Source organism: Carcharhinus amblyrhynchos, chromosome 19 (assembly GCF_965287045.1).
Source record: "Carcharhinus amblyrhynchos chromosome 19, sCarAmb.v2.hapA, whole genome shotgun sequence".
NCBI classification, from domain to species: domain Eukaryota; kingdom Metazoa; phylum Chordata; class Chondrichthyes; order Carcharhiniformes; family Carcharhinidae; genus Carcharhinus; species Carcharhinus amblyrhynchos.
In genome coordinates, this window is record NC_137342.1 from 33,341,780 (window position 1) to 33,413,868 (window position 72,089).

The 72,089-nt window shown below is 45.6% G+C and overlaps 1 protein-coding gene across 1 annotated transcript; it reads left to right on the forward strand.

Moving 5' to 3' along the window:
- Positions 1-8,205: 8,205 nt before the first annotated feature.
- On the forward strand, positions 8,206-41,252 carry rabl2 (RAB, member of RAS oncogene family-like 2). The gene is made up of 8 exons (XM_080207555.1): positions 8,206-9,520; positions 11,176-11,205; positions 13,081-13,160; positions 23,575-23,654; positions 27,487-27,598; positions 30,234-30,331; positions 31,535-31,618; positions 40,045-41,252. Exons 1-8 carry the CDS (start codon positions 9,414-9,416, stop codon positions 40,123-40,125), a joined length of 672 nt encoding a protein of 223 aa, XP_080063681.1. The 5' UTR covers positions 8,206-9,413; the 3' UTR covers positions 40,126-41,252.
- Positions 41,253-72,089: the final 30,837 nt, after the last annotated feature.

Consider the following 72,089-nt stretch of genomic DNA (forward strand, 5'->3'; position numbering starts at 1 on the left):
ATGCCTATCCCTATACCCCACGTATTTACCATGACACTAAGGAGCAATTTACCACGGTCGATCAACCTAACTCCCAGATCTTTAGAGTGTGGGAGGAAACTGAACACCCGGAGGAAACCCATGCAGAAACAGGGAGAATATGCACCCTTCATGCAAACAGTCACTAGAGGCCAGAATTGATGATACTGAGTCTTGTACTCAATTCATTAATGAATGGCATATCACCACTCTTCTGTAGTAGTCAAACGCCTTTGTAATTCCTGCGATCCCATTCCCTGTCATTATACAATTACAGTTCCACACTAGAATGAACGTATCAGAATTTTATTTGCCAGCAGTTCACACAGCTTGGCTTAACATCACTGGACAATATTTTATCCAATTCAACCCCAGTGATGCTTGGGTTAGTACACTGACCTTTCACTCTGTGATTGAGGTATTAATGTTATTCAACCTATGCTGTACCTACCCTGGCAGTATTTGATAGAACAATATAGAGGGAGTTTTACTCTGTATGTAACCCATGCTGTATCTATTATGGGAGTGTCTGATTATGAAATGTGGGAGGAGCTGTAATGAAAGCTCCTGGAATACGTCTGATTGGACTTCATGGGAGGCGTGCAAAGGAGTGTGATGCGCCAGTCAATCAATTTGATTTGGAAATGTCTTGCAGAGCAGATAATATGGGGTTATTCAGCTATCAGGAGATGAAAATCACAAGTCTGAAACATTATTTTCAGATAGCGGCTGACACTGTGCTTGTTCAGGAAGGAACTAGAAGCTGTGATAAGAAGACAGTACATAGAAAATTCTCTGATATTACAATGCAGAAAGGCACCAACAATACACAAAGGCTATAACAGTCCTGTACCAACCAGTCTCAAATGAATGGGTTGAGTCCATATCAGTGTTCACGCTACATATGAGCAAATATCATCTTTACCCACTCTGACTTCATACCCTTTCCTCCAATCAACCCTTTGTCTTCAACCAACTAGCCAAGTAGTCTTCACAGCTGACATAGTTCCTGCCTCAAACGCTAATTCTAAATGTAAATCCCATATTAACTTTTAGAGTCACAGGGTGGGATTTTCCGACCTCACTCGATCCAAAATCAGAAAATCCCACCCAAGGTCAATGGACCTTTCCATGGTCTGCCCCTTGCCTGCTATAATTTCCATGGTGGGTGGGATATAAAATTCACCCCATAGAGTCATACAATGCAGTAAAGGCCCTTCAGCCCATCAAGTCTACACCAACAATATCTACCACTATAGGCGTGCTAATCCCATTTTCCTGCACTTGGCCCATATCCTTAAATAGAGTCACTCTGTGAGCCTAATGTGATTTGAACATGTGATCTTCTGATCTGGAGTCAAACACACTTACACTGTGTCACAAGCCCACATCTTGAGAACTATTTTGAGTACTGCTGAAAAATGAGATAAGTTGTTGAAGCATTTCACTTTGCACTCATCAGCATGCTTTGGCCAATCAGAATCACTTGTCAACCAATCAGCACCCTTTTCTCTTGTGGTATAAATCATTGTGAAAGCCGAAAACATGGTACTCTTGTGTTTGTCTTGATCAGTACAAGACAAAAAGTTTCAGCAACATGTCTCTTTTTTTGGCAATATTCAAATTCTGTAACAGCAAACAATTAACTTCACCCTTCTGGGTCAAAACATACATTGTTGTCACGAAAAATATCAAGGTTTTGAAGTCTTGCTTCCTCATTATCAGGTAACATCCTAAAGAATTTGCATTGTATTCTCTCCAGGCCTCAGTATCCTTCCCATTTAATCTCCTTCCACAGCCCATGTGGACTTTATTGATAATTACCTGTTGTCAAATTATGCAACAGGAGGATGTACTGGATGGGCACCATGGTTTCATCACTCTACTCGGTGGGAAATTACCACATTGACAGCTTATGCATATGCAGCTAGCCTGCAATTGCAAAAGTAAATGTATTCAGAGGCAAAATAAATCAGTAGACATCGCACTTAATTCTGTCCCAGTGCTTTAAACCATTCTCTGAGTCCAAAATAGGACTTTGCAAAATTATATATTTTTTAAATTGTCCTTGAACTCTGGTTTGTGTGATCATCACATGGCGGTTCTTCACTCTATGGAGTTTTGACTCACTCTTGCAGCATCCAATTAAGTGACTCAAACAAACGAGATGTGGCTTGAAAGCTGTCAGACCTGCACTAAAATGAATGTGTATTGGATGCAGAACTTTTAGTCAAGCTAAATCAAAGACCAAATTGGCGAATGTGCTGCCCTGCCTTTAGCGAACACTGTACCAAACATCTGTATGATCCAGAAGTTTCTAACATCGAGAGGAGACCACGTACAGTCAGATTCTATAGGACAAGTTTAAAGTTTATTTATTAGTCACGAGTAGGCTTACATTAACATTACAATGAAGTCACTATGAAAATCCCCAAGGTTGATATTTGATGGCTCAGTCAGTTAAACTGTTTATCAGCTTGCCATTCTGTCTGGAATTGAGAAGTATACTCACTGTTCACTTCCAAATGATTCACACTTTCACCCAGTTCTATTTCGAAAGTTACTGAAGCATCTGTTCTTTCGTAACACGGAGAGAACCACTGCGATTTTATGATGTATTTGTTCTGAAGAATCAGAGGAAATCGAAGAGTTTGAATAGAAAGCAAAGAGTTTGTATTTGCTTTATGGATTCTCTGGAGGAGGCACTGACATAGTAGTACTGTCGTTGGTCTAATAATCCAGAGAGCCAGGGGACCTGAGTTCACCATCTGCTGTGATGGGATTCGAATTCAATAAAAATCTGGAATTAAAAGTGCAAAGATGACAACAAAACCATTACTGATTATCATAAGAACCCATCCAGTTCACTGATGTCCTTTAGGGAAAGAAATCTGCCAGTCTTAGCTGGCCTGGCTTTTATGTGACTCCAGATCCACAGCAATGTGGTTGACTCTTAAGTGCTCTCAGCGAGAGCAATAAATACTGGCCCAGACAGCAATGTCCCATGAACAAATTAAAAAAAAGACAAAGATAATTGAAATCTTGTCAGAAACAATCTCCCTAGGACCTACCCAACCACAGTTTACATGAAAATATGGAACAATTTATAAACATAAATATTCAACAGGATTTTCCAAAACCCTAGCCTTTGCGACCCAGAAAGGCTAGAGCAGTATAAGAACAGCACCACTCCAAGTTTCCATTCAAGTCACACACCATTTCAACATGGAAATATATTGAGCGTTCATCATTTCTTGGTCAAAATTCTGGAATTCCCTGCCCAGTAGCATCCTGGACACACCTTCACCCTATGCACTGCAGTGGCTCAAGAAGGAGGCACCCCCCATTTCCTCAAAGACTAGGCGATAAATGCTGGTGGTGATACTTGTTTTCCATGTCTGTCCAAAGCAACATTCCTCCCACAACCAATTCCGCCAATGACAGATTAACTGGCCCTTATTTTTACTGAACTCTTGCTGTGTGCAGAATGGCTGCTGCATTTTCCAGGCCATGGTAGCTTCTGTTTGATGCTTGAACAGATGTGATTGGGTACTTTACAAGGCTAAACCTGCTTCTTCTCCTAACAGGTGTCCACTGTAGCTCAGTAGGTAGCATTTTTGCCTCTGAGTCACAAAAGTGTGGGCTTGGCTACGTAATCCAGGTTGACAATTAAATGCTGCATTGTCTTCAGAGTTGATGTTAAACCAAGGGCCAGTATATCCTCGTAGGCAAAAGAATCCATTTGAAAGCTCTGGCAGGGGAGGGTGGGGGGAGTGGGAGAGTGGTTGTTCTGTCTGATGGCTTGGTCAATATTTATCCCTTACCAAAATCACTGAAACAGTCAACATCTATTATGTGCTGAAGTCTCCAGAGTGGGACTTGGAACAGGAGAAGGCCAGTGAGCCTGCTCCGCTATTCAAATAGATCATGGCTGACCATCTACCTCCATGCCATTTTTCCCCACTGTCCCCATAATCCCTTCATGTTATTAGTATCCAGAAATCTATTGACATCTGTCTTGAACATGCTCAGTAATTGAACTTCCACAGCCCTGTGGAGTCGAGAGTTCCAAAGATTCACCACCCCGAGTGATTGAATTCCTCCTCATCTCTGTCTTAAATGGCCTGCCCTTTATTCTAAGACTTTGCTCCCTGGTTCGAGATTCACCAGCCAGGGGAAACATCCTCTCCACATCCATCATGTCACACCCTGTGAGGATTTCATAAGTTTCAATAGATCTCCTCTGATTCTTCGAAACTCAAGAGAACACAAGCCCAGTTTCCTCAATCTCTCTGTATAACCATGTCTGGGATTTGTCTGGCAAACCTCTGCTGCACGCCCTCAGTGGCAAGTATATCCTTCCTTTGATAAAGAGACCAAAACTATGCACATAGTCCAGGTGTAATCTCAGCATGGTTCTATATAATTGAAGCAAGACATCTTTATCCAGTATTTAAATCCCCTTGTGATGAAAATCAACCCATCATTTGTCTTCCCAATTTCTTGCTGCACCTGCACGCTAGCTTTCAGTCACTAATGGGCAAGGACACGTAGGTTCCTTTGGATATCAATGCTGCCCAACCTCTCACCATTTAAAAAATACTCTGCCTTGCTTTTTCTTCTACTAAAGTGAGTAACTTCACACTTACCCACATTATATTCCATCTGCCATGTTCTTGCTATTCACTTAGCCTCTCCCAGCCTTCTTGAAGCCTTCTTGCATCCTCCTTAGAAGCAACATTCCCACATTGTTGTGGAGACTAGGGAACAGTAAAATAATTTATTCCTCCAATAAATGCTGGGAGAGAACTCAATTGAAGCAGAACTATATTGTTTATAGAAGTGCAGTTTCTTTATACACTGCCAGTCACAGACACAGAACATTGTTTAGATTCCAAAGGTCAACATATAGGTTCATATTAAACAGATATCGCTGGATCCTGTTGGTACATGGTTCCCAGGCAAGGAAATTCCCTGGAGATTCATTTGATCCATTGAGCCTGAACCAAAAACAATCCCACCCAGGCCCTATCCCCATAATCCTGTGTATTTACCCTGTTAATCCCACTGACACTAAGGGGCAATTTAGCATAGCCGATCAACCTAACCTGCACATCTTTGGATGTTGCAAAGACCTATGTGTGGCGAATTGGCCACTGGGTCACCACCCCCTGGATGATCATATCGCCTTACAAGCGTGATAAGAAGATGGTGCACATTGACACTGACAATTGGGTGACAGTGGTTGACGGCTGTGACCTCTGGAGGCTGACTGGAAGGGCACAGGAAGAGATGAGCAGAAATATAAAGCCCAACAAAGAGATTTAGGGGTACAGGTCCATAGCTCCTTGAAATTGGAGTCACAGGTGGATAGAGTGGTAAAGAAGGCATTTGGCATTAGTCAGAACATTGAATACAGGAGTTGGGATGTCTTGTTGAAGTTGTACAGATACTAGTAAGGCCACACTTGAAATTCTGTATACAGTTCTGCTCATCCTATTATAGAAAGGATATTATTAGACTAGAAAGTTTGCAGAAAAAATTTACTAGGCTACTGCTGGCACTTGATGGTTTGAATTATAAAGAGAGACTGGATAGACTGGGTCTGTTTTTCCTGGAGCGTAAGAGACTTAGGAGTGATCTTATAGAGGTCTATAAAATAATGAGGGGCGTAGATAAGATACTTAGTCAACATCTTTTCCCAAAGGTAGGGGAGTCTAAAACTAGAGGGCATAGGCTTAAGATGAGAGGGGAGAGATACAAAAGGGGCACTTTTTTCAGCCAGAGGGTGGTGAGTATCTGCAATAAGCAGACAGAGGTAGTAGGAGAGGTGGTTACAATTTGATCTTTTAAAAAGCGTTTAGACAGTTACATGGGTAATATAGAGGGATATGTGCCAAACGTGGGCAATTGGGACCAGCATGGTGGTTAAAAAAAGGCAGCATGGACAAGTTAGGCTGAAGGGTCTTTTCCATGCTGTAAACCTCTATGACTATAACTGGCTGAGAAGAGGGCCCAGAGAAAACAGGCGGTAGTGAATCCTGCCCCTTCTCAGCCCACTGTCCTCCTCTGTGACAAATGTGGCAGAGATTGTCATGCTGGAGTGGGGACCTGAGTCACAGCAGACGGGATTTACACAGAGTTGACAATCACGGCACAAGCTATCAGCTTGAGGTGGAAGGCTGCCTCCATCTTATGAGGATACTTCATTTCCTGTAACGTGCAGTTTTCATCACCATCTCTTTTGCCTTCTGCAGTCGCACTCAGTCATGCAGCATTTTTCTCCACCTTCATCATTTGTATAACCAATCAACAAAAATGTTCAGAGAAAATGAAAAAGCATTTAATTTTTTTAAAAAAGCCTTTTTTTTGAGTTACATGACTGGGAGATGAATCTTTATTTCCTGGAGCCTTGGCAACTCTATGCAAAAAGATGCAAGTTTGCTTTATCTTTCTTAATAAAATCAATTCCTGTGAGAAGGAAATGAATATATATTAAAATTGGCCAGATGTAATAACAGCCACAAATTCTGTGAGATAAAACAAAATGTAGGAGATGCTGGAAACCTGGATTCAAAACATAACATCCAGAAAAGACTCAGCAGGTCAGACAGGATCTGGGCTCACAGAGATTCCAAATCAATGAGGCTCCTCTCAGCACAACACTGATATTACAATCACCATCATATGGAGATGCGAGCATTGGACTGGGGTAAACACAGTAAGAAGTCACACAACACCTGCAAAGTGAGGGGGACGGGCTCCGTGTTGGGGGGTGGGCTCAGTGTGAGGGGGAGGGGCTCAGTGTGAAGAGAGGCGCTCAGTGTGGGAGGAGGGGGCCAACGAAGAGGCGGGGGCCAGTGTGAGGGGGAGGGGCAGTATGAGGGGGAGGGGCTCAGTGCGGGGGGTGGGGCTCAGTGTGAGGGGTGGAGCTAAGTGTGGGGGGAGGGGCTCAGTGTGAGGGGGGGCTCAGTGAGTGAGAGGGCACAGTGAGGGGGAGGAGCTCAGTGTGAGGGGAGGGACCCAGTGCCGGGGGGGAGGATCTGAAGGGGAGGGGCTCAGTGTGAATGGGCGGGGCTCAGTGTGAGGGGAGGGGCTCCGAGTGGGGGGGGCCTGGGCTCAGTGTGAGGGGGCAGGGCGAGGTTTTCTCTGTTCTCAGGCGCGGCTTGGCCTACCCGATAGAGGTTTTGTGCAGTGCGGCCGGGATTTATTTATTTTTTTGATATTATTTATTTTTTGGTTTTTTCTCCTGCTGATTATTTCTGTTCCAGTAAATTCCAGGCATTGATCGCGATCGGCACCGAGCGCCCTGGCATTTCTTAGACAGCCTCCTTGGGGTCCTTCATAGCGTCTGTTGCATAGCTGCAGAGGAACTGAGAGAGGAAGAGACTCAGAGAGAGGGGTAGTGAGAGGGATAATGAGAGAGATAGAAAGAGAGGGATTGAAAGAAAGATAGAGGGATTGAGAGAGGGATAAATAGGGGATAGAAGGAAAGCAAAAAGGGGATAGAGGGAGAGCGATAAGGGGATAGAGGGAGGGAGAGAAAAGGATAGAGAGAGGGAGGGTGAAGGAAGGATAGATTTAGAGGGATAGAGAGAAGGAGAGATTGATAGAGGGAGTGGGGGAGGAAGGACAGAGAGAGGGATAGAGATAGAGTGACAGAGAGAGAAGGGGAGCTAGAGGGGAAGGAGGGAAAGAGAGGGGTGTAGAAAAAGTAAGAGAAAGGACGGGAGAGGGATAGAGAGGGGGAGGGCAAGGAGAGGGATAGAGAGGGGGAGGGCAAGGAGAGGGATAGAGAGGGGGAGGGCAGGGAGAGGGATAGAGAGGGGGAGGGCAAGGAGAGGGATAGAGAGGGGGAGGGCAGGGAGAGGGATAGAGAGGGGGAGGGCAGGGAGAGGGATAGAGAGGGGGAGGGCAGGGAGAGGGATAGAGAGGGGGAGGGCAGGGAGAGGGATAGAGAGGGGGAGGGCAGGGAGAGGGATAGAGAGGGGGAGGGCAGGGAGAGGGATAGAGAGGGGGAGGGCAGGGAGAGGGATAGAGAGGGGGAGGGCAGGGAGAGGGATAGAGAGGGGGAGGGCAGGGAGAGGGATAGAGAGGGGGAGGGCAGGGAGAGGGATAGAGAGGGGGAGGGCAGGGAGAGGGATAGTGAGGGGGAGGGCAGGGAGAGGGATAGTGAGGGAGGGAGGAGAGTGATAGAGGTATTAATAGAAGGAAGGAAAGAGAAGAATAGAAATAGAGGCAGAGAGGTTTTGGTGATATAAATAAATTGGGAGCAAGGGAGGCTGAAATATATGATTATATACACAGGGAAAGACATACATTGGAAGGAGGCGTTAATATATTGATAAATTTGACTACAGAGGCTGAGACACCAGACTGACCTGGTGTGCATGTTTTTTAAATTTATAGTTTAACTGGGACCAAGAAGGTAAACTTGTAATGGGACTGAGAGGTTCGGGGAGATAAACAAAGGGGCAGCTACAGATCTATATTGAGGGGGACAAAGATTTACAAAGAGATGGAGTCAGTCAGACAAAGAGACATTGAACAAATATTGAGAAATTTTTAGAAGAAAGACTGAGATATAGGCACAAAAATAACACAAATACAAAACACTCTTAGAAATAAAGAGCAGAAACAAAAGCCAAGGATATTTTAAGAAGGTTTAAGGGGCAGATGGCAGCTATTGAGAAGCAAAGGGCATGAGGTGTAAAGGGTAGTGATCAAAATAGAGAAAGTGGCATTACGCTGAGGCAGTGAGGGTTTTAGCAAAGCCTGGGAGGAAAAGAGCTAAGGCATTTAATGAAAGGTTCAATCTTACAGGCAAGCAAGGAGAGAGGGTCAGAGAAACAAGAGTTTCATTAAGATAAAAACCTGAAAGGAGGGAGTGATTGAATGAGAAAAATTAATGTAGAAAATGTCAAAATGCTAAGAAAGCCAGAGTAACATAACTTATTGTGACGTTGATAGGTCGAGATGAGAGAGGGAGTGGATCATAGTACAGAAAGAGGAGCCTGATATTAAGTGACAGACATCAGCAAACTGAGTCAGGCTATAGACAGGGTAGGGGAAGATTTATCGAGCGCAACACATGTGGAGAGACACTTGTTGACATGTTCAGCATTAAAGTTATCAATCTAATTTAGCAATAATATACTGTCTGAGAATGGGGATATATCATCTTTGTAAATAATACAGGAAAACAGCAGTGACAGAAGAGAGTGGGAGATTCAATAGCAGTTGTTGCTGATTAATGGGCAGAGTAGAGGCAGAACAGGAGCAGTAGAGTGTATAGAGCAGCAGTAGCAGGCAGCCGCAGATAAAACAATCGGTGAAGGAGCAGCAGGACAAGATCGAGGCCAGTCACTCAAAGCTGTGTCATTGTCAGGAGCAGCATGGCTACAGAGAGCAGCAGCCTGTCTGACCTGAACCAAGACAAGTACGATGGGGATGAACACATCAAAATTATCTGCCTGGGAGACAGCGCTGTTGGGAAATCCAAGTGAGTGAAAAGTGTGGCTGGGCATGAGATGGCATAGATGTAAATGAAGCAAGACTGATTATTACGAAGAATCTTAGAGAGGTCTTTCCCTTCCTCCTGTCCTGAAGCAGCAGCTCCTTGCTGTGGAATGGATCATTTCAGGGATTAGCCGTCAACCAACCCTGATCCTCCCTCATTTCAGGGCAAGACTCTGACGATGGGAAAGGGGGTTAGTGCGTCACAAACCCGGACTCATTTGTCCTCAACCAACAGCCGCACACTCGCCCTACACAGCTGGACACTCACCCTACGTGTTGGTGATCAGGAGGACAAATCCATGCATATGTTTCCCCTCTATCCTCTCCTAGGGGTCCCTGAATAGAGAAGGGAGTCAGCACAAGGGGAGACTTACTAATTTAGTAGAGAATGGGAACCTGGGGTTGTCCCAATCTGTGTGGCACTGTCCCACACTAATCAGGTATTACACACCCACAGTGCTGATATATTCAACATAGGAGCTGATGGAAATGACAGTCAAATGACACAAAACAAGAACAGGTCACTCAGCCTAATGCCCCTCCCAGTGTTCATTTCCGCCCTAAACCTATGAGTATAACTTCTCCCTTTCGCCATCGCTTCCTCATCTAGTGCACGATAAAATGAAGTGAGGCTGATTCCTTCCAACTCCATTGAAGGCGGCAATATGTTTGACATGATACTAGTTCTACAACATACTGGTGAAGCTCAGTAATCTTGGGAAGGGGAGTTTTCATACCTGTTGGGGATATTGCACTCGTTGTGTTTGGGGGTTATCTCATCTGGCGGGAGTATCGCACGATTAGAAGTCTTGTTGGATAAGATGTTGGAGGGGGTTCAGGAGCAGGAGGAGAGCAGGGGAAGGGTTTGCTGAAGCAGCTATATATATGTATATAGTCCACATCTTTGAAGGAAGAAATCCTTGAACTGGTTGCCCTTGGTCTGAATGTTGGAGAGGAGAGTGCAGTGAGCAGGGGCAGGCTGGCAGTTGTTCTGCACACTAGGGTGATGGGCAGTCTTGGAATGTATAATGAGGCTCTGTAGTGGAATCAAATCTGGCATTCTATCTCTAAACCCCACTTACACGTATCACACTGCAACTCAGAGCCCTCTTAACATTCTGGGAGAGTGGTGGACATGGTGAGTAATTTGGGGACTGCCAAGGAATCAAAGGTTCGACTGAAGAATTGTTAACTCCTAATCCATTCTCAATAAAGCGACAACAGCCTCAGACTCACTGCCTCTTCAAAGCCAATACCCTCACCAATAACATAATTCTTCAAATGTGACAGGAACACAGGCTGTCAAAACTCAGATGTTTGTTTTTAATTCTTGGGAGTTTTGGAGTTTCAGGGGTTTTTCAGATGCTGCAACCCCTTTCTGTAAACAGGGAACTCTGAGGTGGAGTTCCTCATTATCATTAGCTCTTTGTCCTCTGCCTCTCGGGTGTGAGATCAACAGACACGACCTGATGGCAGGTCGTGTGTGGGCCTAGAAGGGCTCAGTACACTCTACAGCAACACTTCCCTCCTGAATGGGGATGAGAGGTCACTGCATGAACTGTAGTGTTAATAAAACTGGCCAGCTGATTCCTGGCGACCTGAAATTGCTAACATGGTTTGGGTGATGTGTGTTTGCAGGTTGATGGAAAGGTTTCTAATGGACGGATAGTATCCTTTCTGAGCTCCGTACAGAACAACAAGGTCATTCACCAAGGAATGGGAAGCTGACCCCAATGGCCTGACTTCACCAGCTCTGACCCACTGGTTATATTCTTTGCCTTGCACTAACCAGGTGAAGCTATTTTTAAAGGTTCCATATACTAGTGCCTGAAGGAGAAATGTCCTTGGATGAACTAGCCTCAAACTAAATGTACTGTCACTACAGAAGGATTGTCTCATGGAAATAATTGACAGGTGTTGCTGTGGTGCCACTGTTTTTGTCACATGCACTGATTTTAAATAGTTGAATTCAAAATGGTTAAACTTACTTAAGACATTTATATTTATTTCACAGATTTCTACCAACATTCAGCAACCAAACCACTCAATAGTCAAATACCTGTACACTGCTTTTCAGTTCATCATCTTATTCGCAAACCTACAAATAGATTAAAATTCATGTGAATAGGCCATGGGAATGTGAGTATTGAGATCATAAGCCCAGCAGTTGTACTTAATACTCTTTTTACTTATTGAATTGGTACAGTAGCATATTGCTACTAGCCAAGTGAAGCCTTGACTGGTAATCCAGAGAATAAGAGTTCATATCCCACCTGAGCGATCTTGAGAATTTGAATTTTATTTTAAAAATATGGAAATGAAAAGTTGGTACCAGTAAAATTCATCGTGTATTTGTTAGATCATACTAAAAGCCACTTTGTTCACCCTTTAATACTCAGTTTAAGCTATCTGGGACTCCAGTCCTACACCAATGTGGCTGACTCTGAAATGGCCTGTTACATCAGAACCGCGGCTAATGGGTCAAGAAAGCATCTCAACACCACTGCCTCAGAGCAAATAAGTGTAGACGATAAATGCCCGCCTTGCCAGTGACACTCACACTCCAAGAGATTTTTAATGGAATTGGCCACATCTATCTTCCCAATTAACCATATGGCTAGTCTATTGGACAGTAGTGGCCAAGTGGGTCTATTATATTGTTGTGTTCACAGGCTCTGTGGGGTGTTGCAATGTCTTGCCTGTAGCCTGGCTAAACCTTTAAAGTCATGATGTGGATGTGCCGGCGTTGGACTGGGGTAAACACAGTCAAAAGTCTGACAACACTAGGTTTTAGTCCAACCAATTTATTTGATAGTAATTTGATAGATTGTTTTTGTCTCCTTGTGAGTTTACTATCAAATAAATCGGTTGGACTAAAACCTGGTGTTGTCAGACTTTTGACTGTGTGAACCTTTAAAGCCACTGTTCTGGTCAGGTGGTCCAGCTAGACTCACCCAGGTATTGTGACTGTTCATGAGCTTCTGAAGTCAATTTTGCAACTTATAATTGCTTGTTATGATCTGGCCCCTGGTCGAAGGAACCCAACATGAAATTTGGGGACAGGTAGTCCAGACAGCATTAATGGAAAGAGGGTCAGAGTTTCAGCTGGATGACTGTGCAATGCTGCTTACCTGCAACCATTTTCTGCTTTAATTGTCTACTTCCAACTTTTGCAGTATTTTGCGTCTTATCTCCAATGTGAAATTATCTGCTGTCTTTTTAGAAAAGGATTTTTTTTTTTAAAAACTGTCTTTTTACCATTCTTTCTTCCTTTTAAGAAGCTTGTGATTATCTGCCCTAACATCTCCTAATGTGGCTCGGTGTCGAACTTAGTTTGAAGATGCTGTAGTGAAAGTGCCTTGGAAACCTTTGTTGTATTAGAAGTGTTATACAATGCGAGTTTTTATTTTATAGCCATAGCACAATGAAATGTAGTGGGATATGTTGGACATCTTAAATACTAAACTTGTATATTATTTTATTCAATCTACGGGATTGTTTTTGTCTCCTGTGTCAGTTTTTATACCTTAACTTGGGTTACAGTCGCCCCCAGCAGTTGTCCACATACGCACTGACACTCTACAAGTACACTACTACAGTCAATGATAAGACTGTTCTAGTGGGTAAGTGTTGCATTTTTCAATTATTTTCAACCTACATTGTGAACCAAAAGAAAAGGATCGTGAGTCCCACCTATATAGCAAAAACCTAACCCAAAAGAGCAGCTTGAGTACTACAGACTAATTAATTTAACATCAATGGCGGTTAAAGCTTTAGAAACAATCACCAGGGTAAAATGCCAACAGGCACTTGGAGAGGTTTGAATTAATTAAGGATAGATAAATGGATCTGTAAAAGTTAGATTGATTGGGCTTGACTATTCTAATGGAATTTTTCGATGAAAGGCTGATGAAGTGGTTATTGTCTATATGGATTTTAAGAAAGTGTTTGACAAAATTCAATATAAAAGGCCAGTTAAAATTGTGGTTTATGGAATATAAATTGTGAGTTATGCAATATGAGGGTCAATGACAGCTTGAATAAAGAAAATGGTTTTAGGACAGAATTGTGGTAAATGTTTTTTGGACTGGAAAATGGCAGACAGTGGTGTTCTCTAAGTGTTTGTGCAAGGACTACTGCATCTTATGACTTAAATATTGGAATACAGAGTAAAATTCCAACATTTGCCAATGATATTAAACTTGGTTGGAGGAGTGACAAACCAGGGAGATTTAAACAAATTTAGAACCGTAGAATCCTGACAGTGAAGGAGGAGGCCTTTCAGCCTATTGAGCCTGCACCAATGCTATGAAAGAGGATCTTACTTACGCCTACATCCCTACTCTATCCCCATAATTCCACATGTTTACCATGGCTAATTCACCCAACCTACATATCTTTGGACACCAACAGGTAATTTTAGCATGGCCAATCCATCTAATCGGCACATCTTTAGACTGTAGGAGGAAATAGCATTCAGAGAAAACCTATGCAGACACTGGCAGAACGGAGACAGTCACCCAAAACTGGAATTGAACCTAGGCCCCTGGTACAGTGAGGCAGCAGTGTCTACCGCTGTGCCATCGGGCTGCATTTCGAGGATAACAGGACATAAATATGCTGTTAGAATGGGAAGGCAAATGGAACATGGAATTTAACACAAAAGTTTGAGGTGTTGCATTTTGGTAGAAAATATAGGAGATGCAAGATAGACTTAATGGTAGTTCTAAAGAAGGGAGAGATGGAACTTGGAGTGTGTGTGTATAGATTTTTGAAGGTGGTGGGACATATTGAGAGCGGAGGAGAGGTTGAATAAACTGGGATTGTTTTCACTGGAAAGACGCAGGCTGAGGGGAGACCTGGTCCACAAAATGATGAGAGGCAGAGACAGGGTGGATAGTCAGAGGCTTTTCCCCAGAGTGGAAGTGTCAATGACGAGGGGGCACAGGTTCAAGGTGAGAGGGGGAAGTTTAAGGGGGATGTGTAGGAAAAGTTTTTTCACGCAGAGTGATGGGTGCCTGGAATGTGCTGCCAGAGGAGGTGGTGGAAGCAGGCACATTAGCAACATCTAAAAGGCACCTGGATGGGTACATGAATAGGGAGGGAATAGAGGGATTCAGACTGAGTAAGGGCAGGATTTTATTTTAGTTTAGTTCGGGCATCATTTCAACATGGGCTCGGAGGGCCAAAAGGTCTGTTCCTGCACTGTTCTTTTCTTTGTTCTTTATATAATCCTGAGCAAGATTTTACTAGTATGAGAGATCAAAACAATTGTTGTATAGAGGTGAGAGAGAGTTGCAGTAGGTTACAGATGTAGGAAGTTTTACAGATGTGGAAGACAGTATTGAGAAAGGGAGATATGAAGAACAGTGGTAGATAATTTTGTAGATACCTTAAATCAAAGACCTTTCACAGATATACAACTATGAATAACTTCTATGGATACAAAACTTACTGTATATGGACATTAGACACTGAACATCTTTTGTACATAGCAAGTCGTGTACACTTTTTTTATACATACCATGTCATGTACACCTTTGATAGATAGGACTGCGTACACCTTTTATAGGTAACGGACTGTGTATATCTCTTGTAGATACCAGCATGTATACACCTTTTATAGATAGCAAACTGTGTACATCCTTCATAGATACCAGACTGCATACACCTTTTATAGATAGCAAACTGTGTACATCCTTCATAGATACCAGACTGCATACCCCTTTTATAGATAGCAGATCATGTACATCCTTCATGTCCAAAGATGTGCAGGTTAGGTGGTTTAGCCATGGTAAATGTGCATGATTGTGGGGACAGGGTGGAGAGTATGGCCTGGATGGGATGCTTTTTTGCAGACCGGATGGGCCAAATGGCCTCTTTCTGCACTGTCGGTTGTTAGTGACAACTCCTGTAGCTCTTTCAGGTTAGTGAGCAGAATAATGTTATCAACGTATTGAAGTTCCCACCAGGATGTTGCCTAAGTATTTTTAAGACGCGGGTTGATGGGTTTTTGATAGGAGAGGGGATTAAGGGTTATGGGGAGAGGGCGGGAAAGTGGAACTGAGCAGCGACAGATCAGCCATGATCTTATTGAATGGCGGGGCAGGCTCGAAGGGCTGGATGGCCTACTCCTGCTCCTATTTCTTATGTTCTTATGTTCTTATGTAGTTAGCAAACCATATGGGATCTTAGGTTCCACAAATGCTGTATATGAGGTGAGAGATCTTTTTTGTGTGTTGGGGGGAAGGATTATGTTGGTACTCTAAGTAGGTAAAAAAAAGTTTTGTGCATCTAGGGTTAGACAGGGGAAGTTTACTCGAGACAGGTTGCCTGCGAGATCTAAGAAATTAAAGGTGTGATGTTGATGCATTTGTAATGATAGATTATTGGTGCGTTTGAGTTATAAATAAATAATTTGGTTCTAAAATTTGTAGTGTGACATAAATGGGAAACTTAGTTTTTCATCTGTTGAATTTCAAAGGGGAATTCCAAGTGACAAGGAAAATTTGCATCTTACAAATGTTCCATGAGTAAACAGGGGAGTATATATCAATTTTTATTATCCAAAAAGTAGAGGCAAAATAGAAAAAATGAAAGATTTTTATGTTTGGAGAAGTTGAGTTCAAAGAGGTGTTTGAGGACAATGGAACGTGAGCTGAAAGAGGAAAAGAATATTTAAGGCAAGGTGTTTAACTGAGTTAGTGATTGTGGGGGGAAACCCTACAGACTACCTCCTTTGTGTGTGAGTTGTTCAGAAGCTATGCTAGTTTTAAATTGGAGACAGCTATCCAGTGTTGAACCAGAGAAGTCGTTGTGCAGGAAACATTTTGCTTGAATAGAAGTGTTTGAGAAGTTATGAGGTGTAGCTTTGTTAAAGTACAACAATCCCTTGACTTGGACAACACTGGATTTTTTCATGGTTAAAATCTATAAGGATGTAGTTTAATTGTGTACTTTAGACCAAGCAGTTTTTTTTTGGTGGGGGGAAGGGAGTTGTTCTGTAAGACTGTTTTAACTGCGTAACTTTAATTTTCGGTGCTTAAGTTTTTTTTCTTTTAATAAATGTTTTAATTTTTAAAACTCTAACAGTGTTACTGCAGTTCTATCCTTTTACGGCCAGTAGCTTTACCTCCTAGTTTTCACAGTAAACAATAAGTTTATGATCAGTGAATTAGACTTCACTCTGGGGCCTGTCTTGCTCAGCAACAACATTGCTGAGATTGTAACAAGTACAAAAGCAGGGAAGCTACGTTGAACATTGGTAATGCTCTGGTTAGACCACAGTTAGAGTGCTGGATCTAGTTCTGATGACCACGCTTGAGGAAGGCTATCAGGATTCACAAGAAGGTGCAGAGGAGAATTATCACAACGGTTGCAGATTTAAGGGATCTGAGCTGCAAAGTTAGGTTGAAAGCTATGAAAAATATGTGGGTTAGTTTGATTGGCCATGCTAAATTGACCATGGTTAGGGGATTAGCAGGGCAAATATGTGGGGTTATGTGAATAGGGCTTGGGTGGGATTGTGGTCAGCACAGACTCAATGGGCTGAATGGCCTCCTTCTGCATCATAAAGATTCTATGATTCTAGGTGTGATTGTTCAGTTCCTTTGTGTCTGAGCTGTTGAGAAGCTATGAAAGTTTTAAATTGGAGACAGCTATCCAGTGTTAAGCCAGCAGAGTCTTTGTTTAGGCGTTATGTTTCTATTGAGGGCAAAACGTTATGTGAGATCAGGACATTCAATTAGGTGATCAGCCAAGATCAAGATGAATGGTGGAGCAGGCTTGAAGTGCCGAATGGCCTACTTCTGCTTCTAGTTTCTGTGTTCTCCTTGAGGCACATTAGATTGCGGGGAGATTTGATGCAGATAAAATTATGACAGATTTGGATGAGGTAGACAAGGAAAATCTGATGGTTCAAAGGCTATGGAAAAATGTTTAAGGTTTTGGATTCGAGATACAGGTGACATGTAAGGGAGAACATTTTTATGCAGCGACTGGTCATGCTGTGGAACTCACAGCCATGAGAGTGGTGGAAACAGATGATGATGACTGATTTCAAAAGAAAATTGGATGGTCACTTGAAGTAAATAAACTTGCGGATCTCTAGGAATAGAGTGGCTGGTTGGCTCTGCAGGACTCAATGGGCTGAATGGCCTCTTGTGCTGTAAACCAGTCTGTGACTCTAAAGATGTTCTGGATTTGGTTGACAGAGGAGCTCTCAAGTCACCAACATTTTATACACAGGACGGTCAGTACTTCCATTCAAGCCTGGCCATTCAACAGTGGAATCAGGAATCATTGATCACAAAGTAGTGGAAATCTAGAAAGTTCTTTTCTCAATAGGCTGTGGATGTGACAGGACATTTGAAACTTCCCAGGCAAAGTTTGCAAATTTTGTTTGCTGGAACGATCAGGGGATACGTATTCAAGACTGGTACAAGGGACTGTTGTAAAGATATAATAGAATGATAGAATGACAAAATGGAAGAAAAGAAATATCTCATTTATGTTGCGCTTTTCACTTCTTTGGAATGTCACAACACACAATGTCAATCTGATGTGTTGTGATTTTAGAAATGTGACCATTTTGTGCAAAACAGCAGGGAGTTAAATATGGTGCTATGTAATGAGGCGGGTAGAATTAGGGACCTTGCGGTGAAGGATCCTCTTGGAGAGAGTGATCATTGTATGGTGGAGTTTCTGGTGCAGATGGAGGAGGAGAAAGTGGGTTCCCGGACACGCGTCCTTTGTTTGAATAGAGGGGAGTATGGTAGGATGAGAGAAGAATTGGCGAATGTGGACTGGGGGAGCGCGTTGGAAGGTAGGTCTGCTGAGGAGCAGTGGAGGATCTTTAAGGAGATCTTTCTTGGTGCTCAGCAGAAATTTATTCCGATGGTTAAAAAGGACAGTAGGAAGAGAGGTAATAAGCCGTGGATAACGAAGGAGGTGAAGGAAAGTGTTAAATTAAAAGCGGAGGAATTTAGAGTAGCTAAGAGCAGTGGGCGAGAAGAGGATTGGGAAAGGTTTAAATGTCAACAAAGATTGACAAAGAAGTTGATAAAGGAGGGTAGGAGAAGCTATGAGGCTGGGCTAGCACTTTGCTGGAGCAGACGAGGAAGGAGCATCAGAGAGAAAGCTAAGACTTTACCTGTTAAAAACCTGTTTAAAATAAGTTTAAAGCACTTTGTTCTTTGTAGAACTGTTTAAAGCATTTACTTATTGTATTTACTGCTTTAAGAATTGTGAGGGAGTGATTATCAGGCAGTTGTGGCCCATCAGCTTTAAATCAGCGCCAAGTTTAAAAGGAGGCCTGGTGTAGATAGCGGGCAGCGTCGGAGCGGGCAGCGGAGTGAGAGGGAAGCAGAGTGAGCTATTAGGGCTTAATATCAAAAAGGGCTGGAAGGGAAAAAGGCCAGGTGGAAAGAACAAGGAAAAAAAAAAATTTTTTTTTCAAAACTACTACAGCAAAAAACAAGGAAAAAATTTTTCCCACAACAAATTATATTGAATAATGGAGGGACATGTGATGTGCGGTTCCTGTATGATGTGGGAACTGGTGGACCCCAGGGTCCTTCCCAGAGACCATGTCTGCAGTAAGTGCAGGTTGCTGGAGGAGCTCCAGCTCAAGGTGGATGAGCTGGCCTCTGAGCTACAGACACTGAGGCTCATCAGGGGGAGAGAGGGTGTCATTGTCAATGGGGTGCAAGTGACATCCACCCCCTCTAGACTGTCTAAATCTAAGGGTCAGGAACAAAAGGGGGCTGCTGGGAGGAGGAAGGGGGGTGAGGAGCGGAGGCCTCAGCCTCTTAATCTGCATAACAGGTTTGAGGTTCTTGCTTCCACTCTGGAAGAGGACGAGGCAGGTGAGGTTGGTGAGCAAACTGCACACGGTACAGTGATGCAGCAGGACATAGGCAAAGAGAAGGGGAAAAGGAACGTAGTAGTGATTGGGGATAGTGGGGTGAAGGGTATTGACACTGTCCTTTGTCACAATGACAAAGTGCACAGAAGGGTGTGTTGTCTGCCTGGTGCTCGGGTACAGGATGTCGCAGCTGGGCTGCAGAGGAATCTGGAGTGGGAGGGTGAGAACCCAGTTGTGGTGGTACATGTGGGTGCCAGCGACGTAGGCAAAGTGCGGACTGAGGATCTGGGGAGGGAGTATGAGAAGCTGGGAATGGAATTAAAAAGTAGAACCGACAAGGTGGTCTTCTCTGGGCTACTGCCTGAACCGAGTGCAGACGGGCGTAGGGTTGACAGGATAAAGGAAGTGAATGGGTGGCTCAGAGATTGGTGTGGGAGGAATGGGTTCGAATTTATGGGGCATTGGCACCAGTATTGGGGTAGGTGGGACTTGTTCGGGCGGGATGGGGTTGGTCTGAATCGTGCTGGGACCAGAGTGCTGGCGAATCGAGTAAAGAGGACTGTAGACAGGGCTTTAAACTAATTAGGGGGGGGGAGGGTGTGAGGGTAGGTGATGTTAGGAGGTCTACAGTTAAGGATAGGGTACAGGTAAGGGAAGAGGCTGAGGATGTCCCAAGTGGTGGCGTTACGGCAAATAGGGTCCAGAAGAAGGCTGGGATGAAAGCGCTTTATCTGAATGCACGAAGCATTCGGAATAAAGTGGATGAGCTGGTGGCGCAGATCGACACAAATGGATACGATCTGGTGGCCATTACAGAGACGTGGCTGCAAGGTGACAGGGACTGGGAGATGAATGTACAGGGCTATCAAGTGTTTAGGAAGGATAGGCAGGAGGAAAGAGGGGGTGGCGTAGCTCTGCTGATTAAGGACAGCATCAAGGTGGTAGCAAGGGATGATATCGGAGCCAAAGAGCAGAAAGTGGAATCGTTGTGGGTGGAGATTAGGAACAGCAAAGGGAGGAAGACGCTGGTGGGTGTCGTCTATAGGCCCCCGAATAATGATCTGGAGGTGGGGCGGGCTGTTAACGCGCAAATAAGTGCGGCGTGCAGGAATGGGACGGCCGTAGTTATGGGGGATTTCAATCTGCATATTGATTGGTCGACCCATGTTGGACGAGGTGGGCTCGAGGAGGAGTTCTTGGAATGCTGCCGGGATAGTTTCCTGGAACAGTGTGTGTTGGAGCCGACGAGGGAGCGAGCTATCTTGGATCTGGTGCTATGTAATGAGGCAGGTAGAATTAGGGACCTTGAGGTGAAGGATCCTCTTGGAGAGAGTGATCATTGTATGGTGGAGTTTCTGTTGCAGATGGAGGAGGAGAAAGTGGGTTCCCGGACACGTGTCCTTTGTTTGAATAGAGGGGAGTATGGTAGGATGAGAGAAGAATTGGCGAATGTGGACTGGGGGAGCGCATTGGAAGGTAGGTCTGCTGAGGAGCAGTGGAGGATCTTTAAGGAGATCTTTCTTGGTGCTCAGCAGAAATTTATTCCGATGGTTAAAAAGGACAGTAGGAAGAGAGGTAATAAGCCGTGGATAACGAAGGAGGTGAAGGAAAGTGTTAAATTAAAAGCGGAGGAATTTAGAGTAGCTAAGAGCAGTGGGCGAGAAGAGGATTGGGAGAGGTTTAAATGTCAACAAAGATTGACAAAAAAGTTGATAAAGGAGGGTAGAAGAAGCTATGAAGCTGGGCTAGCGCTTAATATAAAAAAGGATAGCAAGAGTTTTTATAAATATATAAAAAGGAAGAGGCTGGCTAGGGTGAACGTTGGTCCCTTAGCGGATGAGAAAGGGGACCTAGTGGTAGGGGATGGGGATATGGCTAAGGTCTTGAATAACTTTTTTGTTTCTGTCTTCACGGAGGAGGACGTGAATAATTTGCCGGGTGTTAGCGATGGAAAGGTGGTAGGACTGGAGGGTCTTAATGACATTACTGTTACTAGAGAGGTGGTGCGCAACAGACTGGAGGGGCTGATTGTGGACAAGTCCCCAGGACCGGATGGAATGCATCCGAGGGTTCTGAAAGAAATGGCGGAGGTGATAGTGGATGCCTTGGTGGTTATTTTCCAGACGTCGCTGGATTCCGGGGAAGTGCCGGAGGATTGGAAAACGGCTAATGTTACGCCGTTGTTTAAGAAGGGTGCCAGGCAAAAGGCGGGGAATTACAGGCCGGTTAGTTTAACGTCTGTGGTAGGTAAAATGTTAGAATCCGTCATTAAGGAGGAAATTGCGAGGCATCTTGAAGGGAATTGCTTGATAGGGCAGACGCAACACGGTTTCATTAAAGGGAAGTCGTGTCTGACAAATTTACTGGAGTTCTATGAGGATGTGTCTAGGGCAGTGGATAGAGGAGAGCCGGTGGATGTGGTCTTTCTGGATTTTCAGAAGGCGTTTGACAAGGTACCTCACAAGAGGTTATTGCAGAAGGTCAGGGGACATGGAGTTGGGGGTAGGGTGTTAGCGTGGATAGAGGATTGGTTGTCAAATAGGAGGCAGAGAGTGGGGGTCAATGGGTGCTACTGGGATTGGCGGTTGGTGACTAGTGGGGTGCCCCAGGGGTCGGTGCTGGGGCCTCAGCTATTTACCATTTATATAGATGATCTGGAGGAGGGAACCGAGTGCAGGGTGTCGAAATTTGCTGATGACACCAAGATTGGGGGAAAGGCAAATTGTGCGGAGGGTGTGGAGAGTCTGCAGAAGGATTTAGATAGGCTGGGCGAATGGGCCAGGAAATGGCAAATGGAATTTAATGTTGGCAAGTGTGAGGTGGTCCACTTTGGTAGGAAGAATGGTAGGAAGGACTATTACTTACGTGGCGAAAAACTGCAGCAGGCGACGGTGCAGAGGGACTTCGGGGTCCTTGTGCATGAGTCGAAAAAACCCAGCTTGCAGGTGCAGCAGGTGGTCAGGAAGGCGAATGGGATGCTGGCCTTCATAGCGAGGGGGATTGAATATAAAAGTAGGGAGGTCTTGCTGCAGCTGTATAGGGCATTGGTGAGGCCGCAGCTGGAGTACTGTGTGCAGTTTTGGGCGCCGCACCTGCGCAAGGATATTTTGGCCCTGGAGGGAGTGCAGAGGAGGTTTACTAGGCTGATACCGGAGTTGAGGGGATTGAGCTATGAGGAGAGGCTGAATAAACTAGGCTTGTACTCGCTAGAGTTTAGAAGAATGAGGGGAGATCTCATTGAGACGTATAAGATGATGAATGGGATGGATAGGATAGAGGTGGAGAGACTCTTCCCGCTCAAAAAAGACAGTAGGACTAGGGGGCACAGCCTCAAGATAAAGGGGAGGCGGTTTAGAACGGAGTTGAGGAGGAACTTCTTCACTCAAAGGGTGGTGAATCTCTGGAATTCTCTGCCCGTTGAAGTGGTGGAGGCTGCCTCGCTAAATATTTTTAAGAAGCGGGTTGATGGGTTCTTGATAAGAGAGGGGATTAAGGGTTACGGGGAGAGGGCGGGAAAGTGGAACTGAGCCACGACAGATCAGCCATGATCTTATTGAATGGCGGGGCAGGCTCGAAGGGCTAGATGGCCTACTCCTGCTCCTATTTCTTATGTTCTTATAATTGGTTTTAGTGTCACTGACACAAATAATGGCCGGAACACCAGGAGAATTCCTTTGCTTTTCTTCAAAAGGAGCAGTGAAATCTTTTATATTCACCTACAAGGGCAGATGCATTCTCAGGTTTAATGTCTCATCTGAAAGTTGGCACCTCTGATGGTGCAGCACTGCCTCAGTACTGCACTGAAGGGTCAGGTTAGGTTGTGCACTGAAATGTTTGGAGTCGAGTTTGAACATCACCCTTTCACTCACAGCTGAGAATCTATCGTTGAGAAGAGGCTGAAACACAGAGCTATGAGGGGTGAATGTCATACTTCTGTTTGCGTGCTGGGAAATTAATCCAAACAGTATCATAGGTTGGGACGATGAAATATGTTTCTGGAGAGAGACAGGATGGACTGACTCAGGCAAGAAAGGTTATGGTGAGAAGGAGGGTGGATGAGATTTAGTGATATTGAAAAGAACTTGTTAGGCTGAATATGAATTTTAGCATTCAGAATTTTTTTAATTATTTGAGATTACAAAAGGTGAAACTATGGATGTTTCCTTTTGCAGATTTCTGGGACACAGCGGGACAGGAACGTTTTCAGAGTATGCACCCATCTTATTACCATAAGGCACACGCCTGTATCATGGTGGGTCTTCGCAAATTCTATTTAATGTAAACTGTAAAAGGTCATTTTAAATTAAGGCATGTATTGTCAATCACTGTCAGATTGAAATGTATCACCACCTCATCCTCCAAACCCCATGGTGATTTTGTCTGATATAAACACTTGCTCTGTCTGGTGATATAAAATGATTAACAAAGTTCAGACAGGGATAGGCAGAGCCAAAGTTTTGAGAACTCCAAGCTTTGAGATAAATTATACAATCTACCAGCACAGCACCCTGCTGACCCAGTCAGGTCCTGTCAGCATGTTGGCTGGCAGGGTTATCTGGAGCTGAATGGAAAGAATTCCAGTGCTCACTGTCATACCTACCCCTCCAGGCCGACTGGTCACCAATGGTTTCTCGGAGTTTCTCACACTGCCTGCCTCAAACATCAAACCTGCTACTGAAGTGGGCTTGGTTCCGAGCTTCCGTCATCAACTGGGTCATGCTTGAGCTAACTTAGCCCCCAAGTGACTATCTGGCCTTCGAGTAGCACCTTCCCAAATCTTAGAGTTTCTCACCAGCTGGTCATAAGAACATAAGAAATAGGAGCAGGAGTAAGCCATCTAGCCCTTCGAGCCTGCCCCACCATTCAATAAGATCATGGCTGATCTGTCGTGGCTCAGTTCCACATTCCCGCCCTCTCCCCTTAACCCTTAATCCTCTCTCTTATCAAAAACCCATCAACCCGCGTCTTAAAAATATTTAGCGAGGTAGCCTCCACCACTTCAACGAGCAGAGAATTCCAGAGATTCACCACCCTTTGAGTGAAAAAGTTCCTCCTCAACTCCGTTCTAAACCACCCCCCCTTTATCTTGAGGCTGTGCCCCCTAGTCCTACTATCCTTTCTGAGTGGGAAGAGTCACTCCACCTCTATCCTATCCATCCCATTCATCATCTTATACGTCTCAATGAGATCTCCCCTCATTCTTCTAAACTCTAACGAGTACAAGCCTAGTTTATTCAGCCTCTCCTCATAGCTCAACCCCCTCAACCCAGGTGAGGTCCCAGAAGACTGGAGGGTAGCAAATGTGGTCCCGTTGTTCAAAAAAGGTAGTAGGGATAACCCTGGGAATTATAGGCCGGTGAGTTTGACGTCGGTGGTAGGGAAGTTAATGGAAAAAATACTTAGGGGTAGGATGTATGAGCATTTGGAGCGTTGCGATCTGATTAGGGATACGCAACATGGCTTTGTTAGAGGGAGGTCTTGCCTTACGAATCTGGTGGAATTCTTTGAGGAGGTGACAAAAACGGTTGACGATGGGAGAGCCGTTGATGTCATCTATATGGATTTCAGTAAGGCGTTTGACAAAGTCCCTCACGGTAGGCTGGTAGAAAAGGTTAAGGCGCATGGGATACGAGGCCAGGTAGCTAGGTGGATTGAGAACTGGTTGGGAAATAGGAGACAGAGGGTAGTTGTGGAGGGTACCTTGTCGGGCTGGAGGCCAGTGACCAGTGGTGTGCCGCAGGGCTCGGTACTGGGACCTCTCCTCTTTGTAGTCTACATAAATGACTTAGAAGAGGGAGTAGGTGGTGTGATCAGCAAGTTTGCTGATGACACCAAGATGGCAGGGTTGGCGGGTACAGAACTGGATTGTCAGGTGATACAACAGGATATAGATAGGTTGGTGCAGTGGGCAGATAGGTGGCAGATGGCATTTAATCCTGACAAATGCGAGGTGATGCATTTTGGAAGGAATAATGCAGAGAGGAGCTATGTGGTAAAAGGTAGGCCGATTAGGAGTATAGACGTACAGAGAGACCTGGGAGTGCAGGTCCACAAATCCATGAAGGTTGTGTCACAAGTGGAGAACGTTGTTAGGAAGGCTTATGGGATGTTAGCCTTTATAGGAAGGGGCTTAGAGTATAAAAGCTGCCGTCTAATGCTTCAGTTATACAGAACGTTGGTTAGACCGCATTTGGAGTACTGCGTCCAGTTCTGGTCACCTTATTACCGGAAGGACGTGGAGTCTCTGGAAAGGGTGCAGAGGAGGTTTACCAGGATGTTGCCTGGCATGGGGGGACTGGGTTACGAGGAGAGACTGAAGAGACTGGGGCTATTCTCCTTGGAAAGAAGGAGATTGAGAGGGGACATGATAGAGGTATATAAGATACTGAAGGGAATAGATAGAGTTAATAGTGAGAGACTGCTCCCTAGACTGGGTACGAACACAAGAGGTCATCACTTAAGGGTGAGGGGGGGGAGGTATAATTTGGAGGTAAGAGGAAGGTTCTTTACACAGAGAGTTGTGGGGGTCTGGAATGCGCTACCGAGTAGGGTGGTGGAGGCAGGCACGTTGGACTCGTTTAAGATGCAGTTAGATAGGCATATGAGTGAAACGAGAATGGAGGGATATGGTAGGGGCTATTAAATAGGGTTAAACCTCGGGAGACACTGGAAGGGCAGGCTGTATGACTAATATGTTTTGTCTTTATTCCACAGGTGGAGGTCCACCTCATGTCAAGCGAGGGGCATGCACACGGCGGGTTGTGCGTGGGCTGCTCTTGGAAGTCCAGGAGTGGCCTAGTACTTCATGTTGGTGTGTGTGCTTGATCCTGGACCGATAGACGGGCTCCACAACAGCTCAGTGACTAGCACTGCTAGCTGTGCAGATACATGGATTTGGGCCTGTGTCTGTGGGAGTTTGCGCATTCTCCCTGTGGTTGCGTGGGTTTCCTCCGGGCGCTCCGGTTTCCTCCCACACCCCAAAGATGTGCTCTTAGGCTAATTGGTTTCCACCAAATTGACACTATTTCTTCCCTGAATCTGACTGAGTAGGGTCCCATTCGTAGACATGCAGGGTAGAATAGGTGTAGGGCGATGCGGCGGCGCGGGCTCGTTGGGCCGAAGGGCCTGTTTCCCGTGCTGGGTTGTTCTTTGTTCTTTGTTCAACTCCGGCATCAGCCTAGTAAACCTCGTCTGCACTCCCTCCAAGGCCAAAATATCCTTGCGTAAGTACGGCGCCCAAAACTGCGCACAGTACTCCAGCTGCGGCCTCACCAATGCCCTATATAGCCGCAGCAAGACCTCCCTACTTTTATATTCAATCCCCCTCGCTATGAAGGCCAGCATCCCATTCGCCTTCCTGACCACCTGCTGCACCTGCAAGCTGGGTTTTTGCGACTCATGCACAAGGACCCCAAGGTCCCTCTGCACCGTCGCCTGCTGCAGTTTTTCGCCCCGTAAGTAATAATCCTTCCTACCATTATTCCTACCAAAGTGGACCACCTCGCCCTTGCCAACATTAAATTCCATTTGCCATTTCCTGGCCCATTCGCCCAGCCAATCTAGATGCTTCTGTAGACTCTCCACACCCTCCGCACAATTTGCCGTTCGACCAATCTTGGTGTCATCAGCAAATTTCGACACCATACACTCGGTTCCCTCCTCCAGATCATCTATATAAACGGTAAATAGCTGAGGCCCCAGCACCGACCCCTGGGGTACTCCACTAGTCACCATCCGCCAGTCCGAATAGCACCCATTGACCCCCACTCTCTGCCTCCTATTTGACAACCAATCCTCTACCCACGCTAACACCCTACCCCCAACTCCATGTCCCCTGACCTTCTGCAATAACCTCTTGTGAGGTATCTTGAGAACAGCTTTCAATGAGGCAGTAGAATCTGCGACTTGTTTGCCACTTCACTGTTCAAAAGACCTGCATTCGTTGTCAAACACTCTGTATCTAACCTCTGGAACAACTGCCCTGTGATAGGATTATGTGGAGGGAGATTTACTATGTCCTCTACCAGCCAGCAAAGTATTTCTTGTTAAAAGAAAACTAATTTCCCTTTTAATTTTGCGATTAGGTGTTTGATGTCCAGCGGAAGATAACGTACAAAAACCTGAATAACTGGTACAGAGAGCTGAGGGAGTCTCGGCCAGAAATCCCCTGTGTAGTTGTTGCTAACAAAATAGACGGTGAGTTCTCAGGTTATGTCTCGGGCACTGTGAGAAGCGTGGCTCCATTTTGATCTGTAATTCTGCATCTGAGATTTTAACTGAACGAGAAAGGAAATGATAAATTAGATGTTGATGAGGAAGATGATTCAGCTCAGCTTATCCACTGGGACTGATTCCACAGTTTCCGTGTTCCAGTTCCATTCCAGTCTGTTGCTTAAACAATTCCAGTGATTCTTCCCACCCAAATGGAAGTCTATTCCACTCTTTCTGTGAAGAATTTCCCATGTAGTCATCCACATGTTTTTGGGATCTTGCTGTACACTGTTTTCCTACACAAGATTAAAAAAAACTTCATCAGGTGAAGTGTCTTGGAGTGATTCAAAGAAGGACGAGAAAAAATGAAAATGTTCAGGTTGTCTTGTGGATCAGATCCCCCCCCTGCCTCGGGGGCCGGGGTCCCCCACTCCCCCCGCACTGCCTCGGGGGCCGGGGTCCCCCACTCCCCCCGCGCCGCCTCGGGGGCCGGGGTCCCCCACTCCCCCCGCGCCGCCTCGGGGGCCGGGGTCCCCCACTCCCCCCGCGCCGCCTCGGGGGCCGGGGTCCCCCACTCCCCCCGCGCCGCCTCGGGGGCCGGGGTCCCCCACTCCCCCCGCGCCGCCTCGGGGGCCGGGGTCCCCCACTCCCCCCGCGCCGCCTCGGGGGCCGGGGTCCCCCACTCCCCCCGCGCCGCCTCGGGGGCCGGGGTCCCCCACTCCCCCCGCGCCGCCTCGGGGGCCGGGGTCCCCCACTCCCCCCGCGCCGCCTCGGGGGCCGGGGTCCCCCACTCCCCCCGCGCCGCCTCGGGGGCCGGGGTCCCCCACTCCCCCCGCGCCGCCTCGGGGGCCGGGGTCCCCCACTCCCCCCGCGCCGCCTCGGGGGCCGGGGTCCCCCACTCCCCCCGCGCCGCCTCGGGGGCCGGGGTCCCCCACTCCCCCCGCGCCGCCTCGGGGGCCGGGGTCCCCCACTCCCCCCGCGCCGCCTCGGGGGCCGGGGTCCCCCACTCCCCCCGCGCCGCCTCGGGGGCCGGGGTCCCCCACTCCCCCCGCGCCGCCTCGGGGGCCGGGGTCCCCCACTCCCCCCGCGCCGCCTCGGGGGCCGGGGTCCCCCACTCCCCCCGCGCCGCCTCGGGGGCCGGGGTCCCCCACTCCCCCCGCGCCGCCTCGGGGGCCGGGGTCCCCCACTCCCCCCGCGCCGCCTCGGGGGCCGGGGTCCCCCACTCCCCCCGCGCCGCCTCGGGGGCCGGGGTCCCCCACTCCCCCCGCGCCGCCTCGGGGGCCGGGGTCCCCCACTCCCCCCGCGCCGCCTCGGGGGCCGGGGTCCCCCACTCCCCCCGCGCCGCCTCGGGGGCCGGGGTCCCCCACTCCCCCCGCGCCGCCTCGGGGGCCGGGGTCCCCCACTCCCCCCGCGCCGCCTCGGGGGCCGGGGTCCCCCACTCCCCCCGCGCCGCCTCGGGGGCCGGGGTCCCCCACTCCCCCCGCGCCGCCTCGGGGGCCGGGGTCCCCCACTCCCCCCGCGCCGCCTCGGGGGCCGGGGTCCCCCACTCCCCCCGCGCCGCCTCGGGGGCCGGGGTCCCCCACTCCCCCCGCGCCGCCTCGGGGGCCGGGGTCCCCCACTCCCCCCGCGCCGCCTCGGGGGCCGGGGTCCCCCACTCCCCCCGCGCCGCCTCGGGGGCCGGGGTCCCCCACTCCCCCCGCGCCGCCTCGGGGGCCGGGGTCCCCCACTCCCCCCGCGCCGCCTCGGGGGCCGGGGTCCCCCACTCCCCCCGCGCCGCCTCGGGGGCCGGGGTCCCCCACTCCCCCCGCGCCGCCTCGGGGGCCGGGGTCCCCCACTCCCCCCGCGCCGCCTCGGGGGCCGGGGTCCCCCACTCCCCCCGCGCCGCCTCGGGGGCGGGGGTCCCCCACTCCCCCCGCGCCGCCTCGGGGGCCGGGGTCCCCCACTCCCCCCGCGCCGCCTCGGGGGCCGGGGTCCCCCCACTCCCGGCCTGATCGCTAGCTGAGCCCCCCTCTCCAGGCTGCTGACTCTAACCCAAGATTTGAGAGGCCAGTTGTAATGCCTTCTCTTCCTGTCTTTTTGATCAGCTGGCTTCACTTCACCATTCAGCGCCGCTATCTATCTCAGAAATAAAACCATTACACTGCGATCATTGTTCACTTACTCCTTTCTCCTTGCTTATCCATCCATTGTGTTCACTGTTCAATTCTGTTTCAACCTTGTGAGAGAATTTACAGGAGCCTTGTGTGACACAGTTAGGCGACGCTGAGATGGTGTGATTGACTCTGTAGGGGTTTCAAGGCACCCCCTCTCAGTATGGGGTGTGGTCCCCTGTGTTGGTTTTGAAATCCTCTCATTTTGCCTGGCAGGGTTTAAGGGCCCATCTCTGTTTCACCGAGGTCACTTTGCTGAGAGGTGGCAGAGAGGAGTATAGCAGACAGGCAGCAAGATGAAGAGAGCAGAGCACGGGGAGCAGAATGCAGTATGTTGTGGGTGGAGCTGGAGAGCAGGGGAGCAAGCATCCTGCTGCTGGCCATGCCATACTTGGGGACAGCAGAGCTCATCGGTACAGCGACTGGCGGAGCTCTGTTGAATGAAACACTCGTTTCTTTCTGTTTTTCAGCTGATCTGAAAATCACACAGAAAAGCTTCAACTTCGCCAAGAAGCAGGGCCTACCCTTTTATTTTGTATCGGCAGCAGATGGGACCAATGTTGTCAAGGTATGGTGGATATGGGGGATCCCATTCTTGTATAACTGAACTACTTATGCACTGTTACCACTGGGGGCCTTGCCGCACACTGCAGTCTAATGGACAGAGTGGAGGGAGAGATGTACAAATTATGTAACCTGCTTTCCAATCATAAATCTGGTTCTCATCTTGTTCATATTGCCTCCTGGTTCAGTAATAAATCTCTGAGGCAGGAGTAGGATAGTGCTGTAATTCTTCACTTCCTTCACAGAAACATCACTAAATGTGGGTGAGAAAGATCCCTTTCAATAAAACAAACCAGGCACTGGGGTTCATTTCTGAAGGAATAGAATTGAAAAGCAAGGATATTTGCGAGAGACATATTGAAACTTGGTTAGACCACACCTGGAGTAACTGGCCTCTATATTCTATAAAGGCTGTAGAGGTACTAATGAAAGTGCAAAAAAAATAACAATGATGACACCAGAACTTAAAAGATCTGGGAAGATCAAAAAGGCTGGTGCTTGTTTTTCTAGAAAAGGGAAGACAGTGGGCTGATCTAATGGAGATCTTTAAGATTATGGTAGGGTGCAATGGGGTAGACAGCGAGAAGAGGGGAGGCAATGGCCTCTTGATATAATCACTAGATTGTCAATCCAGAAACTCAGCTAATGTTCTGGGGACCTGGGTTTGAATCCTGCCATGGCAGATGGTGGAATTTGAATTCAATAAAAAAATCTGGAATTAAGAACCTACTGATGACCATTAAACCATTGTTCATTGTCGAAAAAACCCATCTGGTTCACTAATGTCCTTTAGGGGAGGAAATCTACCTGATTTGGCCTACACATGGCTCCAGAACCAAAGTAATGTAGTTGACTCTCAACTGCCCTCTAAAAGCAACTGGGGATGGGCAATAAATGCTGGCCAGCCAGTGAAGCCCATGTCCCACAAATGAATGAAAAAAAAAATGTCCATTTGTCAGCCAGATAAGAATTTAGGGCCATCAATATCAGAAAGATAGAAATGATGTAGTTTATGTGATCTTGTTCTGTACATAATCACTGTCACATTTTGGCAATATTATAGCGTTGGCTACTGTGGCATTAACTGTAAAACATTTTGTGATGCCCTAGGGATGTGAAAGGTGCTATAGAAATGCAAATTCTTTTGTTAAATGTCGACACTTGAATCATTCAGCCCTTTCTCTCTTTCCTGTCCTTTTCTCTGCAGCTGTTTCGGGACACGATAAAGCTAGCAGTGTCATACAAACAGAACACGAGTGATTTTATGGATGAAGTCATGCGGGAGCTGGAGGTGAATCTTCACTTGCTGGAATAGACGTAAATTCACTGGGCAAATCTTATTTGGCCTCAGGGTCAGCTGGAGGAGAACTAAGGCACTGTGCTAGATACCCTGCCTTTTCTGCTCCTGTTCTACAGCCACTGGCTCGTGCCCACATGATTGCTGTCTAGATCAGTCCTGAATAAGTAACTTTTTCCTGAATAACTTCATCATTAATCATTACCCAGGGGCTACTGGGTAATGATTAATGATGAAGAAACTGGCATTGCTGGAGATGCAAGTGTCAGGCAGTGACCTTCCCCAACAATCTAATCGTCAACACTCAGTGGCATTATGATCACTGAACCCTCACTAACAACACCTGGGGATTACCATTGACCAGAAACAGCCATATAAATAATGTGGCTCCAAGAGCAGTCAGAGCAATTCACCACCTGACTCCCCAAAGCCTGTCCACCACTAACAAGGGACAAATCAGTAGTGTGATGGAATATTAAAGAACAAACAAAGAACAACCCAGCACGGGAAACAGGCCCTTCGGCCCAACAAGCCCGCGCCGCCGCATCACCCTACACCTATTCTACCCTGCGTATCTACAAATAGAACCCCTGACTTAGCCAGATTCAGGGGAGCATAGTGTCAATTTGGTAAAACCAATCAGCCTAAGAGCACATCTTTGGGGTGTGGGAGGAAACCGGAGCGCCCGGAGGAAACCCACGCATCCGCAGGGAGAATGCACAAACTCCCACAGACACAGGCCCAAATCCATGTATCTTCACAGCTAGCAGTGCTAGTCACCGAGCTGTTGCGGCGCCCGTCTACCGGTCCAGGATCAAGCACACACACCGACACGAAGTACTAGGCCACTCCCGGAACCTCCAGGAGCAGCCCACGCACGACCCACCGTGTGCATGCCCCTCGTTTGACAATGAGGTGGACCTCCACCTGCGGAGTGAAAAGACAAAAACGTTAATCACAAGCCTGCCTTTCCGGTGTCTCCCGAGGTTCTAACCCTTATTCGATAACCCCTACCATAACCCTCCATCCTCGTTTCACTCATGTGCCTATCTAACTGAGCCTTAAATGAGTCCAACGTTCCCACCTCCACCACCCCACTCGGTAGCGCATTCCATACCCCCACTACTCTCTGCGTAAAGAACCTTCCTCTCATATCCAAATTATACCTCTCCCCCCTCACCCTTAAATCATGTCCTCTTGTATTCGTAACCAATCTAGGGAGCAGTCTCTCACTATTGACCCTGTCTATTCCCTTCAGTATCTTATATACCTCTATCATGTCACCCCTCAATCTCCGTCTTTCCAAAGAGAACAGTCCCAGTTTCTCCAACCTTTCCTCGTAACCCAACCCCTCCATGCCAGGCAACATCCTGGTAAACCTCCTCTGCACCCTTTCCAGAGCCTCCACGTCCTTCCGGTAGTAAGGTGACCAGAACTGGACGCAGTACTCCAAATGCGGTCTAACCAACGTTCTATACAACTGAAGCATTAGACAGCAGCTTTTAAACTCTATACCTCTTCCTGTAAAGGCTAGCATTCCATAAGCCTTCCTGACAACATTCTCCACTTGTGTCACAACCTTCACGGATTTGTGAACCTGCACTCCCAGGTCCCTCTGTGTTACTATACTCCTAATTTGTCTACCTTTAATCACATAGCTCCTCTCTACATTATTCCTTCCAAAATGCATCACCTCGCATTTGTCAGGATTAAATTCCATCTGCCACCTATCTGCCCAATGCACCAACCTATCTATATCCTGTTGTATCACCTGACAATCCACTTCAGTACCCGCCAACCCTGCCATCTTGGTGTCATCAGCAAACTTGCTGATCACACCACCTACGCTCTCTTCCAAGTCATTTATGTAGACTACAGAGGAGAGGTCCCAGTACCGAGCCCTGCGGCACACCACTGGTCACTGACCTCCAGCCGGACAAAGTCCCCTCCACAACTACCCTCTGTCTCCTATTGCCCAGCCAGTTCTCAATCCACTTAGCTACCTGACCCCGTATCCCATGCGCCTTAACCTTTTCTACCAGCCTACCATGAGGGACTTTGTCAAACGCCTTACTGAAATCCATATAGATGACATCAACGGCTTGCCCATCGTCAACCGTTTTTGCCACCTCCTCAAAGAATTCCACCAGATTCGTAAGGCAAGACCTCCCTCTAACAAAGCCATGTTGCGTATCCCCAATCAGACCGCAACGCTCCAAATGCTCATACATCCTACCCCTAAGTACTTTTTCCATTAATTTCCCTACCACCGATGTCAAACTCACCGGCCTATAATTCCCAGGGTTATCCCTACTACCTTTTTTGAACAGCGGTACCACATTTGCCACCCTCCAGTCTTCTGGGACCTCACCTGTGTCCAAAGAAGAGACAAAGATTTGCGCCAGAGGCCCAGCAATTTCATCTTTCACCTCCCTAAGCAGCCTGGGATAAATAGCATCAGGCCCCGGAGCTTTATCCGTCCTTACGCTACCTAAAAGCCCTAGCACTTCCTCCCTCGTAATAGATATTTCCTGCAGCTGATCCTCAGCTCCCTCTAACAGACCGCACGATTCCGAACCCCTCTCCTTCGTGAATACCGACGCAAAGTATTCATTCAGGAGCTCCCCCATTCCCTCCGACTCAATACATAACTCCCCGCTTTTGTCCCTAAGAGGACCAATTTTCCCTCTAACTACTCTCTTGCTCCTAATATAGGAATAAAATGCCTTTGGATTCTCCTTAATCCTACCAGCCAAAGCCATTTCATGCCCTCTCTTCCTTCTAATTTCCCTTTTTAGCTCCCTCCTACTCTCTCTCTATTCCTCCAGCGCACTCTCCGTACCCGGTCGTTTCGACCTAACATACGCCTCCCTCTTCTTCCTGACCAAGTCTTCGATACCCCCTGTAATCCACGGCTCTCTAATCCTACCTTTCCCATCCTTCCTCTTAACCGGAACATACCTCCCCTGCAACCATTTCATTTTGCCTTTAAAAGCCTCCCACTTGCCAGCTAACAGTCCTTCCCAATCAGTGTCCTGCAGCTCCCTCCTAATCCTGCTATAGCTCGCCTTTCCCCAGTTCAGCACACTCCCGTTCGGCCGGCACTCGTCCCTTTCCATTTTTATCCTAAAGTAGACGGACTTGTGGTCACTATTAGCCACATGTTCGCCTACCTCTACCTCTCCCACCTGCCCCGGCTCATTACCCAACACTAAATCCAGTATAGCCTCTCCCCTAGTCGGACTAGTTACATACTGCTCTAGAGACCCTTCCAAAACACATTTCACAAACTCCTCTCCCTCCGTACCCCCAGCTCTAGGCCCCCTCCAATTCACTCCAGGAAGATTAAAGTCACCCACTACAACCACCCTATTCTTCCTGCACCTATCCAAAATGCCCCTGCAAATACCTTCCTCCACTGACCTCGGGCTGTCGGGTGGCCTATAGTACACCCCTAGCAATGTAATCTCTCCCTTTTTATTCCTCAACTCCACCCACAGCGACTCAATCCCTATGTCTTCCATATTGTCCTCCCTCTGCACTACTGTGATGTTTTCCTTTACTAACAGTGCCACCCCTCCACCTCTCTTCAACCCTCTTCTGTCACACCGAAAACACTTGTACCCAGGAACATTCAGCTGCCAGTCCTGCCCTTCCCTTAACCACATCACTGTTACAGCCACCACATCTAACTGCCTCACACACATCAAGGCCCTAAGCTCATCCATTTTCCCTGTCACACTCCTAGCATTGAAACAGACACAGTTCAACCCACAAGTGTCCCTCAGAACCACCTCCTCCCTGATACTTTTCCTTTCACCCGACTCTCTCCCAGCCACCTCCCCACCCCCCCTCCATATTAGTTTAAACCCTTCGTAAACACCCTAGCTAACCTCCCCGCTAAGACATTAGTTCCCCTCCCGTTCAAATTCTCCCCACCCTTCCTGTACAATTGCCCTTCTCTCCTAAACACCTCCCAGTGATCCACAAAAGTAAAGCCCTCTACCCTACACCAATCCCTCAACCATGCATTCAGCTGCATGATCTCATCATTCTTTGCCCTGCTGGTACTGGGCAGCAACCCAGAGAATGCCACCCTGGAGGTCCTACTGTTTAGTTTGGCCCCCAGCTCCCTAAATTGTCTACGTACCTCTATCCTACTGCTCCTTCCTATGTCCCCCTCCCCTACATGTACTATGACCTCAGCCTGTGCCCCCTCCCCTTTCAAAATTCCCTCTACCCTGTCCGTTACGTCCTTTACTCCTGCTCCAGGGAGGCAGACCACCATCCTGGAGTCACGCCTCTGTCCACAGAACCTCCTATCGATACCTCTGACCCTCCCGTCCCCTACCACTATCACCTTACCGGCCCCCTTCTGTCCCTCTAAGTTAGTCTCCCCCTCCTGCCTATCTTTCTGTGCCCCTGTCGACGAACCTTGGGGGGTCTCTGGGGAGGCTGGGGGACCCTGACTGCTCTTCTTCTTCCTCTTTCCCCTCCTCACAGTCGTCTATCCTCCCTTCTCTTCAGCCCTTGAGACCTCCTCCTTCTCATGGTTCCCAGCCATTATCTCCTCGTTCTCCCCGACTAGAAACGCATCTTCCAGCCGCCCCTCGAGTTGCCTGACCCGGGCCCTCAAGTGCTGCAGTTCCAAACATTTACTGCAGATGTGGACCTTGGGGACACGTGACACCACCATGAACTCCCACATGTGGCACCTGACACAACTTACATTCCTCCCTATATTCCCTGCCATGTCCCAACCTCCTGTAAGCTCCCAAAGGTAGAAATCTGTCACTCACCTTTTCTAAGCCTGCTCTCGCCTAAGCCCAGCGAGCCTAAGCCCTTCTCACTCTGTTCCCACTCACTCCGCTGCCCGCTCCCGACGCTGCCCGCTCTATGCTGCTACCCCTATTTTTATAGCCCCCGCTCCCCCTTAACGACTATCCCCTGGCCTAACTTCCGGTACGGAAGTAAACTACACTCTAACAAGCCCCGAGAACCAGAAGTACAGGAAAAAAGCGGTTTTTACTTTAAATCAGTCACTCACCACAGCCACAGCCACCAGGTTCAATGCTCCGGAGAACAATTCTCCACTTGCCTAGGTGAATGCGGCTCCAACAACATCAGGCTCGACAACACCCAGATCAGCACCGTCCACTTGATCAGCATCCCAATCCAACAACATTCATTTCCTCCACCACTGAGGCACAGTGGCAGCATTATTTTATATACTATATATAAAAGATGCACTGCAGCAACTCCCCAAGCTTCTTTTACAGGACCTTTCTCTGCCACACAGAAGGACAATGGCAGCAGATGCATGAAAACACCAGCAGCTGCAAGCTCCCCCCAAACCACTCACCACCCAGGCTTGGAACTATATTGTTGCCGTTCCTTCAAAGTTCTGGCACTCCCTAACAGCACTGAAAGTGTATCTGCAGCAGTTAAAGAAGTGGCTCAGCACCATCTTCTTGAGGGCAATTAAGCATTGGCAAAATGCCCATGAAAAAATAAAAATGAATCTGTAGCAGAACAGTCAGTATCTGTCAGAGTGAGGGGAAGCCAGGTGAACATGGCTGGTATAGGCCCTTCCTCACATCTGGATAACAAGGTGATCCTATGATGGAACTGAACACACAGTGAGTTGGTGGGAGAGGAAAGAAAGGCTCTGTGAATCCAGTGGGAATGTTTGATAAGGGATAAGACTGGAGAATGATGAGGATGAGCATTTCAATGAGACAGTGAAAGATGGTGCTAATTCTGACCAAAGGGTTACAGAATTTCCACAAGGCCAGGCAACATTAAGATCAGAAAGTCATAAGAAATAGGAGTGGTCATAGGTTGTTTGGTACCTTTTTCTGAAACCTGTATTCTCTTCATTGGAACAGTGTAGGAGGCAGACTTGGCAGAGACATGAGATGGGAACTGACTGAATTTTTTTGAATCCAATGGCTCTGAGCATTATTTCATTTCTACTTTAACTCAGTTGTGGTTAGCCAGAGTAGGACTGAAGCTTAGACCTTCACTAACATGCCAGCAGTTAAAACCTTGATGGAGATTATAAAAGAAGATCTCAAAGCTAGAGTGACTGTTCATCATCCCTACATTTTATAATCTGGTGGCCCCTATAAATGGTAAGATGTAACCTCTCCCTCCCCAGTCCATATACTTTAAACTGATGAGAGTTGGTATTGCTAGACTCTGCACTGCTGATGATCCTGAGACAATGGTGTACATTCCTTTCACCCTGTCCTCTGTCTCAATGTGCCCCTCCCCTATGCTGTCTCTCTGTGTGCCCTGCCCCCCAACACATGCCCTGTATGTGTATGCTACCCCCGCACTATGACTCAGACCGTGCCCACCCCCTCGGAGTGTGTTCCATTTCCGTCTCTTCCTGCATGCGGGTGATTCACTATCTCATACATTGCTTGCTTTGTTTTTCTCTAATGTATGATCTGTCATTTGCTCATTGTGTCCCTTATTCACCAATGCCTCCTCCTGCCTGTTTCTGGTTATTCATTTGTTATTTTAGCTTTATTCCATGACCATTGGTTATACTATCAGGGCATTCCCAGCAGGTGGTGGTGTTGTCCTATCAGGAGATCACAGACACCCACTTTGCTCAGCACTGAGCTGTGTGAAGAAAGGCTAATCTCTGAACCATGTGCAATTATATGTTTTACCTTTTCCAGGTTTCAGCTTTCAGGATATTGTCTACGGAGTTGCCATCTTGGCCAAGGCAAATATAAACACAAATGATGGTCTTCATTTTCACATTAATGTGGGAGCCTGGAGGTTCCGTATACTCCAGGAATTCCGAAATTCCCTCCGCCCGCTCCAGGATGCTGGAGATCTCTCTGCCCGCTCCAGGATGCTGGAGATCTCTCTGCCCGCTCCGGGAATCTGGACATCCCTCTGTCTGTCCCGGGAGGCGGGAGATCCCGGGGGCCTGGAGCTGCCCCCGCCCGCCCCCGGGGGCCTGGAGCTCCCCCACATTGCATGAAGTGGTTATTTATTGACTTTACTGTGAGTAAGATGAATTTGTGGTGTGTGTTGAATTTCAGTTCTTGCTTTTCTAACATTTGAATCAACTTGATTGTGTGTGGAAGTCTCCACTTGCCGAAAAAGGATGATGCGTCGCAGAGCCCGAGGTTGTCAATAGAATGGGTCAGTTACAACAGCGTCTGGTCATTTCGTTGGCCATTGCACCTCATTTCACAGGCTTGCTCTTTTGAAACAAATTACTTCAGGAATAGCAAGATTCAGGTCACTCGCTGTGTAACTGTACAGAGTCACTGTTTATTCAGGGTGAGAGTCACTCACTGTGTAACTGTACAGAGTCACTGTTTATTCAGGGTGAGAGTCACTCACTGTGTAACTGTACAGAGTCACTGTTTATTCAGGGTGAGAGTCACTCACTGTGTAACTGTACAGAGTTACTGTTTATTCAGGGTGAGAGTCACTCACTGTGTAACTGTAGAGTCATTGTTTATTTAGGGTGAGAGTTACTGTGTAACTGTACAGAGTCACTGTTTATTCAGAGTGAGAGTCACTTACTGTGTAACTATACAAAGTAAGAACTCTCAGGACACTAGGTTATAGTCCAACAGATTTGTTTGGTAGCATACGCCACTAGCTTTCAGAGCGCCACTCCTTCGTCAACTAAGCGGGAGTTCCCTGTTTGTGAACAGAACTCCTACTTACCTGACGAAGGAGCAGTGCTCCAACGTCTAATGGCGTTTGCTATCAAATAAACCTTTTGCACTTTAACCTGTTGTTGTATGACTTCTTACTGTGCTTACCCCAGTCCAACGCCAGTCTCTCCACATCATAACTATGCAAAGTCACTGTTTATTCAGAGTGACAGTCACTTGCTGTGTAACTACAGAGTCACTGTTTATTTAGGGTAAGGGTCACTCACTACTGTACAGAGTCACTTTATTCAGAGTGAGAATCATTTACTGTGTAACTATACAGAATCACTGTTTATTCAGAGTGAGAGTCACTCACTGTGTGACTGTACAGAATCACTGTTTATTCAGGGTAAGGGTCACTTGCTGTGTGACTGTACAGAGTCACTTTATTCAGAGTGAGAATCACTCACTGTGTAACTATACAGAATCACTGTTTATTCAGGGTGAGGGTTGCTCACTGTAACTGTACAGAGTCACTGTTTATTTAGGGTAGGGAGAGAGTAGCAGACTGGATTAGTTTGGGACTGATACAGAAATGTGGAGAGATTTGTGTCAGTAAAATGAGTTTTGTATTGATATAGGCAAGTGGAGGGAGTGAGGTAGTGTGATGAGTTTGGGACTGATTCAGAGCTGTGGAGAGAGGGCTAGGTTATGATCACTTGCAGGAGTCAGATGCAATGTACTTGTGCACAACAACCTAAATCTATCTTATTCTCCCTTCACCAGAACTTTGACCTGGAAACAAAGGAGGACACTGCTGCCAAGAATGATGACCAATCAAATGACGAGAAATCCCAATCACCGTGACGACGTTTCCAGAGGGGAGGAGCTTTGATATTGGCGTAAAGACTCAGATACACTATGTTGTACATTGCGGGAAGAGACTCAGCTCTGATCTCTCAACCTTTAACAACCATCTGTACAGAGTAAGGGGCTTGACTGAAGTGTAACAGTGCTGGCTGTTTGTATTGCAGGCTTGGGAGGGACTTGATTCTCCCACACCTTCCTCACCCCCTACCTCAAGATTCCACCTCCTGATAACAAAGCAGCAAGCGGAGAAAGAACCGTTGTTGCTCAGTATTTTGGGTGAGGAGGGAGAGGAATGAGGAGAATGCATTGTCTTGTCGCCCTGATATTTATGAACAATGACACATCCGCATCTTCCCCTTGCTATCCAATAATGGTATGTAGGACTGTTCCCAGCTCCCAGGTCTGTGTGGTCATAGCAACCTTGGTCCTGCACTCAAAGAATTGATTATAAATTGCTTCTGATGTGTGAATCTTTGCTTGTCCCTTTCTGTGGGACTTTTATAATGTGAAGTTGCTCTCCACCGTGCAGCGTGTGAAAAGCTGCTGAACTCTGAGTCAGGTGTGCCCTGGATGGGTGTCCACCCCCTCTGGTGCAAGTTAGAAACAGAATTGTTATGGTGAAAAAAGCAGCAATTTGGAGTTCTTTGGATCACTGGATGGGGGGATTGCACCAAATGTTGAGGTGCTGGCAGTCACTATTGGTGTAGTTGACCTTTGCTGACGCAGAGTCAGGTGATTTTACTCAGTACCATTGGGTTGTGAAGGGGAGAAGAAGCAGGAGTTTCTGCTCCGAGTTTTTATGTATGTGTGTGTGTGTGTGTGTGTGTGTGCGTGTGCACAGATAAGTGTTGAATGTAACTGTATCATTATCTTGGGTTGCCACCCACTGGACATGGAGTAGTGTGCCCACAAGCCAGCTCAGGTTCCTTTGATCCAGCTACCGTAGCGAGGGTAATGCCCATAGAATCTAAACCCCAGTCAGAGTCTGCATTTTCAGAAGGGTGGGGAAGTTTTCAGAGAGCAAGTTCTGCATTATTGCAATCTGTACATTTTATGTTTGTATGGTTCATCTCCCTTGCTGTATATCAATTCAGTATGGCATTAATTAAAAAATAACTGATTGCTCTCTGGGGTTTATTGTCTGTAATGAAAACATTTACAAAGCAATGGTCCAATACGATACCAGACAGCGTGGTCAATGCCAATTCCTGGCTCAGATTTCAGCCAGTGCACAATGTGATCTGGTCCCCTTGCATGGCAAAGGGGTTAATCAGTGGAGATCTGGACCCAGCTTGAACCATCTTTGCCGGTGATATATTCTACAGTTGTGAAGCCTACTGCTGAAGAATACATTTTAACAAGGGCCATTGGGGTGAGACTGGTGAGAGAACCTGGGACCTGCATATTGTACCCCATAAAGAATCAACACCTCTTTTGGGCAAGGAAGCAATATCGAGCAATTTAGCATCCTGTGACAAGCAGGCAGATTGCTGACCAAGAGCTCCTGACTGCCTGCTTTCAGTCCAGAGACTCCTTTAGTTGGTTTGGTCCTTCCATTGAAATGTGAAGAGCAGAGGGGACTGTTTTCTCCAATGCATCTGGTCAGTGGTATTTTAGAATGCATGCACAAACGATTGGGATACCTCTGTCTGAGGTAGTCTTAATCCATTATTTACTGGAGATAGATCCACAACAAGGAAGTGACCTTTATCTGACAATGAGCAGGTGTCTCATCCAGAAAATGTCACAATGCTTTCATATGGATTGTTGAGACATCTAACCTGTGCACTGTACCTGTTCTGGGAATGGGATCATGCAATGGGAGCTTCACTCAGTATCTAATCCATGTTAAACCTGCCCTGGGAGTGTTTGATAGGACAATGTAGAAGATTTGCTATGTATCTAACATGAATAGGGTCAGAAAAAGTGAAAAATGCCCCATTTCTCCCATAGAATCCTACAGTGCAGGAGGACGCCAGTCTGCTTTGACTACAACGCCATCCAGACCCTGTCCCCACAACCCCATTTACCCTAACTAGTCCTCTTGATACTAAGGGGCAATTTACCACAGCCAATCAAGCTAACTCGCACATCTCTGATCTGTGGGAGGAAACCAGAGCACCTGGAGGAAACCCATGCAAACACAGGGAGAATGTGCAAACTCCACACAGGAATCAAACCCCGGTCGCTGGCGCTGTGAGGCAGCAGTGCTCACTACTGTGCCACCGTGCTGCCCATTCTAGTGACTGAGTGCAAAAGCTTCCTCATCCAGACACTGTCAATACTCACTGCTTGCTGGATTTTCAAATTTTCAGCTGGTAATTTAGAAATCATCCAAAAAGTTTGTGTTTATTTTGCTGGCTTAAGACGCATGCGGAAATAGGTAAGTTGCGTCGAGGTGATCGGGCAGCTCCTGCGTTTGGGTGACTTGCATTTTAAGGTGGGCTGGGTGTAATTATACCAGCGGGTTCCTGCGTAGATACAAAAGCGGGCTTGATCATATATATGCTGTTGGAGATTTTGTGTTTTTGCACAACTTTTCCTTAAACAAAATATTTAACTCGGGCGGAGATTGCAGGCCCTGACCCAGCATTTGAACTTATATCAACGTTCATGTGTAAATTACTTTTTGACGAGTTAATGTTGTTATAAAATAATTTCAGGCATATGATGCATTTCGTGTGTGGCAATTCTGCTGAATCAGTAATACTCTGCATTGGGCAAATTTCCAGAGAATTTAAATCCCTGTTTGTTTAAAAACCTGCAGATAGAATATTGAGCGTGCATTTATTACTGAATGTCTCTGCTCAGGAAAACCAGGAATTAGCCTGAATTTCAACTCCCAGCATTTCATTCAAGAAAGTTCAAGAACTAAACCAATATATCGCTCGTGATCCTTCAAACCAACACAGTACATTTTGGAAAGTAGTCACTGCTGTAATGGATAGAGGATTGATTAATGGACAATGGGAATAAAGAGGTCATTTTTGGGGTGGCAGGATTATTTAATGGAGTACCTCAAAAGTAAGTGCTGGGTCTGAATTTATATCAATGATTTAGATGATAGAACTGGGTGTAATATATCCTGATTTGTTGGCTTTGAAACTTTAGGATGTTCTGAGGTCATGAAAATTGCTGCATAAATACAAATCTTTCTTTAATATATTGCTCCTAACCTTGTGTAACAGCTTTTTGTTTGGCACTTTATTGACTGTCTTTTGAAAAGCCAAATATACTAGATCTACTAGTTCCCCTTTATCTACCCTGCTAGCCACTCCCTCAAAGAAAAGATTTGTCAAAAAAATTTCCCTTTCATAAAACCTTGATTTTCTAAGTGCCTTGTTATCAGGTCTTTAATAATGGGTTCGAGCACTTTCTCTATTGCTGTCATGCTAACTGGCCTTTAATTCCCTGTTTCTTTCTTCCTTAATTTGCTTCCAGTGGATTGCAATGTAACAATTCTAGATTCAATACGGATTTCTGGAAAATCAAACCCACTGTGTAGGCTGTTGTGAACAAAAAATTTACAGCACAGGAACAGGCCCTTCAGCCCTCCAAGCCTGCACCAACCGGGCTGCCTGACATAATAAAACCCCCTAGCCTTCTGGGGACCACATCCCTCCATTTCCATCCTATTCTTGTATTTGTCAAAATGCCCCTTAGAAGTCACTATTGTATTTGCTTTCACTACTTCCCCTGGCAGCGGGTTCCAGGCAACCACCACCCTCTGTAAAACAAACTTGCCTCGTACATCTCCTTTAAACCTTGCCCCTTACCTTATGCCCCCTAGTAACTGACTCTTTCACCCTGGGAAAAAACTTCTGACTATCCAAGAAATGGCTAAGAAATTCCTTGTGGCCAAAGTATTTATTGGCTTTTACTTCCTTTAATTAGTTTAGGTGTAGTTGAAGTTAGTTAGACTGTAATTTAGTTGTAAGTAAGAGTTGTAAGAGTTTAGTTGTAAGAGTTTGGCTGGGGTTTATTTTGGATGAACTTTGAGGACTGCTGTAGCTGGGGTTTGGTTTGCCTGTCCTACCCAGGCCCTTTGTTCTCAAATATATCAACAAATTGGTCATTCTTCATCTGCAAGGCTGGGCAATGAATGCCAGCAAGCTACTCCACTGGGGCATCACAATCAGGTCCAGTCCTGTCCTGAGCTGATGACCGACTCTGAGCTGTGGATACTGGACGGTAGTTGGGAGCAAAAGCACTGGCTGATTTTACACCTCTCCTCGGGACAGCTAGAGTTGCATGCAGCTAAAATTAGCTAACATTACACAGAACATAAAAGGAACTTAAGGCCATGCTGACCTGCATGACTCAATGCCTCATTGACAAAGAACTTAATAATCTAGACATTGATCCAAGTAAAGGGTTACTGTCTAAACATAAAGGTCCCATCCACATGACATGCGCCAATTCGCCTGGGCCAAGAGCAACAGTAAAACAGATGCTGCAAGTCACCTTTAACAGTGAGTGCGTTTGAAGGTGAACATTTCAGCTGGTGAAGCAGTTTATCGTATTTACCTCAAGTGCATTGTCCCAGTCAGCGCATACGTGCTATATCCTGATCATTGCAGCCAATTTTTTTGTTAAAAGGCATCAGTGTCAGGCTGGGGGTCTTATTCTCAGCTTTAAAGATTATTGGGAAAAGGCTGTTTCCTCCAAGTTCCATCCCCCTCCATCCAACAGCCGGGGGGAGTTTTCCCGTCTTGCCCGCCATGGGAATCATAGTGGGCAGAGGGGTATGGGCCATGCAAAGGTCTGTTGACCTCAGGTGAGAATTTCTGGTTTTGGGCCGGGTTCAGCTGGAAAATCTACCCACTATGACTGAGACACATCTGAACATCTGCAACTCCTTCTCTCCCATGTTGTCTGCCAGATTTTTCCACAATCTAAATAAAGGTAGTCTTCCTGATATCTGTTTTAAATTCATGTTTCACTGGTTTAGGTTTATTCTGTCTATTACTATGCTTGCTTTATTAACTGTGAAATTCTGCATTTTCATCCTCTAGCCCAGTGGCACAGATTGGACTTTCCTTGGGCTGTATCGGGCCATCAGCCCACCAAACTGAACTAGCACTGAAAAAATGATCAAGTAGGAGTTTCTCAATAAGGTTCAAACAAAAAAATTATCACTTCCATCAATCGAACAATTCAAATAGAAATCAGATTTATTAGGGCAAAAACCCCAAAGCAGAGGACCGCACAATGGCACAGATAGATGGCACAGTGGTTAGCACTGCTGCCTGACAGCACCAGTGACACAGGTTCAATTCCTGGCTTGGGTCATTGTTTGTGTGGAGTTTGCACATTCTCCCCATGTCCATGTAGGTTTCCTCCAGGTTCGTCCCACAGAACAAAGTTGTGCGAGTTAGGTTGACTGACCGTGATAAACTGATCCTAGTTTCGAGGGGATTAGCTCGGTAAATATGTGGGGTTACAGGGATGCGGTGGGATTGGAGTCGGTTTAGGCTCGATGGGCCAAATGGCTTCCTTCTGTACTGCAGGGGTTCTCTGTTCTTTGTTCTGAGCGTGCAGTCCACAGCTTTAGTCTATCAATAAATTCACTATGATTCACTTTAACACCTGAATGAACATTGAGGTACAGGCTCAACTAATGGGTTTTCTCTGATCGACTGTGGAACTGACTAATTCTGGGAAAAATATCTTGTTTCTGTGTTTCTCTCAAATGAAATGAGACACACAAATTCAAAAGGAGGAGTGGCTTGATAAAATGAACAAGCTGTGGGTGTATATAGAGGGGAGAATGAGTGTGCTAGCGGGGTGGGAGGGTGGTGCATGTATGGGAGGGGTTCGGGGGCTGGTGTGATTGTACGTGTGCAGGTTTGGGTGTGGGTCAAACAGCTGTGTCCATGAGAGCCGTGTATGTGGGAAGGTGTATGCATGTGTGGGGGTGTGCATGTGGATGGGGGCTTGTGTGTAATATTACCATTACTGGATTCATGTCCACAGCAGCAGGATTGCTGACTCGAGTAAGCTGATGTACCTTTGTTGTAATCATGCTGACTCCCACGCTCCCCACAGGCACTTGTTAATAAGCAAAGACAGATTCGACCTAATTACACACAGTGTCTGAGCGGAGGGTTGGTAAGGTCCCTCTACAGACTGAGCGCAACATCTGTCAGATGTGAATAGTGATTAAGAGCCAAGGCTCAGTGCTGTAGAGAAGATGCTCACTGGTTGCACTGTGCAGGGCAATGCAGGGCTTGGGGTGTGATGTCTATATTGGAGGGCATTTGGGAATTGTACACTTTAGGTTTGTTAACTCGTGAAGATATCTGCATCTTAAGGAGCTGCACAAATCAGCCTCAACTTCCCAATTCTCTGTCTCTCTCTCTTTGACTTTCTGTATCTCTTTCTCTCCCCTCTCATCTTTCTGTATTTCTCGCTCCCCACTTTGTTTTTCTATGTCTCTGTCTCACTCTCTGTATTTCTCTCTGTCTCTCCCCCCACTCTTTTTCTGTCATACTTCCTTTGTTCCCACTCTTTCTTTCTGTATATCTCTCTTGCTCTGTATCTCTGTCATTCTCCCCACTCTCTTTCTGTATCTTTGCCATACTTTCTCTCTTCTTACTCTTTCTTCCTATATCTTTCTCACTCTTTCTATATCTCATCCCTCCCCCCATCTAACTCACATCGTCTTCGTCATTCTCTCGACCCCGCACTCTGTCTTTCTGTATACCTGTCTGTCTCTCTTCCCCTCTCGTCATCCCTGTCATTCACTCACTCACTCTCTCTCTCACGCTGGTGTTTCCATCAAACAACAATAATGTGCATTTACAAATGTTTTTAACATGGTAAAAATTCACAAGTTGCATCTTCACTGGAGCATTATAAAATAAAAATGACTACTTAGCCTTGCAAAGAGCTTTTAGAACAGGTAACCAACAGCTTGGTAAAAGATAATCCAAAGCCTTTTCCCAGGGTGGAAGAGTCAATTACTAGAGGCATAGGTTTAAGGTGCGAGGAACAAGGTTTAAAGGAGATGTATGAGGCAAGTTTTTTGCCCAGAGGGTGGTAGGTGCCTGGGGGAGATAGTGGAAGCGGATACGATAATGACTTTTAAGTGGCATCTTGACAAATACATGAATAGGATGGGAATAGAGGGATATGATACTGAGAAGGGTAGGGGGTTTTAATTCAGTTGGGCAGCATGGTCAGTGCAGGCTTGGAGGGACGAAGGGCCAGTTCCTGCGCTGTAATTTTCTTTGATCTTTGAAGTAGTGTTTAAAGACTCTCTTTAAGAAGGAAGAGAGGTTGCGAAGCAGGGAGGTTTAGGGAGGGAAGTCCAAAGCTTGGAGCTGCACACATGGTCACCAATGGCAGAGCAAAGGAAATTGGAGTTATGAAAGTGGTCAGAATTGGATGAGCATAGAGATCTGGGAGGATAGGGACGGGGAAGGCCATGGAAGAATTTGAGTACAAGGAGAATTTTGAATTGATATTGGGGCTAGATGTAGGTTTAGGTGAATTCAGGTGACATAATGAGGGAGTGAGTCTGATTATGGGAGCCAAGGGTGAGTCTTAAGTGACGGGACCTAAAGGAGTGAATTTGGGTGAAAGTGGACTGAGGAAGTGAATTGGAGTGATTGGGAATGAGGAACTGAGGGAAAGATTTTTTGTTAATTTATTTGTTGATGGGATGTGGGCTTTACTGACTGAACCAACCTTTGTTGCTCATCCCTAATTGTCCTTGAATTGTGTGGCTTGCTAGACAATTTCAGAGGGTATTTAAGAGTCAGCTACATTGTTATGGGTCTGGAGTCACATTCAGACCAGACCAGGTAAGACTGACAGATTTCTTTCCCTAAAGGACATTAGTGAACCCGATGGGTTTTTAAGACAATGGACAATAGTTTAATGGTGGTCATCAGACATTTAATTTCAGATGTATATTGAATTCAGATTTCACCATCTGCCATGGTGGGATTCAAATCAGAGCATTACCCTGGGTTTCTGTATTATTAGTCCAGTGACAATACCATTGCATAGAGATTGAGGGAGCGTTCGAGAGTGACAGTGATTATGGGAGTGAGTCAGAGTGATGGGAACTGAGGGAGAGAGTCCGAGAGACTGGACCCCAAGGCTGGATTTGTAACCTGAATATAGGTATTTAAAAGTTAACGTGTATTTATTACTGTCACAAAGTGGACTTACATTAATGTGCAATGAAGTCACTGTGAAAATCTCCTGGTTGCCTCACTCCAGCACCTGTTTGGGTACACTGAAGGAGAATTTAGCACAGCCAATGCACCTAACCAGCATGTCTTTCGGACTGTGGGAGGAAAGCACCCAGAGGAAATCCACACAGACGTGGGGAGAAGGTGCAGATTCCACATAGTGCCCCAAGCCAGGAATCAAACCCGGCTCCCTGATGCTGTGAGGCAGCAGTGCTAACCACTGTGCCACCCTTGCACTGAAGTATGACGTGACATTTTAGTTAAGAAGCTTCTAAAGGCGGTGTTTATCCAGGAGAGAGGATTAAGTATTTGTTATCTATGAATCCAGTGAAGGCTATAGTCCTGTTAAATGCTTAACGTTTCTATTTCTTTCACAGTTATTTTGTCCTGTTTAATTGGAGAATTTCCCTGTGGCTACAACATGTCTGTAATCCTCTGTCATTCACTGAAGGATTAACAAGACCTTGGTTCTGACAATGACTATTAATTGTTGTATTTTTGCACTCCAGTTTTAGTTGCAGTTATAAAACAACGTGAAAGCGAAGCATGGAAACCTGCCCATTGAAGAAGAGCAACAATTTGCATTTATATCGTGTCATTAGTGGAGTGGAATGTCCTGAAGCACGAAATGGGAACGTACTCAGACAAAAATTTGCACTCAACACTATAAGGGGAAGTTAGGAAAGGTCATCAAAAGCTTAGTCAACAAAAGCAGGGTTTAAGAAATGTCTTGAAGAAGAGAGGCTTAGGGAGGGAATTCCAGAGCTTATGGGCTGAAGGCATGACTCAGTAGTGATGCAATTAAAATTGGGGAGATGTGGGCCGCCAGAGCTGAAAGAGATCAGAAGATTGAGGAGCTGGAGGAGATGACGGAAGTGACAGATCATGAGGTGGAATTGTGCGACATGTCTTTCCAGCAGGATTTTCCATTCCTGCTGATACAAATAGAGTTTTAAATGGCTCGTTGCATTTTACAGCCCTGTCCCTGATGCGACAGAGCCATACAATTCCCATTATCAGCACAATGAAGTGCAGGGTGCCAAAGAGCCTCCTTTTGCTCCCTCTTAAAGTTCAAGAGTTTAAAAAATAGCAGTGCGTGAAAATGTTGACACTTTAACTAGACCAGAGCAGCAGGTGATAGTGCGGAGTGAGCAGCTGGCTGTGAATGGAGGAAATTTGTCTGATGCTTTTCTGCATTCATTGGGTGTGGGTGTCACCTTATCGTATGAGACATTGGGTCAACTAACCCTTTAATCAATAGAATTTAGAAGAATGAGCGGGAACCTCATTGAAGCATATAAAATTCTGGCAGGGCTGGACAGACTGGATGCTGGGATGTTGTTTCCTCTGGCTCAAGGATCACAGTCTCAGGAAATGGGATAGGCCATATAGGACTGAGATGAAGAGAAATATCTTCACTCAGAGGATGGTGAACGTTGGAATTTAGATATCACAAAAGGCTGCGGTAGCTAAATCACTGAATATATTTAAGAAGGAAATATATAGATTTCTAGACTCTAAAAGGTGTTGAGTGATTATGGGGAGAGTGTGGGAGGATTGCGTTGAGAAAGAGGATCAGCCATGACCAAGTTTGAGGGTTGAATGTCGTGCCCCCGCTCCTATGTTTTATGTTAATGGCTGACCGGAGAAAACAGCAGAAAGGAGTGGAGAAGACCGTTAATTTACAAAAAAAAAATCAAGCTTTGCAGAGAGAAAGAAAACCTGTTGAAGGACCTTCACGTGCTACAAGGAGATCTTGAGTCAAAGCCTGGAAAATTGTGAAGAGTGGCATAAACATACTGAACTGAACAGAAGAACGATTTGGCAGAGATGAGTCAGCAATGTTCAACATTCCAGGAGGAAGTCGAGGTACAAGAAAGAGACTGTAGAGCTGGGGAACCAGCTGGATATTTTTCATCTGTATTGACTAAGGAGAAAGCCATTGTAGTTGGAGATTTCAGCTGGAAAGATGAAGTTCTAAAGCACGTTAAGAAAAATAAAGGGGCAGTTTTAGTGGGTATAAAGGTGCATAAATCAGGGCCTGATAAGATTTTTCTGATATGGAGACAAGGGAGGAGATTGCAGGGGCCCTGAGAGAGAGATTTAAATCTTCACTGGCCCTGTATAGTGCACAAGAAAAATACTTTTCATTGTGTACTAATACATTTGACAATAAATCAAATCAAAAAAATGGTGAGGTGCTAGATGGCTGACTGGAGGATAGCTAATGTGCTACCTTTATTCAAGAAGGGCAGCAGGGATAAACCATGGCCAGTTAGTTTAGTCCAGGCCAGTTAGTTTAACATTAGAGAGAGGGAAATTATTGGAAAAAATCTGAGGGTAGACTTGGAAAGGCAGGGATTGATCAGGGATAGTCAGCATAGATTTGTTGCTGGGAGGTCCTGTCTAACTAATTTATTTGAGTTTTTTGAAAAAGTTACAAAACATATTGATGAGGTAGTGCATCTGATGTGGTTTAGATGGATTTCAGTAAAGCTTTTCATAAGGTCCCACATGGAGGGCTGATCCTAAAAGTTAGAGCCCACAGGGTCCAAGTCAAGTTGGCAAATTGTATCCAAAATTGGCTTGTTAATGGGAGGCAAAGTGTGACGGTGGCAAGCTGCTTTTGTGATTGGAAGCCAGTGAACAGCAGAGTCATGATATGGAGATGCTGGTGGACTGGGGTAAACACATAAGAAGTCTCACAACACCAGGTTAAAGTCCAACAGGTTTATTTGGTAGCAAAAGCCACTAGCTTTTGGAGCTCTCGCTGCTCCTTTGTCAGGTGAGCGGAGTACCACAGGGATTGGTGCTGCTCTTTGTTAAATACATTAACAACTTGGATGTGAATGTAGAAGTATAATTAGTAAGTTTGCAGATGACATGAAAATTAGTGGTGGTGCTGATTGTGAGGAATTAGTCTGAGGCTACAGACAAATATTAATAAGCTGGTAAATTGGGCAGAGCAATGGCAGCAGGAACTTAATCCTGATGAGTGTAAGGTTATGCATTTTGGGAAGTCTAATAAAAGTAGGGTATAAGTAGAATGAACAGTAGGTCCCTAGGGAGTACTGAGGAACAAAGGGACCTTGGTATACAAGTCCATATATCCCTGAAGGTGGCAGCACAGGCAGATAGGGTGGTGAAGAAGGTTTGCCTTCTATACCCAGCTAATGAATATAGGTGCAGGGAGGTCTTGGTACAACTTTATAAAACATTGATTAGGTCACGGATGGAATATTGTGTGCAGGTCTGGTTGCCACACTATCGGAAGATGTGATTGCTCTGGATAGGGAGCAGGGGTGGCTTACCAGGATGTTGCCTGGGATAGAACGTTTCGGCTTTGAGGAGATAGAGGAATTGCTGGGTTTATTTTCCCTGGTGCAGAGCAAGCTAAGGGGGAATTACTAGAGTTATACAAAATTATCAGAGGCATAGATAGGATTGAGTCATGAGAAGGACAAAGCCCTATTTAGAGTCACTCCCAAGTATATTGGCTTGGAATCATGCTTTAGTCTCTGACCATCGATGTTGATAATTATTCTTTGGTGCTAGCATTGTTTCAGTGGGATTCAACATGAGACACCATGGGTGGAATTATACAAGATATTTTTCTAAATGTCCAGCTAGTCTGAAAGTGGGTGAGTTTTCACACCCAATCTCATGCACTCTGTCTCTAAAAAGGTGGGCTGGTCAGTTTCTATCCAAAGAGGTGATGGGAGGGGCTTAACTCACCAGACAACATGTAGGAGGGTGGTATTGTGCATGTGCAGATCTCTGTTGTCACAGATGTGCATTAACCGTAGCGGGGTCCGACAGTCTGGGCAGGCAGCCTCAACCAACTAGCCCCCCGCTCCCCACCCCCCGCCCTGCAATCAAGGCGGCTTGCTACCCGAAATGCAACCCCAGAACCTGCTGCCCAGACCAGTCATAACCTCCCCCTCCGATCACATGCAGAGTGGCAGCAAATCCCCGACCCCCCCCCCCCCCACCCCCCCCCCCACCCATCGCATGAAAAGTGGCAGCGGGCCTTCCCTCCTCCTAGTGGCCCACTTCTTGGGCATTCTCCAGGTGCCAGGGTGACACTGTTAATCTGGCACTGCCAAAAGCGCACACCTGCCTTGCACCTGGCCTCCCCAGTAAGCCTCAATGCCTCCAGTTTCACAGGCGAGGCCAACGTGACTGTTCCCTGTTCATGGGGAGCAGATGATTTCCGCGCCATAGAGGACCTCTCTCAACGTAAGGGATAGCCAGCATAAACGATTGAAATGAACATGAGAATAAATTTAAATTAATCAGCCTCCAGCCCATTTCCTGCAAGAAGATGACTGCACCAAAAATCCAAATGTATGTGAGTGAGGTGAGTAGTGCATGTGCACAAGTGTGCCAGAATTTTTCTGTCCCGTCTGCCATGGGAATCAGCGCAGGCGAGAGACGGAGAATGGAAATGTCTGTTGACCTCTGCGATTTTACAGTTTCGGGATGAGCGAGGCTGTAAAATCCTGTCGTATGTGTGCGTGCATGTATGTGTATGTGCATATGTATGTGTGTAAGAGGTGTGCATGTGTACATTCATGTGTAAGAAGTGTGTGTGTACCTGATATGAGAATCAAGCTTTACATCAGCACTCCTCCCATTAAAAATGACAAACACGAAATTTAAGTACTTCTTAATGAGAAGTTTTTAATGAAAATAAATGTACACAAAAGAAATTTTAAAAACTTGTGTAAAATTAGATTTTTATATGTCTGTACCTACTGCACAAAAATACTCAATTTTTTGTGGTTTAACTCCTTAACATAATAAGAATTATTTCTCAGGGGATCCAGCGATCCTTTTGGGAGGTCTAAAGGGTTCCTTGGCTGGAAAAGTTTGGGAAATCCTGGGTTAAAGGAAGTTCATGAGAGAATGGGTCAGAAGGAATGAGAGAGTTCATTCCAAAGACTGGAAATCTGTACTTGTCATTAATCCATCAGTGAGTGTTCAGGCCACATTGCCGTTTACTGGTCGTATCCATGCTTTTGGAACAGCCTGGAAAGGTCATTGGGCTTGTTTAATAATGAAGGGACTCACTTGAAATGCCAGAGCCAGATGAGCTGATGCAGCAGAGGACAATTCAATTAAACTTAAAAAATACCAGCATCTTCTGGGAAGGAAAGACCTTTCAGATCAGATTTAACAAAAGTGAGGGAAGGAGTAAATCACCAGGGACTCTAATTAATATTCCTGACAGGCTATTCCCATTCTATTGGAGAAGGAGCACATTTTAATTCCAAATGGTGTATTGTAAATATTTACCTAGACTCTAATAGAGAGGCTCAGTTGGTTCGTAAGTAAAACAATAGATATCCGAGAAAGACTTACATGTTGGAATTTAATCTAGGGGTTCAAAAGGCCAAAATAAAGAGTAATAGATACAGAGAAGTTATGCTTGAACTATACACAACATTAGTTGGACCACAGCTTGAGTACTGGGTACCATATTACAGGAAGGATATGATTGCACTGCATGGGAGATTTACAAGAATGTTGCCAGGACTTGAATACTTAGCCAGGTGCAGAGATTGAATAGCTGAAGTTGTTTGCCTTGAACAGAGGAAGTTATTTGGTGAGTTAATTTTTTTTAAGTCTGTCTTCACACCTTTACATTATGATTAAACCTCTTCCCTTCCAAATTGCCTACATTGAGTGAAACAACAACTTTCCTGACACAAAATATTGTTTTCATAGATTTCTCTGAAAGAAAATCACATTCGCTGGCTTGAGAATCTTGGGGAATTAGCAATGAGAGGACTAAATTGGATATTACATTTTCAGTTACAGCAAAAGGTATGAGGCAAGTATACAGGTAGATGTTTTTCAAGATGGGTCTTATTAGACGAGGGAAATGGTGAGAAAGTGTATGGGGATTGAGTGGGTATGGCGAGAAGTAGAGGGGTGAGGTTGAGGAGTATGGGGAGAAGTTGGTGAGTGAAGTTGCAGCAAACGGGGAGAGGGTAAGTAGGGTTGCGGAGTATGGAGAAACAAGGTGGATAGGTGGGATTGAAGGATATGACAAGTTATACGGTACATACATCGTATATACACACACACTATATACATGATACATATATCTCTTACGTTTGATAGTGGGATTAAGAGGCAGTCAATCCTGGGTATAGAAGGATTTTCTTATGAGGAGAAGATGAGTAGGTTGGGCCTGTACTCATTAGAGTTCAGAAGGATGAAAGGCAACCTTTTTGAGACATGCAGGATGGAATTTTACCGACCCGCCTGCTACAAGAATTGGGACGAACAAGGGCATAAAATCCCACCTATAGAATTCTCAGGGGGTTTGACAGGAGAGCTTGTTTCCACTAGTGGGAACGTCTAGGACCAGAGGCCATACTCTCAGAGTAAGAGTCGTCCATTTAGGATAGAGATGAGGAGGAATTTCTTCTCTCAGACAGTAATGAATCTGGAATTCTTTATCACAGAGGATTGTAGAGGCTGGGTCCTTAAGTGTGTTCAGTGCTGAGACAGACAGATTTTTAATCAGTAAGAGAATAAAGGGTTATGGGGAGAAGGCAGGAAAGTGCAGTTGAGGATTATCTCATCAGATCAGCTGGAATAGATTTGATAGGCTGAGTAGCCTACTTCTGTTCCTTTGTCTTATGAGGAGTTTAACAGTATGGGGAAGAGGGGTAAGTGGGATTGAAAGATGAAGGATCGAATTGGTTGAGGGATGTGGAGAGAAGGTGGGTAAGTGGGGATGAGAGATATGGTGAGGTGGATAGATGCAATTGAGGAATAAGACTTTCTTACAATGAATGTCAGCACTTTCTTGATGACTGATGTAAGACTAATTGATCTATTGCTCTCCGCTTTCTCTTTCCCTTCTTTCTGAAAATCAGCATTATATTACTAATTTCCAATCTGCTGGGATTGTTCTAAGAAATTTTGGAAAATCCTTCACTGCATCCACTATCTCTGCAGTCATCTCTTTTAGAACTCTAGAATGCTGGGGATTTGACAGATTTTAGTCTCTTGAGGTTCTGCAATTTTTTTTCTCTACTGATATCATTTACTCCAATTTCCTTGCACTTATTAGCCTGAAGGTTATCATCCATTTCTGATGCACAACTTCTTAAAACTGCAGGTGAACTGTGTTAACAACCCCTGGCTGAATGAAATAGGTGATTTCCAGCATTTCAATCTCCATCAAGCATACATTATCAGTTTAGCTGTCAAAGCAAACCATTACTGCTCTAAATAATATACCCTATTGATAGTTGGAAAAGAGATAGCTAGGGTTTTGGGCTACACCAGATGGTCTGTCCATCAAAGCAGTTCAGGAGGACATAGCTGTTTAGATAAGTGAAATTGGCAGACCATTTCATTTCAAATTTAAGCACTGTGGACATTTATATCACATTAGATCACAGTTATGGAATTCCTAAGCACTGATTTCTACAGCTTGTGATTCATAGTAGCATTTTTCCAATGCAAAAAGTACTCAAATGCGGTTCAATGTAATGGTCAACTTACCTTTGCAGGACAGAGCCCCATGATCAACCACTGTATTTAAAAACAAGTCAAACTTACAAACATCATCTCATATTTACACTTTAAGTTGACAAAACATTTAATACTTATTTGTCTGAACGTCATTTGCCAGACTCAATCAGTTCCCACACAACCAACTCTGAAACAAAGTGTTTTCAGGAACCTTTGCAAATCTGCCCAATTCGACAAAAATACTGCTGTACATAAAGAACAATCTTCCCCAGGGCTGTGAATGGCAATCCCAATGTTAGAGGACTTGTGTCCAGATCTCACCCCAATCATAACTCAAATATCTACCTGCGTATGGAGGAGTTTGTGGTCTCTCTTTTATACTGGATTTTAAAGTTGCTGTGAAAAATACAAAATTTTGGCAATGTCTGACCCCCTTTCTGACTCCAGGAAGACACAAAAGTCTAGTCCTTCTGTGCCTTGGCTGTGCTGCACCTTTCCTAGAATGTTTGGTGGGATAACAGAGGGATAATTACTCAATAGCTAACTTGCACTGAATTGATTTGATTTGATTTATTATTGTCACATGTATTAACATAGTAAAAAGTATTGTTTTCTTGTGCACTATACAGGCAAAACATACCATTCATAGAGAAGGAAATGAGAGTGTGGAATGTAGTGTTATAGTCATAGCTAGGGTGTAAAGAAAGATCAACTTAAGGCAAGTCCATTTGAAAGTCTGACAGCAACAAGGAAGAAGCTGTTCTTGAGTTGGTTAGTAGGTGACCTCAGACTTCTGTATCATTTCCTGACGGAAGAAGGTGGAAAAGAGAATGCCTGGGGTCTATGAGGTTCTTAATTAAGCTGGCTGCTTTGTTGTACCTTAAAGTTCACAATGCCACTATACCTTTAAGTTAAAGTTTAAAGATTATTTATTAGTGTCACAAGTATGCTTACATAACATTGCAGTGAAAATCCGAAGTCACCACACTCTAGCACCTATTCGGGTACACTGAAAGAGAATTTAGCATGGCCAATGCAACTAATCAGCACGTCTTTTTTTGGAATCCGGAGCACTCGGAGGAAACCCAAGCAGACAGAGAGAATATGCAGACTCCGCATTGATAGTGACCCAAGCCAGGAATCAAACCCGGGTCCCTGGCACTGTGAAGCAGCAGTGCTAACCACTGTGTCACCCCATGAGAAGTGATAGGGTAGAGGAAGATTTACCATGTGCCTAGAGTGTGTTGCACTTTTTCTGGAAGGATTTAATTGTGTGTGCCTCTCAGAAGGCTCACAGAATTCACAGATTCTGTTACAATAATTCTATAAAGAAACCTAATAATTCAAGAATTGTTTTTTTAAATTTTCTCATATAGTTTACTGCCAAATTGTGGTGAGAGAGAGAGTGAGGCCATTTTTCAACACAACTAATATATTCTTTTTGCAATGTAAGCAGAAAATAATTGGATCTGGATTTCGACAAAAGATAGGGGACAGCCAAGCCAAGTGTGAAAACAAATCATGTTTTTTGCATGTTTTGAGGTTTCTTGCCGATCTGGTGAGATCCTCAGGTACTGTGCAATGCACTGAGCAGCTTGGAGCTGTCTACATCCAAACTGTCTGATGTTTGCACACAAGAAGGTAATAATGCACTCAAAACAGGTTTTTAATAAATCAGAACACTTTCTGTCAACCCAACTGAATCCAAAGAAGATGCGCACAGGAAGAAAACGGACAGTTAGCAAATAGAGAAGTGATGTGATTGCTTTTTGGATTCTACAGGCTCTAGATAATGTCAATCATGACAAGTTGTTCCAAGTTGTCTTAATTAGAGGACAAAGCCCGTGTTTGAAGGGGAGGACATTCCCAACAAAACTGCAGAAAAAAATGACTGGAACCATCTGCACTTTGGAAATACTTCAGGCGTTGGGATGTTTCTGGGTTCCGATCCCACATCAGGCAGAAGTCCTCCAACGGAGAAATCCTTTGGGAGTTGGCTGTTTTTGGCTATCCAATTAAGGAAGCTGGGCAGGTTCTTACAAACATACAAATTAGGGGGAATAGGCCATTCAGCCCCTTGAGTCTACTCCGCCATTCAGTAAGATCATGGCTGATCTGATTATGGCCTCAACTCCACTTTCTGCCTGTCCTCCAATAACCTTTGACTCCCTCTCTAATCAGGAATCTACCTACCTCTGCTTTTAAAATATTTATAGACCCTGCCAGTACTGCTCACTGAGGAAGAGGGTTCCAAAGATTCACCATCCTCAGGAAAAAAAATCTTTGCATCTCCATCTTAAATGGGAGACCCCTTCTTTTAAATGTGTCGCCGAGTTCCAGTCTCTTCCACAAGGGAACATCCTTTCAGCATCCATCCTGTCAGGTCCCATCTGGATCTTATGTTTCAATAGATCATCTCTCATTCATCTAAACTCCAGTGGAGATAGGCCCAACCTCCACAATCTTTCATCGGTGATATATCTCACCTATCCAAATATTCAGGCAAGCAAACCTTCTCTGAACAGCTTCTAATGCATTTAGATCCTTTAGACCAAATCTGTACACAGTATTCTCGTCATAGTCTCATCAACACCCCTACAAAACATCCTTACTTCCTTCAATGTTCCGTTCTCCTTACACCTAGTGACAACATTCAATTTACCTTTTGAATCGCTTGCTGTACCTGCATACTAATCTTTCCTGATCCATGCACCAGGACACTCAGATCCCTCTGTACCTCAGAGTTCAACAACCTCCCTCTATTTAAATAATATGCTGCTTTGCTATTCTTCCTGCCAAAGTCAGCAAGTTCATATTTTCCCACATGCTCCATCTGCCAAGTTTTCGCTCACTTGCTTAACCCACTTGTCTCTTTACAGACTTGTCACTTGTCCTAAAATGTTTGCTAATGTGATTGGCTGTTAAATATTGTTTGATAAGTCTCCCGTAAAGTGCCTTGGGAAGTTTATTTTAAGGGTTCTGTTTAAGTTTAAGTTGTTGTTGCTTGTCAGCAAGAAACCATCCAGGAGATGAAACGAGAAAGGAAATTAGTTGCAGGAATTTAATGAGCTCCCTCTGTGTAAAAGGTAGATCCTTGCATGGCTGCCGTTACCACTAAGTAACAGGCTGTTGATGGACTCAGTGGAATTAATTAAAGGTTCCTCACTGAAAATGCAGAGACTTACTTGAGCATTCCAGCTCTGTGCTTATTCTATCTCTTTGACATGTTGGTGTTTAATTTCATGGCTGATTGAGCTAAAATGCTTGTGTTATGCTGCACAGTGCAGTAATGTCAGTGATTCTTAGCCTCATGATCCAGAGTGTGATGGAAACCTAGAAAAGCACTGTTTCATCAGGTTGGGGAGGGACTGACAGTATTTGTCTCAATCGTAGCAATCTGAGTGTAATCAGTTCACTCACGTCCACATCTGTTTAGTATGAGTCATTATGTGCTAGCACTCACCCACAGAAGAATTGCACTTATATAACACCTTTCACAACCTCAGGACACCACAGAGTACTTTACAACCAATGAAGTACTTTGACGTGACATCACTGTTGTAATGTAGGAAAGGCAGCAGCCAGTTTGTACACAGCAAACTCCTACAAACAACGATGTGATCATCTCATAGAATTGCTACAGTGTGGAAAGAGGCCATCCAGCCCATTGAGCATGCACTGACTCTCCAAAACAGCATCCCTCCCAGGCCCTTCCCTCCAACCTATCCCTGTAATTTAGCATGGGCTAATCCACCTAACCTGCACATCTTTCAGACTGTAGGAGGAAACCAGATCACCCAGAGGAAACGTACACAGACATGGGGGAAACGTGCAAACTCCTCACAGTCAGCCGAGGCTGGAACTGAAGCGGGATGCCTGGAGCTGTGAAGCACCAGTCCCAACCGCGGTGCCACTATGCCATCCAGATAACCAATGACCAGATAATTTGGGCGGGACCTTGAATCCACATTCGCTGTCCACGGGAATGGTGGCACGGGCTCAAAATGTGGCGAGGTCTGAAAAGCTTGATTCTCGCCAGTGAGATTTTGTTTTCCAATTTTGAGCTAACCTTGCTGATGGAGTGATATGGGACACATCAGGGAAGGGCGCAAAGCTAACTTGAATGCATAAGCATATTGTTAGCAAGTGCTCACTCCAGATATTAAGCCCACATCTAATATTCAGCTGGCGCCAGTGTAACCTCATGTTGGTATCATTTGTCTATACATGCCGTCTTTGTGAACCTATTTCCACTCACTTGATGAAGGAGCTGTGCTTTGAAAGCTTGTGATACCAAATAAACCTGTTGGACTTTAACCTGGTGTTATGAGACTTCTTACTGTGCCCACCCCAACACCAGCATCTCCACAAGATAGTGTCATTTACAACAATTCTGCACAAGTGATAACCTAGCAAAAGGAATATCAGAGATGAGCTCTCAGGCGGCTGTTTCTCTATTACTTTTCGGGCAGTCCAAGACTGGGCACAGGGAGAATGTTGGGGAAGTACAGAAGTGCAGCTCAGGGCCAGGGGATGAGGGTCACTGTCACCATCCAGAGGTGGCGGTGGTGGGGGGTGCGGGGGAAGCATGGATAGCTCAGAGGCCTTAGCTTTCTTTCATATGGAGTTGCCCCTCACTCTGGAGGGGATGTGCTGGCTGCCCAACAGGCATCGCTTCCTGGCTCCTCCATGCTGGGTTTGTGTTCGGACAGTGGCTGAGTGGGTGCCTTCCTTATTGGGAGCTGCAAACTGGGTGGGAGACGGACATGACAGAGGGGCAATACTGGGTGTGACAGTGAGGTCTATTTTGTGAGAGGCCAGGTTGCAGGGGCAGTGTGGGGGTCTCAGTGATGGGGAGCTATGCTGCTACATGAAGCATAAAGACCCTCTCACTTGGGGGAGGCTAAATACAGTGAATCCTACAACCCTCTCACACTGTTAATAGTGTGAGGCCAGAGGGGGTTATTGGACAGGAAACTGAAGTCCACTTTCCTGCAAAATGTGACTGTCAGGTGCACCAGTGAGAGGGTGTTGAGTGCTCTCAAGCGAGGCTGCTTAACTGCACAGCATTGAAAGCTCCAAAGAATGATGTTGCCCTCTAGGAAATTATTTCAAAAGCTAGCTCCATACCATTCCACACAGTTTCCCAGTTATCACTGTCTATGTAGAACCCACATTATTGAATTACCAAGTCTTGCATTATAGGATAGGTATGTTTACAAAAACAGAAGACATAAGCATGATTTTTGAAGATGCGTCAGAAAAATATACAAGCCTCAACTCTTGCAGAAGGGCTGTGGAAGTGAAACAGTTGTCATGTAGTCATAGCATGTAAATAATTCTGGATCACTTTAGGAAGTGTATACATGTTTGGTCTCAGCAATTGCACCCCACTCAAACCAACAGGTATGATTGTTCAAATTCAGGGGAGCTTGAGTAGTCTAAGTGTACGTGCTGCAAAGGTTTGAGTTTAAACGGCCATTGACAAACAACTCTGAGGACTGTCTATTGCTACTGCAGACCATCTCATTGAGAGGTCAGGGGTAGAATTAAACTTCCTTTGATTTGATTTATTATTGTCACATGTATTGGCATACAATGAAAAGTATTGTTTCTTGCGTGCTGTACAGACAAAGCATACCATTCATAGAGAAGGAAATGAGAGAGTGTAGAATGTAGTTCTACAGTTATTAAGCTGCAGTCCTATTTCATGCCAAAAATCAGAGCTTTGCACGGGGTTGTGGGGGCAGGAGTTCTTCTACAAAGGGGGTGTGAACCTCTGCAAGGAGTCAGAGGAAGAGGAATGAAGGACATGAATAAAAGAAAGTAAGGGAAATAAGGAAAGTGATAGGCAGAGAAATCAAGAGCTGGAATCAAACAGAGCCAGCGAAATAGGGAATGCAACAAGTAATGTTAAAAAGACAAACCTTCAGGCTTTGTACCTTAAAGCACAGAGCATTCGCAATAAAGAAGGTGTATTAATTGCGCAAACAGATGTAAACGTGTATGATGTAATCAGAATGGTGACCAGAGATGAGAAATTAACATCCTGCATTCAGTATTTAGCAGGAGAGACGAAAAGGAAAAGGCGGTGGAGTTGCACTGCTGGTTAGAGGGGAAATTAATGCAATAGTAAGGGAAGATATCAGCTCCGATGATGTGGATTCTGTACAGGTAGCGCTGAGAAATACTAGGGAACAAAAAAATGTGAGTGGGGGTTGTATATAGACCTCAAAATTGTAGTGGTGATGTTGGGAAAGACATTAAACAGGAAATTACAGTTAGATGCAATAAAGGAGTATCTGTAATTATGGGTGACTTTAATCTGCATATGGATTGGGCAAATCTAATTAGTCACAATACCGTTGAGGAGGAATTTCATGAGTGTGTATGGGATGGTTTTCTAGACTAATACATTGAGGAACAAATTAGAGTACCGGCCATCCGAGACTGGGTACTGTGTAATGAGAAAAGCATAATTGGAAACCTAGTTGTGCGAGTCCCCTTGGGGATGAGTAACCATAATGTGATAGAATTCTTCATCAAGATGGAGAGTGACGTAGTTGATTCTGAGACTAGGATCCTGAGTCTTAATAAAGGAAATTATAATGATATGAGGTCTGTGTTGGCTACAATGGATTGAGAAATGTTACTTAAAGGAATGATGGGGGATAGTCGAACATTAAAAGATCACATGGATGAACGGCAATAATTATTTAATCCTGTCTGCTGCAAATGTAAAGCAGGAATGGTGGCCAAACCATGGCTTACAAGGGAAATCAGAGATGCTATTGGATCAAAGGAAGAGGCATACAAACTGGCCAGATGAAAAAAAACAGACCTGAGGATTGGGAGTAGTTCAGAATTCAGCAAATGAGGACCAAGGGATTGATTAAGAAAGAGAAATGGAGTACAAGTGTAAGCTTGCGGGAAACATAAAAACTAACTATAAGTTTCTACAAGTATGTGAAGAGAAAGTGATTGGAAAAGACAAATGTACATTCCTTACAGTCAGAAATAGGGGAATTTATAATGGAGAACAAAGAAATGGCTGACCAACTAGACACATACTTTGGTTCTATTTTCAAAAAAAGAGGACACAAATAGCATATCAGAAATCATCAGAATCATTAGAATCCCTAAAGCACAGAAGGAGGCTGTTTGGCTCATACCAACCACAATCTCACCCACACCCTATTCCCATAACCCCATGCATTTACCCCGCTATTCCCTTGACACTAGAGTCAATTTAGTATGGCCGGCCAACCAACCTAACCCACACATCTTTGGTGCATGAGAAAAAAACTGGAGCACACAGAGGAAACGCATGCAGACAACGTGCAAACTCCACACAGTGACCCGAGGCTGGAATTGAACCAGGGATCCTGACGCTGTGAGGTAGCAGTGCTAACCACTGTGCCACCCCATAGGGTTTAGCGAGAAGGAAATAAGTTCTAGTAGGGAAATACTGTTGGGGAAATTGATGGGACTGAAGGCCAATAAATCCCCAGGGCCTCAATCTACATCCCATAATACTTCGAAATTGAGAGTGCATTGGTAGTCATCTTACAATATTCTATAGACTGTGGAGCAGTTCCTGTGGATTGGTAGCTAATGTCACCCAACTATCTAAAAAGGGAGGCAGAGAAAAAACAGGGAATTATAGACCAGTCAGCCTGATATTGATAATCGGAAAAATTCTAGAGTCCTTTATCAAAGATTTTTTGGCAGAGCAATTGGAAAATAATGGTAGAATTAGACAGAGGCAGCATGGATTTATGGAAGAGAAATCATGCTTGACAAATCTACTGGAATCCTTCAAGCATGTAATCAGCGGAGTTGATAAGGGGGAGCTGGTGGATGTGGGTATTTGGAACTTCAAAAGACTTTCGACAAAATCCCATTTAAGATATTAGTGTGTAAAATTAAAGTGCATGGGATGAGGGGCAGTACATTGAGATGGATAGCAAACAGATTGGCAGAGAGGAGACAGAGTAGGAATAAACTATTGGGATCAGTGTTAGGACCTCAGCTATTAACAAAATATATTCATGATTTAATGAGGGAAGTAAATACAATGGCCAGAATTCTCTGGTCTTGCACGTCTAGCCACTACTGACAGAGAGAATGGAGAATTTAGCACTCAGCCAAATCTCCATTCACTGCAACAGGAGTAGAGAATCCCAGCCACAGGCGAGGTCAGAGAATTCTGGCCAAATATGTCTAATCTTTCAGATGACACAAAGCTGGGTGAGAGGGTGAGCTGTGGGGAGGATGCAACAATGCTTCAGGATGATTTGAACAAGCTGAGTGGATAAATGCATGGCAGATGTACTAATAAAGTGGTCTTCATAACCAGGATTCAAGCATAGGAGCAGGATGTCTTGCAGCAATTGTACAAGGCCTTGGTGAGGTCACACCTGAAATATCGTGTGCAGTTTCCTTATCTGAAGACAGATGTTCTTGCCATCGAGGGAGTGCAATGAAGGTTTACCAGACTGATTCCTGGAATGGTGAGACAGGTGTATGAGGAGAGATTGAGTCAGTTAAGATTATATTCACATGGAGTTCAGAAGGATGAGAGGGAATCTCAGGAACCTATAAAATTCTAACAGAAATAGACAGGGTAGATGCAGGAAGGATTTTCTCGATGGTGAAGATGTTCAGAACCAGGGGTCACAGTCCAAGGATAAGGGGTAAACCTTTTAGGATGGAAATAAGGAGAAATTTCTTCATCCAGACAATGTAAGCTTGTGGAATTTGCTACCACAGAAAGCAGATGAGACCAAATTATTGTATGTTTTCATAAAGGAGTTAGATATAGCTCTTGGAATGATGGGGAGGATATGGGGAAAGGTGGGTTCAGATTATTGAGTTGGAAGATCAGCCATGATTATATGGAATGGTGGAACAGACCTGAAGGGCCAAATGGCCTCCTCTTCCTCTTATTTTCTATGTTTCTAAACCCCAGAAAGGCAGTCACAGTGCAACAATGCCACCATTACAGTCAAGCAACAAACTGCAGCCACTTAAGATATTCCCTTGAAAGTACTTGTACATTACATCACAACATTCTCAGCTGAAAGACTGGACAACAGGGTAGTATTCCTCATTACTGCCGCTCTGACAGTGCAATGACCCCTCAGCATTGAAGTGTCTCTGACATCTCTAGAATCATAGTATCCCTACAGTGCAGAAGGAAGTCATTCGGCCCATCAAGTCTGTACTGGCCACAATCCCACCCAGGTCCTATTCCCATAGCCCCATATATTTACTCTGCTAATCCCCTGACACTACAGTCAATTTAGCATGGCCAATCAAGCTAACCCGCACATCTTTGGACTGTGGGAGGAAACCCACGCAGACACAGGGAGAATGTGCAAACTCCACAGATAACATCGGAGGTAAATGTGTGGGGTTCTGGGGATATGGTCTGGGGTGGTACTGTTGTCAGTGCAGACTCGATGGGCCAAATAGCCTCCTTCTGCACTGTAGAGATTCTAAGATTTCTATGATTTCAATTGTGATAATGCTATTGTATAACCAGGAGAAATGATTAGACTCCCTCTTGTTAGACATGAGCATTGCCTGCCCTCTATGTGCTGTGACTGTTATTTGCATCTTATCTTTCCAAAGCCTGGATATCGTCCAAGTTTTGCTGCATCCAGGCATAACTGCTTCATTAGCTGAAGAATTGCGAATGGAACTGAACACTGCACTATCATTAGTGAGCATCCCCACGTCTGACCTTATGATGGACAGAAGGTCAGTGATGAACTAGATCCAGATGGTCAGACTGAGAATACTGTCAGAATCAATCTCCAGTTCCCAACACTGACCAATTTTGAACATTACCCATGTGCTGTGATACTGAAACGAATATAATAAATGTGCTGAAACCTCAGGGATTAGTTTAACCCTAAATAAACACTGAAACCCAGATTTTAACTGACTCCGCCTGATTTGAGTTGAATGATTTTAAACTTTGTTGTGCCAGGTATGAACTTCAGGGAAAGATTTATCACTATGACATTATGGAAGTATTGAATCAAAGAGTTAATTGAAATGCATCTTAATTAATTTCTTCTCTTTTATCTGATAAATTCATACAATTCTTAGAAAAGAGACAGACACATACAAAAGTAGACACACGCACGCGCACACACACACACACACACACACACACACACACACACACACACACACACACACACACACACACACACACACACACACACACACACCGAGGAACATCCATAAACACACATTAACACAAGTGCATAAAAATACAAACGTAATTATGCTAAGACCCTCACAAACAGATTCAGTGCACCCTGACACACACAACATCCTCATTCTGTCTGTATAGGGTATGTAACAGAAAAAGCTTTGGGAAACTGCGTTTGATTTTCCCTCTGTGTGTGAATGAATTCTGGAATTGATTGGCAGCTTTCTGGCTGACTGGCACCAGCTACAGCATTAAAATGGTTTTGTCCTAATTCCCCTTCAAACTGACTTCACAAGATCTACTCGATTGTAAATGTTTGGTATGCAGCGCTACAAACAGCTGCTGCAACACAACTACTCCTTGCAAAATCTTCATATTGATCTTTATTCCCCCGAGGGAACTTTTGACACACTGCATTCTCCCAAACATGTTAGGCTGCGATCGGCTTATTTTAATCATCTGTCCCATGTTTCCTTCAGTTCAGATTGGATCTCGTTGTCAACAGCCCTTTCATACATTAGGTGGGATCTTCCAGCTTTGATGCCAGGGGAATCCTCTGGTCCTGCCAACAGGTCACTCTCACCCATGGATTTCCTGGTGGCGTGGGATGGCTTCAATCAGAATTTTCATTGACAGAGGTGGACTGCCCGCGAATGGCACACCACCTCCTGTCACTGAGAAACATGCGGTTGGGAGATTGGAGAATTCCACCCATTATGTCCATTCGTTCGTTACCTGTCCAGCATTGTGTTGGAGTTCAGTGCTGGAATTGATTTTCAGTTTTAGTTTAGAGGAGGGTGGGCATCAAGCTTCAAAATGGTGTTTCTCTCTCTCCCTGGTTTTGGAAATTCCGTTGTTAGCTGGACATAGGGATACTGGCCTTTCTGGAGTGAAACATCTGCTGTTGGTGGTTGGCTTGACTCGAGGCTCCCTGTTTTGGGAAACTGTCCTGACTCCAAGCTTGCCTGTCTGTGCCTCAAGAGAACTGCAGCATTCAACCAAAGAACTAAATCTCAGTATCACATGAGCATTAGTCTTTGCTGTGTAAAACCTCTGGCAAAGGTTTTGTTTATGGGATTTGTTTCATTGGAACGGTGTTTAGCTTTTAAGGTTGATACAATATCATGGCTTTTTTCTTGTTTGCAGTTGGTAAGAGTATTGCTAATTTTCTTTCTATACTTGTTAATTGTATTCATAAATAAACTTTGTTTGATAAAAACTCCCTAGTGGGCCATTTGAATCGTATCTGAAGTGCAACATACCATGCTGACTCTAGCTGAAATTCAAAGTGCAAAACTCATGATCGAGGTGGACTTCATAAAACACTTTGGCGTTTCTGACCTGAATTATAACAAGAGTTAAGAATGGGGTGGTGGGGTAGAGTTCAATATCATCAACGTACATGTGAAAACCAATTCTGCATTATTGGATGGAGCAGCCAGCCATTTGAAGAATCTCCTCCTTGTTTCATTTCACAACGTCCATTGGTGAAGACTAGAACTGGCCCTTTCTTTATATACTTTTATATTTATTAACAGAGCGACACTACTCAAACATGTTCCTCTGAACTCAAAAAATTTGTTCTGTTCTCAGTTATCATATAGGCTGAGCCAATCAAATTAAAATGAACAAACTGAGGGACAAATCAGCCCCTTAAGGGGATACTGCATCAAACAAAAACAGATGCCCACGGAAATTTAAAAACATCAAATCAAAATGTGATTAGAGGGGTAAATAAGACACGCCAGTCCCCACAGTGCCCACCGAAAATGGATGATCTTGATGGTGCTGGCAGACAACACATGTACCCTCTCCAGGGACACCCAGCCAAGAATATAGCCAAGGTAGACAGTCCCTTGATTGCCTACTGCCTGGACCTGCTTCTGGCAAGTTTCAGTTCCTATCTATAGGGATTCAAGTGGATACCCAGTTACTTCCCACCTACTGCATACAATTAAAACCAATAAATATACAACTAACACTTGCGATCCCAAGTGAACAACCACTCTCCTCCAGATAAAAGCAAATTACTGCGGATGCTGGAATCTGAAACCAAAAAGAGAAAATACTGCAAAATCTCAGCAGGTCTGGCAGCATCTACAAGGAGAGAAAAGAGCTGATGTTTTGAGTCCAGACAACCCTTTGTCTGAGCTTTGACAAAGGACCACCCAGACTCGCAACATCAGCTCTTTTCTCTCCTTACAGATGCAGCTAGACCTGCTGAGACTATCCTCCTGATCTTGGTAGAGTCACCTGCTTTCTCTGGTTCCGCTTTCCATATTAATCCTTTTTTTCCTGAATTAAATAATGTAAATTAAATAAAAACAGTGACCGGAATTCTCCCAAACAATTTCTAAGTATCGAATTTGTGTGAAAACTGAAGTAATTCACACTCCAGAATCTTCCACACCCTGTGCACTGCAGAGGCCACCAGCATGAATATCGTTGAGTTTCTGGGTGCGGGGCCTAGCCCACTGGAGGCTGAAATCAGCATGCTGAATGGGCCAATGCACATGCACCAATGTGTCAGTGCTGAGATCAGTGCATGCGCAGTGGACCCACACTGATGATGGCTACCTGATTGCTGGCCAGCCTCTTGACCCCCACAACACTGGCACTCTGACGCCCCCGCAGCTCGCCTGCTGGCCTCCCAATCATTCCTGGGCCCAGCCCTGCCACCGCACCCCTCCCGCCCTGCTGCGATCTCCAGCCCCCTCCCACTCCACCAACAGTTACCTCTCATGCAATGCCGACCCCACCCCCGCAGTGTCAACCTCCCCAGCAGGCTGATCACCAACCTCCCCACCCATGCCCACCCCAATCCCTGGCCCCTCTCCTTCCCCCACTAATTCCTATGCAGAGTGGCAGTGGGACCCCCACCCCCACCAATCGGCCCCTGGGCCCTGCCCCCGTAGGCCATGCCCCTTGGCACTACCCCATATCCGAAGGACTGTGCCAAGGTGCCCCCCAGCCAGGGTGCCAATGCCCAAGGGGCACCCCCCCAACTGCCTGACACTATCACAATCCCTGATTGCCATCCTTCATTCCAGTGGGGTCAGGCCACTAGTCCCCCATTAGTGGGGAGCTACAGTAATTCCCGCTGGAGTGAAATATGCCAGAGGGAGGGGAAGAGGCTAGCGGGCCCAGAAACTTCAGTCCCGGGCTCGCTAATCACATTTAAAATATATTTAAACAAATATTTAAATTACTTCCATGCCCCCCTCCCACTGATTTCTGGCGTGGAGCAGACGCCATCGGAAATCCACTGCTGGGAGATGCTATTGGGACAGGAACGCATGTGTGAATCTCGCTATCACCACGTGAGATTCTCCCGCCCCACTGTGCAGTGGGATGGGAGAATCACAGTGATGGTCTTCCTCAAGCGCTGAAAGGGCTATCGCCCTTGCCTTTCCCTAGAGCTTCCTTGCCCAGTGCCCCGACCAATGTTACTCCATCATCTAATTTCCCCAAAGCATGAACTGGCCATTCACCACAGTTCAATCTAAGTATATGGTGGTGTAGGCCACTGGACAATAACCCAAAGAATGAGAGTTCAAATTTTGAGATGCGATGGATTGGCAGTCAAGGCTTTCCCTTGCTTAGCGATGTTCACACCCTGAGAATGTATGAAGTAAGTCCTTGCATAAAGCAATGTGAGATCTTTTGGAGATGTGGTATGTTACTCTACAGCCCTTTCTATCTTTCTCTGATGAGTGTCCTCCGAGCTGGGTGTCCCTTGGATTTGGATGTGCTGCTGAACTGGTTATTAAGTGACTGCTGCACCTATATTAATCAGCAGGTGATTAGGGGATGATTAGAAAAACAGCGAGCTAACGCTCCATTGCTAAACACTTCTCTAGAATGGTCGTGATGATGTCATTCATCATGGTAATTGTGTGGCATGCTTCACTTGTTCTTGATTTCGCAACAAACTAATCTTAAATGGTTTCTTTACCGCAAGGGATCTAAATCCCTCAGAACAGACGAAATTAAACAGCTACTAGAGCACACAATTGGTTGCACTGCTATAATGTTCCATGGCTGGTTTGAGCGCTGAAGTTGTGTTGAACTTACAAGCTGGGCAAACAAGTGCTGTATTACCTGCTCATTGATTCCTTTCTGGGTAAAAGGAATCATCAACATGCAAATAACATGTTATGTGTGAACATTACGCAGCTAACAGAATAAGTGGTCTCTTTAAACTCCTAAAATATGAGAAACACAACATTCAGTGCCCCAGGGGTCGGTGCTGGGGCCTCAGCTATTTACCATTTATATAGATGATCTGGAGGAGGGAACCGAGTGTAGGGTGTCGAAATTTGCTGATGACACCAAGATTGGGGGAAAGGCAAATTGTGCGGAGGGTGTGGAGAGTCTGCAGAAGGATCTAGATAGGCTGGGCGAATGGGCCAGGAAATGGCAAATGGAATTTAATGTTGGCAAGTGTGAGGTGGTCCACTTTGGTAGGAAGAATGGTAGGAAGGACTATTACTTACGTGGCGAAAAACTGCAGCAGGCGACGGTGCAGAGGGACCTCGGGGTCCTTGTGCATGAGTCGCAAAAACCCAGCCTGCAGGTGCAGCAGGTGGTCAGGAAGGCGAATGGGATGCTGGCCTTCATAGCGAGGGGGATTGAATATAAAAGTAGGGAGGTCTTGCTGCAGCTGTATAGGGCATTGGTGAGGCCGCAGCTGGAGTACTGTGTGCAGTTTTGGGCGCCGCACCTGCGCAAGGATATTTTGGCCTTGGAGGGAGTGCAGAGGAGGTTTACTAGGCTGATACCGGGGTTGAGGGGGTTGAGCTACGAGGAGAGGCTGAATAAACTAGGCTTGTACTCGTTAGAGTTTAGAAGAATGAGGGGAGATCTCATTGAGACGTATAAGATGATGAATGGGATGGATAGGATAGAGGTGGAAAGACTCTTCCCGCTCAAAAAAGACAGTAGGACTAGGGGGCACAGCCTCAAGATAAAGGGGGGGCAGTTCAGAACGGAGTTGAGGAGGAACTTCTTCACTCAAAGGGTGGTGAATCTCTGGAATTCTCTGCCCGTTGAAGTGGTGGAGGCTGCCTCGCTAAATATTTTTAAGAAGCGGGTTGATGGGTTTTTGATAAGAGAGGGGATTGAGGGTTATGGGGAGAGGGCGGGAAAGTGGAACTGAGCCACGACAGATCAGCCATGATCTTATTGAATGGCGGGGCAGGCTCGAAGGGCCAGATGGCCTACTCCTGCTCCTATTTCTTATGTTCTTATGTTCTTATGTTCTTAATTATGTAAAAAAAGTGAAAATATTATTTTTTGTCCATATGGTCATAAAACCATAAGACCATAAGATAGAGGGTCTGTCATTTGGTCTGTCAAGTCTGCTCCACCATTCAATCATAGCTGATAAGTTTCCCAGCCCCATTCCCCCGCTTCCCCATTACCTCTGATCCTTTACCAATCAAGAAACCATCTACCTCTGTTTTAAACATACTCAATGACTTGGCTTCCACAGCCTTCTGTGGCAATGAATTCCATAGATTCACCACATTCCGAATGAAGAAATTCCTCCTTATCTCAGGACTAAAGCCTTTATTCTGAGGCTGTGCCCTCAGATCCTAGTCTGTTCTACTAATGGAAACATCTTCCCCATATCCACTCTATCCAGGCCTTTCATTATTCTGTAAGTTTCAATGAGGTCCCCCCTCATCCTTCTAAACTGCATCAAGTACAGTTCCAGAGTCCTCAGACATTCTTCATATGCCAAGCTTTTCATTCCTGGGGTCATTCTCATGAACCTCCTCTGGACCCTCTCCAGGGCCAGCACATCCTTCCTTAGATATAGGGCCTAAAATTGCTTGCAATATTCTAAAAGTGGTCTCACCAGAACAAAGAACAACACAGCACAGGAAACAGGCCCTTCGGCCCTACAAGCCCACGCCGCCATTTTAACATTCAGTGAGTGCCCTCTTCTACCTATGACCTTTGTCTCACGCCTATTGGACTCCACACTAAAGGTGTGCAAATTTAGAGAATTATAACCAGATTGAGGG

Coding starts and splice junctions, on each gene's coding strand:
- rabl2 (XM_080207555.1), top strand. CDS start 9,414: ATGGCTACAGAGAGCAGCAGCCTGTCTGACCTGAACCAAGACAAGTAC. Junction 13,161..23,574: donor TGATAAGACTGTTCTAGTGG/GTAAGTGTTGCA, acceptor TTCCTTTTGCAG/ATTTCTGGGACACAGCGGGA. Junction 23,655..27,486: donor AGGCACACGCCTGTATCATG/GTGGGTCTTCGC, acceptor TTTTGCGATTAG/GTGTTTGATGTCCAGCGGAA.